At 36.0% G+C, this 59,896-nt stretch overlaps 6 protein-coding genes across 6 annotated transcripts; 1 reads left to right on the forward strand and 5 right to left on the reverse strand.

The window, feature by feature from the left end:
- Positions 1 to 464: 464 nt before the first annotated feature.
- Positions 465 to 6,286, reverse strand: Cbr-hum-5 (the record flags this gene model as incomplete). The annotated part of the gene is made up of 9 exons (XM_045244446.1): positions 465 to 791; positions 1,303 to 1,438; positions 1,486 to 1,625; positions 1,671 to 1,916; positions 2,512 to 2,601; positions 2,650 to 2,799; positions 2,846 to 3,208; positions 3,746 to 3,851; positions 6,186 to 6,286. 9 exons carry the CDS (start codon positions 6,284 to 6,286, stop codon positions 465 to 467), a joined length of 1,659 nt encoding a protein of 552 aa, XP_045096971.1.
- A 7,106-nt stretch (positions 6,287 to 13,392) lies between these two features.
- On the reverse strand, positions 13,393 to 24,295 carry Cbr-unc-103.2 (the record flags this gene model as incomplete). The annotated part of the gene is given in 14 exon segments (XM_045244447.1): positions 13,393 to 13,553; positions 15,868 to 15,971; positions 16,473 to 16,542; positions 17,556 to 17,792; positions 17,919 to 18,199; positions 18,253 to 18,489; positions 19,168 to 19,373; positions 19,415 to 19,722; positions 20,752 to 20,810; positions 21,006 to 21,160; positions 21,590 to 21,703; positions 21,722 to 21,974; positions 23,295 to 23,377; positions 24,158 to 24,295. 14 exon segments carry the CDS (start codon positions 24,293 to 24,295, stop codon positions 13,393 to 13,395), a joined length of 2,406 nt encoding a protein of 801 aa, XP_045096972.1.
- Positions 24,296 to 35,063: 10,768 nt separating this feature from the next.
- Positions 35,064 to 35,270, reverse strand: CBG26024 (the record flags this gene model as incomplete). The annotated part of the gene is made up of 1 exon (XM_045244448.1): positions 35,064 to 35,270. The coding sequence occupies one exon, from the start codon at positions 35,268 to 35,270 to the stop codon at positions 35,064 to 35,066; it is 207 nt and encodes a 68-aa protein (XP_045100306.1).
- Positions 35,271 to 38,657: 3,387 nt separating this feature from the next.
- Positions 38,658 to 39,080, reverse strand: Cbr-unc-103.1 (the record flags this gene model as incomplete). Its single annotated transcript, XM_002642508.2, has 1 exon — positions 38,658 to 39,080. One exon carries the CDS (start codon positions 39,078 to 39,080, stop codon positions 38,658 to 38,660), a length of 423 nt encoding a protein of 140 aa, XP_002642554.2.
- Positions 39,081 to 47,916: 8,836 nt separating this feature from the next.
- Positions 47,917 to 50,040, reverse strand: CBG20185 (the record flags this gene model as incomplete). Its single annotated transcript, XM_002642507.1, has 2 exons — positions 47,917 to 48,003; positions 49,762 to 50,040. 2 exons carry the CDS (start codon positions 50,038 to 50,040, stop codon positions 47,917 to 47,919), a joined length of 366 nt encoding a protein of 121 aa, XP_002642553.1.
- Positions 50,041 to 57,430: 7,390 nt separating this feature from the next.
- CBG20184 lies at positions 57,431 to 57,640 on the forward strand (the record flags this gene model as incomplete). The annotated part of the gene is made up of 1 exon (XM_002642506.1): positions 57,431 to 57,640. The coding sequence occupies one exon, from the start codon at positions 57,431 to 57,433 to the stop codon at positions 57,638 to 57,640; it is 210 nt and encodes a 69-aa protein (XP_002642552.1).
- Between the last annotated feature and the right edge of the window lie 2,256 nt (positions 57,641 to 59,896).

Below are 59,896 nucleotides of genomic sequence, written 5' to 3' on the forward strand. Positions count from 1 at the left end.
ACAATCTTGTGCCAACCCGGCAGACTCCAAAATCTGCATACAAGAATCTGGAAGCCGTTGTCCGCGTCGTGGATTTGGCCAAGTCTGAGGGCAGATTAGCTTGTACCGATTGACAAATCGATCATAGGGCATGCGATGGGCAAATCCGGCACGTCGAACCCTCACGTTTTCCAGGAGACCCAGGTAGCGGACCTGATGCTCCACTCTTTCCAAATCGAAAATATTCGAGCTCTTCTCCTCGTTTGGTTTGATACATCTGATGTAGTGTGGCTCCTTCTGGGCTAATTGTTTTACAAGATCACTCATAGAATTCTTAAACAGGAATCCAGCCGTTGGAGGACGACGGTTAACCTCGGCCATGGATTTTGAGCCGTCAGGGAACAAGCTTTTGATCAGACGATTTTTGCTGAAATTTCGAAATTTGAAAATGCTTAAAATGAGACACCAGCCTCTTCGGTTTACACCTATACCCACCTATGATACAGTAATCTCTTCAAATCTTGGAACAAAGTATCCTTGTTCTTATCCATGAATCCCATCACCGAATACGTGACGTCACCAGCATAATGAGTGATTCGGAACTCCTCGAATCCCATGGATTTGTCACTTTGTTTCAGGTTTCTACTGGTATAGTGTTGATGGGTCTTCAGTTTTTTGTCCAACTCTCCAAGGAACACTTTGTCTGTGACGTTTCCAATACTGGCACATGCTTCGTCAAGGATGGATAAGATTCCTGTTCGAGGGACTTCTACGAGGTCACAGATGATCTGAAAATTGAATTTTTTAAGTTTCTTAGGTTGCAAATTTTTTTGATGGAGCCATTTAGCAGTTAGAGAACTAGAGACGTAGACAGTCGTCCTGAATTTAGCGCGCTCCATTAGACAGCTACCGTAAACCGCGTAAAACTCAATAACCAATTTAGCTAACAAAAAGTTGTCCATTAAAAAATGTGGCCTATAAAACTTTGGACAATTTGTTATTTTATCATTTTTAGTAGGTCAACTCGGTAGAGAGCTAGAGACGCAACAGAGAGGCAATCTTAAGATCTATGCAGCCTACCCCTATGAGTGCAATTCGAGCTCAATTATCTCGGTTTCTTCAAAAATATTTATAAATTTTTATTTGATAAATTATTTATCATAAAATCACAAATATTTTATCAGTTGACAAATTTTTGATATCTTCTATAGGAACTGAGATAATGGAGCTCAACGTTTGTAGACCACCACTCTACCAATAAGCTATTTCATTACTCACGTCCACTTTACATAATTACCCTCACCACTTCCTTCCTCTAATTACCTTATTATTGAAATAATCAATTTTGACCCATTTAATTCCCTCTCGTTCGTACTCTTCTTGCTCCTGCTTCAACACCAATTCGATAAACAATTGTTGCAATTTCTCATTGCAATAGTTGATGCATAATTGCTCGAAACTAAAAATTCTTTGAATTTTAAAGGGACAGGGACCAAAAAGTATTACCTATTAGTTCCAAAGATCTCAAAACCATAAATATCGAGGACTCCAATCACATGAGATTTGCTGTAGCAGGAGTTGTTCTGAACGCTGATCGCCTCGTTGATCTTTGACACAACCCAGGAGAAAAGGCGTTCGTAGAGAGCCTAAAACTGTCTGTCTGTGTTTCCAGATGTCTTTTTTTCACCCACTTTTGCCAACGCATCTCTAGTATAGTACGCAGCATTCACATCATGCTGCTTCTTGACAATATCTCCATGGGCGGCCACAACTTGGGAGGATAAACTTTTCGAAAGCTCATCTGGAGTCACATTCAGGCATCGTGCTGCATTCTGCAGAGCGGCTTTTTCAGAGATATGGACAGCTCCAGACGAGTTGTCTCCATCGATAAACTTCACGTTGCCCAGATGGATTAGGCCAGCAATCACGGACCACATCTGAAATTTTTGGCTTATATATGTTCAGTGTATCCTTTTTTGAAACTGTTCTAGAATTTTTGGTGGTTGCCTGACCTTTTCAATTTGGGTTATCTAGGCTGTCATTTTAAAATGGCCTAGAAACGGTCTAATATGCCCCTGATGGGTTTTCTATGTCATTGTAACGTGGTGGTCTAACTTCGGCAAGTTGGATTATCTAGACCACCACTTTTTTTGGCCTGAAATACGTCTCATACTTATCTGCTATCTTTCTAGGTCATTTTAACGCGGCGGCCTAACTTTTGCAACCTGAGTTTTCTAGACCACCGGTTTCCTAGGTGTGGTGGCCTAGAAAACTCATCTTTAAAAAGTTAGGCCACCATGTTAAAATCACCCAGAAAACACACCAGGGCCATGCAAGCCATTTCTAGGTCAAAAAATGATGGTGGCCTAGAAAAACCAATTTGCAAAAATTAGGCCACCAAGTCAACACGGCATGGTGTGTTTCCTAGGTCTTTGTGGTGGCCTAAAATTGGTCTTCTTTTCATCTGGTGTGATTTTTAGGTCATTTCGACGTGATGGCCTAGAAATTAGGCCACACTTTATGAATACTTACACTTTCCACATCCTGCTTGTCAAAAGTGTGAATCGATCGGAGGGCAGTTTGAACTTCGGCAAAGTCTCTGGAGTCATTGATAGAAGCAACCTGGAATTTTTTGATTTGCCAGACATCCGGACCAACTGACCCACATACCTTATGAGATTTTCCCTGATTCAAGAAATAGTACTGTTTAGCATCCTTCGCTACTCCAAACTGTCTGAGCAATCCATCATCTCCTCCATTGACCAGTTGGTAGAAGACGTGGAAATTTCGTTCGCCTTCTTGCTGACGGACTACTCGGGACTACAAACTATACATTTAGATTCACCAACCAAAATTCAACTTCTACCTTCTCCAACAAATAATTCGAGATGTTTCCTCCGACCGGATCACCATCGTAGTCAAAATTAATGTGCATGTATTTTCCGAATCTTGACGAATTGTCATTTCGATTCGTTTTCGCACATCCAAACGCCTCCAGAATACAATTCGAGCGCAATAAGACATTCTTAACTCGCTCAATTTCTCCTTGCTGTCTGACGTTTGTAATTGCGGCGAGATATTTCATTATGATCTTGCTGGTTTCCGTTTTTCCGGCTCCCGATTCTCCGGAGATGACGATGCACGAGTCGCGGCCGAATCGCTTCATGGATCTGTATGCGGCGTCGGCGATGGCGAAGACGTGAGGGGCACGCTCGTAAATCTCGCGACCCTGTAAAAATTGTTTTTGTGTCCTGAAATTTTTATTTTTATTTTTCTAGATACCGTAAGCTTTTCAGATAGAAAATCTGTAATATTTGAGCTTCCTAACATAAATTCTACCTATCTTGGTCTCTGTAACAGATTTCAAAAAACAATCAACAGACTCAATTTTTATCATAATATCAGAAATATTTTTTCAGTTGACCGATTTTTGATATCTCTTACAGGAACCGAGAGTGGATGTTATGCTGGATGTTATGTGGATGTTATGCTTGGCGCCACCTCAAACTCAAATTGTCAGAGAAGCGCTCTTCACTTTGGTCTTATTTATCTCGGCTCCTAAAAGAGATATGGAAAAGTAATTAATGCTTATCATAACATCAGTAACATTTTATCAGTTTGCTATTTTCTATATCTTCTACAGTAACCGAGATAAATTGGATTAAAATTGAACAGGTTTTACGGCACCTCTTTCCATTCAAAATGCCCAGAGATGATAACACGAGCTTTGTCTTGGAATCTGTGCATCCAGATGTCCATAACTCACCTTATACTGGTCCACCGTATTCTTTTCATAGATGCCGAGTTGTCTGTATGGATTCACTGCCACCAATACCTCTCCGATATACGTATAAATACGCCCTTTTTGGAATCTGTAAGTAGGTTTGTTTGTCCGGAGGCCCCATCTTTGTGCTTTTGGCGCTTTTAGGGCGCCTAAATGTAGTTTTTGTTTTCCCATATTTCGAAATTTCTATGTCTCATATAATTTCCCTAGTTTTCGAAATTTCGAAATCCGATATCTCTGTGCTCTCTCTTTCTCTTTCTCACACATTTCGAAATGTTGAAGCTCCAAAAGCGTCCTCTCAGAATTGAATTAGAAGCGGCGGGTCGGGTCCCGCGAACATGTTTGAGAGAGGGGTTTTGATGAGTCGATTTGTCAAATTTCGGGTGCCGAGAAAGAGAAGAGAGGAGGGAAATGTCTCTTTTCTGGGATCCCCTTTTTGGGGTGTCCAGGGATAACTGGACTAATGATGCGTGAGCAGATGTTCGGACACACTAAAAGTGACGTGATGCTTTTATGGTGATGATGAGGGGCGAGAGAGAGAGAGAGAAAGAGAGAGAGAGAGAGAAAGAAAGGGAGAGCTCTAATGGTTTTCTGTCTGGGTGGTCAAAGATTGAATGTGTTTTACCCTAATTGAACGGCACACCAACTTTGAGCTCAATTATTTCGGCTCTTATAAGATATACCAAAAATTTGTTAACTAATAAAATTTTTTTCATGATATCATCTACATTTTTCTACATAGTTTACAAAATTTTGATATCTTTTACGGTAATCAAGATATTTAAGCTTGAAAAGTGCAATTATGGGAGTGGCTAAAATTTTTCTGAAAATTGTTCTTTTCCTTTTTCGTGCCTTTTTTCCTTTTTTGTGCCTTTTTAGTTCGTCTCTCCAAATGTTTAATTCAATAAAAAAATTTTGGCCATTACTATCGAAAAAATGTAAAAAATTTCCAATTTCTTGGAACGGCACAATTTTCTCATTCCTTATGAATTTTATGAATTTTTGAGTGACTCAACACAGGAAATTTTTTTAAGTCCTTGAAATTTTCAGGAAGTAGTTGTTTGACAATTAAATGGGTTATTAAAATGCATGTCATACAATTTTCAATAGTTTGAAACTCTTTGAAAAGTTGCAGCTTTAGATACACGATGTCCACTACTTCTCCGCGTCTCTCTCAATGCGTACTATTTTTATCAAAAATCGATAGTTATCAATATGTAAATTTTTATAAGTTACATTTTTCTAGTTGACAGTTTTTTGATAGCTCTCTTAGCTTTAGAGCTATGCGCCTTAAAGCTAGCTACCCCTCTATTTCAGGCTTCCTTTCTTTCTCTGCGTCTATCTCTCTAACCATAACAGGTATCAAAAACCTGTCAACTAATGAAATGTATGAAATTTTATGCTCTACATTTTTGTAATTGACACTTTTTGAAAATCTTTATTGGTTCTCGAGAAAAATTTATATTTCAGGTGATGGAGACATATTGGTGCTCATTTCAAACTGGACGATTGGACAACAAGTTCTCAAAACTTTCTAATGATTTTCTTGTTCAAAGATCTCCACTAAGTTTCAACTTTCAAAGACAAGCTTTCTCCTCTTTCCAACATACAATATCCGCTACTTCTACGCCCCCATTATCCGGCTGTATAAAGCGCAGTTGGGGTGGTATATGACCGTTTCTTCTTTTGCTAGTAAAGAAAAATAGATGCAAAGAAGTCGACTTTTCAAATAAATTTTCAAAGAAAACACTGATTTATTCATTAGGGGACGGAGGGAGGAAGAAAAAGAGGGATGGCGCCCAAGGGACGAACGAAATCGAGGAACCTATTAATGATGCCACGTCATCGGAAGGGACGGAAACAGATGGCGTGACGAATGAGAAGGTCAAGAGAGAGGGGATAACAACGGAAGTAGGAAGGGTTCAAAGATTATGGGAATTACTGAAAGGACAAGAGGAATCTTTTTTTCTTAAGTTATATTTTTGCACTTTTCAGTGGGAAATAGTCTTTTTTTGGAGTCCTAAAAATCAATTTCCGAATTTTCCTATTTGCCTGAAAATTTCAGAATATACTAAACAAAAATAGAGCTTCATTTTTGTAATTGACATTTTTTTGTAGCCTTTTAAGGCTTTGAGATACGCGCCTTTGAAAATGAAGATCGCAACAATTCAAGGAAGAAAGAGGGGAGAGGATTTTTAAAGACGCACATCTCAAAAACTAAAAAAGCTACAAAAAAGTTGTCAATTACAAAAGTAAAGCTCTATTTTTGTTTAGTATACACTGAAATTTTCAAACAAATTGAAAAATTTTGGATCTATTCTTTATTAGCCCAAAGTTGGCTATTATCATCTGGAAAATTCGAAATATAATATTTTTATGGTTTTTTTGAGCCGAATTTCTTAAACAAAAAAAAATTGCTCACCTGATTTGCAAATTCTGGACCACACTTTTCAAATCAATCGTCGATAAAAGAACCAAGTCTTCGACTCCGTACCCTTTCGGGTCGTGTCCGCCATATGACATTTTTGGATGGCTGGAAAAATTTTCAGATTGAAAAAAATTCAAGAAAAAAAGGAAGAGGAAAATAATGCTATATTTTCAAAACATATATTCAAAATTGAAGACCATTTTAAAAGGAAAAATATATAGGAATGTGAAAAAAAAAGAGAAACTTGGAAGGGAAGGCTCCGAAATTTCTCAGAAAAAAGTTCCAAAAACTTTGAGCCCATACATCTGATTTTTTGTGAGAGATATCAGAAAGTGGTAAACTAATAAAATATTTATCATAATATGACAAATATTTTATTAATTGACACTTTTTGATATCCCTTACAGTAACCAAGATAAAATAGGTCGAAGATAAAGGTGTGGAAAATGCAAATTTAGCTCCTATGAATTTAAAATAAAGTCTTTGGATTAAAACATTTATGAAATCTATCCATTCAGATTTCAGAAAATTTTCAAGAAGTGAAAAAAGCGAAAAAGGAAAAAAAAACTTCTCAGACTCCGCCCCTTCAAGAATAATGAAATCGGGCTCCAAGAGTCAGAGCACAGAATTTCGAAATTCAAAAAAAGTGCTTCCTAGTATTTCGAAAGCTGAGAAATGTCAAATTTTAAAAGATCAATCCTACTTTTGAATGTTACTGTACCTGAATATTTCTGGTAGCATCTGGTTAGATGTGCAGGTACAGTAACCCCCAAAAAACCAAAATTCACAAGATCAAAAACTCCCGTTATTCCACTCTCTGTTAGGATGGTGGTGGCGAAAACTGCCATTCTTCTCACCATCTCCTCCCGGTTTCCCACTAGATAGTGTTGTCCCCAAGGAGACGCAGGCATCCCCCAGACTCCGCCCACTTTCTAGGCTTCTCGCTCCCTCGGGGGGTAACCCGAACCCGCCTCATTTCCGAACGCAAGAAGCGAGAGAGTATGGTAGCCATGAGAGACGCAGAGACTTGGTTTTCAACCGGTCACTCTCTCTCCCTCTCTCCATCTTCTTCCAAGAACAGCCTCATTAATTCTACGACGCGTCACACTATGGCGCCAGGAGGCAAAACTCCGAGTGCGTGAATTGGAGAGAGTGTTAGAGAGGCAGAGAAAAACAGTTTGGGAGCAAACGGAAAACATACGGTCTGTGAGCACAAGGCAAGAATACCCGCGCACCACACATTTTCTCGCCCATCGTAGTATCAGTTTTGAAGAGGGGTCTCAAGCTAAGCAAATATTTTTGAACTATCACTACTCTCTCCACGTGGCGATATCTTATTTAGAGATGTCTAGTCTGGGATAGTGTGGTCAAGAGTCTTGAATTTTGATCTAAACTTTTCGAAATCTTCATTTGGAGATGTAAAGTCTGTGGTCTAGACCTTGTTAGCCTAGAAAAAGGAGCTCAAGGTTTCAGGAGAAGATTGCAAATTGAAAATTTTGGAAGATCGGAAAATTGGTAACTGATAATTCTAGAAAAAATTCTCTGAAATAAAATTTCGGGTACATTTTTAGACTATTGGTTGAGTCTAATTTTCTATTTAATGTGGACATTTTGAGATTTTGAATTTCCAATTTTTTTTCCTTCGAAATTGCTTCAAACATGGCAACACAGTAATAGGAGGGCCTCCCAACGTTGACCCAATTTATCTCAGTTCTTGTCAGAGATATCCAAAAGTAATCTACGAATAAAATGTTTATCATAATATGAAAAATATTTTGTTAGTGAACTATTTTTTGATCTCTTTTCTAGGAAGAGAGATAAATTTGGTCAAATAGACGCTATTGGAGTTCATCAATGACAGGTTTTGTACCACACAGCTTTGACCGAATATATATCGGCTCCTGTTCGAGATATCAAAAAGTGGCCAACTAATGAAATGTTTATCATAATACCAGTAACATTTAATTAGTTGAAAATAGTTCAATATCTTTTACAGAAAGCGAGATAAATTCAGTCAAAGTTAATAGTCTTAAAACTATAATTTTCAAACTAATTTTTTAGGGGAACGTTCAACTTTTAAAGTGTCTCTATACTTTTTTTTCAAAGACGAAATTACATTTTGAACTGAAAATTGTGATTTCAGGACCATGAGAAAATATCAAGTATATAATTTGAAAAGGATTTTTCAAATCAAGAACCTTCCATTTCATAAAATGTAAAACCTAATTTTCATTTTATGGAGTTTTTGTATTACAGGTTGGTTTTATTATAAATTCACTAAAATGTACTTGCAGAAAAAAAAGAGTAAATTCAAAAAGATGTTTTAAACTAATTTTCGATTTTTGTGAAAATTTAGTATGGAATAATATGAAATAATTAGAATTTCTTTAAAAAAAAACTTTTTCTTAATTTCAGTTTCAGAATATTGATGATAATCCGTTGAAGAGCTAAAAATTCAAAATTGAAAGTTTGGAAAATTCAATTTAATGTTAATTTTTTTCAAAGTTTAGAAATTTCAAAAAATCTCAATTGAATCATCAACTAAGTAAAATTTATCAGCCAATTTATTCTATGACTTTTGCAGCACACGAAATTTCAAAATCTCCTTCTCCTTTTATAAACCGAAAAAAAGGAAAAAATGCCAAAAAAGGAGACAAAAAGCAAACAAGAAATTGTCCCAATGACTCATTATTTTCCTTTTGAAATTTCAAATATAATACCCTCCTCCTACTTGAATTTTTTTTCCATTTTTGGCAATTCTCATTTCTGGTCCTTGACCTAAATTTTAGTTTTTCCATTTTCCGAAAAAAAAATAATTCTGTTCTTTTTCGGAGAAAAGGGGATTGATAGTGAGTATAGTAGGATTATGAGGAAAGAGCATTTTTCGCCGAAAAAGAGGCGAAAAAAAAGTTTCGGTGTTTAAAAAAGGCGTGGTTTTTGTGTTGTAGTATGTACAGAAATGGAAAAAAATTTAGGAGAGGCGAGAGAAGAGTGAAAAATGGAGGAAAAAGATAACAAGAAGAAGAAGGAAAAGTGTAGAAAATATTTGTTCGGTGACTATTAGTTTACTCGGGTATGAGGAGATTATAATTTATAATGGATTTGTCATTCCTTAGAACGTAGGAAATTATTGAAAAAAAATGTTTTGAATCAAAAATGATCCTTCTACCAAAAGGCACTATCAACAAGACCATTTATCTCGGTTACTGTAAGTGATATCAAAAAAGTGATTAACTGACAAAATGTTTATCATTTCATAAGCAATATTTTGTTTTTTGAAAATTTTTGATTACTTTTCTAAGAAGCAAGATAAATTTTGTCAAATTGAAGAGATCTATCTGCCGCAGACTCGGCTGGGCATCTCAACTTTGAGTCTATTTATCTCGTTTTCTGTAAGAGATACCAAAAAGTAATCAACTGATAAAATGCTCGTCATAATTTCAAAAATATTTTGTCAATGAACTACTTTTTGATATCACTTACAGTAACCCCTAAACATTAGGACAAAGTGGGCGGGAAATGCTCTGGAGAACTTCAATTTTTTTGATAATCCAGAGAAGATGACAAAATGTTGATTTGAAAAAGAGGGGACAAACAACTTTCTTTTGGCAAAATGACTAAAAATTTAAACTGATAAGAGCCCAAATCATGAAATTAATGAGTATTTGGCACATAAAAACCGAGTCAATGACTATATAGCGTGTCTCGTTTTATTGACTTTTAGGAGAGAGACTAAATAGGGAAAAGGAATTGGAGGGGTGGTCTCCAAACAACAAGAGAGACCGTATTAGGCAACTGACGGATCGGCGGGAGAAAAGGAAATGAGCGGATGAAACTGCTAGGGAAACTTGACACATATGTTTCTTTTGGGGACAATTTTCAATCCCTAACTGTATGAATCAACTCACTTTTCATAAAATGATTTATGATGTGTAGAGGTCATTGTCTTTGACCAAATTTATCTAGGTTCCCGAGAGAGATATCAAAATGTAATCAACTAACAAAATATTGTTGATGTTATAATAAACATTTTATCAGTTGACAACTTTCTGATATTTTTACGGGAATTGAGATAAATTGGGTCAAAGTTAACAGTGTTTTTCGGTAGAAAGACCGATTTTTTGCAATTTTCAAGAACAAAAATAACTGGATTTTGACTCTGAACAATTTTTAAAGTTTTACTTCATTTTTGATTTTTTTTTCTACGGGTTTTTTATAGGTTTTGCTTTCTTTTAAACTAGATCAAAAATCCTCTAAATGATTCACAAAATTAAAAAATAATGAACAATAAAACAAAATTTCCTATGAAAATGAGAGAACATTTTGTCCGAAAAAATTACATTTCACAAGAAACAAAATGTTCTAAATCTTCACACATATTTCAAGAGGAACATGTTCCGTATTATTTTCAAGTAGCCATCATCACCATCTTCTAAATTTCCCAATACAATAAAAAACCAACAAAAAAGGGAATTTTCTATCGCCGAAATTTCGAAAACTATCTGATAAATAGAAGAAGGAAAAATGTCCGGACAAGTGAGACATTTCGGATCCGGTCTCCTGGTTTTTGTGAATGGAAAAAAGAAAACATTGGGGAAATATATTTCGGAGACGAAGAAATGGCCGGAGAGAAGAAGAGACAGGGAAATTTCGGAACGGATTAAGCAAAGTCATATATAGAGATTAATAGTATAGGGGAAATAGAAGAAGTAGTAAATGTTGATTTTCTGCTTTGATTACATAATTTAACCAATTTCCGATTCAACATTGAAGCAAAAAATTGCTTCTAACTTTTTGAACTTTTTTGTGTTTCAAATTTCAAAATGTGGAAACCCTCCATATTTTTGCAAATGTCAATTTTTTCTAAAATACTAAAATTCTGAAAGTTTGATATTATAAAAATTTGAAATCCTGAACATTTGAAGTGCTGAAATTTAAGATTTCTGAAATTCTGAGATTCTGAGATTTTGAGATTCTGAGATTTTGAGATTCTGAGATTCTGAGATTCTGAGATTCTGAGATTCTGAGATTCTGAGATTCTAAAATTCTAAAATTCTAAAATTCTAAAATTCTATTAGGTTGTCCGGAAAGTAATCGATATTTTTTAAGCAAAAATTTTATACATTCTTACCGATCGATTTTCGTTTTCTTTTTTTTTGTTTTGACAATCGTCAACTCATGCTCAATGAAAATTGTCAGTTTGTTTCAAAAAATCTCAGTCCATGGCCGAGAGCCTCACCATCAAAACCTATGATGTTTGAGGCTGTCTTTTTTTCGGGTTTCTCCAAGGAGAATCCGTTGTCGCTGCTTATCGAAAAACATGCTCCGTAGTTGGTGACAAGCCACTTTAGTATACTGTATTGCGACTTCGGCTCAATCGCCTTTGGAACGGCAATTATTCACTTGAAGGCAAACCAACCCATTTTCAAGTTTCGATGCCCATATCCAGAAAGGGCTGGAAGCTGAGCCGAGACTCACTGTTCGTGAAGTGGCTTCTACTCTCGGTCTACCTACTATAATAACATTTCATGATTGTCGAAGTCCGGACACAGAGAAAATTATGGTCAACTGGTGCCACACCATTTCAGTGATTCCAGGTTAAAACTAGTTGTGACTGGAGTTGGTCTTCGCTCACTCGTAAACGAACATTCGGTGGGATCCATTATCTTGTGAAACTATAAAGGGTGTCTGTAGGTTAAAGAAAACCGAAAGCGTCAGTAGGTCAAGGTTTGCCAAACTCCAGGAATCAATCACAAAAGGGAAATTCGTGAAAAAAGGGAGATGTTGATCATTTGGTGGAATTTCGACGTGTGATCTTCTGAGAGATTTCTCCCAATTGTGCGACCGTTACAACGGAGAAGTACTGTCACCAACTGTAAAAAGTATTCAATGCGTATCGTGCTCTACGCTAGAAGCGGACACATTTGTTTTGCTTCGCGATAATGCGCACCTGCACACGACTTTGGCCACCCGTCAAAAAATTCAGGATTTAGATATCAAAATACTCGGTTACTCATCATATAGTCCAGACCTCGCTCTAACAGAATTTTATTTACTGAGCTCGCTTCAGAATGGTTAACATGGCAAGAACTTCGATAGAAGATCGGACCTAAAATCGTATATGGATGTCTTCTTCGAGCAGCAGCCACCAGCGTTCTTGGCGAGAGACATTGAGCATCTACCAAAACGTTGGCAGGGTGTGATGGACCATAATGGAATATATATTAATTACTGAAAAGATTTTCCGAATGGATAAACTTCTTCCGAAAATATGTTCAAAAATATCGATTACTTTCCGGACAACTTAATGAAATTCTAAAATTCTAAAATTCAAATTCGAAATTTCCTTAAATCTTCTAAAAATTCGTCAAAGTTTTTTTTATTAATTTCCAGAAAATCCGAATCATTTCTGAAAATCAAAAAACTCAAAAAATTTTTTTTCTGAAAATCGCAAACTTCTTAAAACTTTTCCGAAAATTCCGATTGAAAAACAAAAAAGGTTAAACTTTTAAATTTTTTATTGAGTTTTCAGTTTTTTTTTTCTTCAAATTTTCAATGAATAAAAATTGCAAAACAAATCGGTGGAAAAAAGAAAGAGAGAGTTCCTGGTGAGAAGAAATCCTGGAAAGAGTGAAAATTTCTGTGGGGTGGTGATGTGAAAGGAAAGGATACGGAATTTAAATGAAAAATTGAAACAAAGATTTATAGTACAAAATTGGAATCTAGGTAATCGGAAAAAAGGGGGGATTTAAATTTTTGGGGGGCAAAAAATTGAAAAAAGTTTAAGAGAACATTGAAAAAGTGGTAGAAAACCCGCGTTGGTGTACATGATGAAAGGGATTTTGAAATTATGAAAAAAAAACAGTTTGGGGGTCCGGAAAAAATTAGAGATCACGAAATTAGAAAAAAAAAAAGTAAAATCATCCTATACTATTAAATTTGGAGTTCTAGCCGGAAGAAAAAATGGAAAGATATGGGAATTGGAAAATAGTAATTTTTGAAAATTCCAAAAAAAAAAACAGTTTTTTGAAATACCGGGGACGCTAAAATTGTGGTTTTTTGAGGCACTCGGAAAGGAGATCCCTGAGAAATCGGAAATAAATTTTTTAAAAAGAATCAGGAGTAAAAGGAGATGGCACCGGGGAGATTGGACCCATAGATCCTTCGAGAAGCTTCCACGTGGATCTAGGTAGATCAAAAATCACAAAATCGTGTCGGATTCCTGAGTAGGCGTCGGAGGTTCGTGGGAAGATAATCTGGATACTCTCATATCTTCGACGACTCCACCACCACCACCATTCGGAAGACGAATTGCTGAGGAGATGTAGTTGTTTGGCCGATGACGTGGATATTGGACGTCGCCTGAAACTTTGAAAACTAAAATTTTATATTTTTAAAAAAACATTGAAAAAGATGGAGAGAGAGAGAGTGTGCTGGAATTGTGGATCCGTTTTTTTTTCTAATCGATTTTAAGCTTTTGGTGAAAAGTTCAGAATTGCCGTAAAATGCTAAAAGTGTCTCAAAAATGCCTAGTTTTTTAAAGTTTCGTCAGAATTCCAGAAAAATTTATAAATCCAAAAAAAATTCTTCCGAAATCTGCTGAAAATTTTCAAACTTTTTTGGTTAAAAACTCTGAAAATTCCAAAAATCGTTGAAGATTTAGAATTGCAAACATGTCTCGAAAAATCTTCAAACTAAATAATTTTCTCTAAAACTTTCAAAATCTCCAAAAAAATTTGTTTAAAATCTCAAAGTTCCAAACTTTTTCAAAAACTACAAAATCTTTAAAAATTAAAAAAAAATTCTCAAATTTTATATATTCCCTTAAAAAATCAATTTTCTAAAATTTCTCAAAAATTTAGTAAATTTCAGAAAATCCGGAAGTTCCGATATTTTCAAGCAGTTCTCATTTTCAAAAATCATCAAAAAATCAAAAATTCCTAAAATTTTTAGAAAATTCTGAAAATCCCTAAATCTTAGAAAATTCTGAAAATTCTCAATTTTACGAAATTTTCCAATTTTCTAAAGTTCAAATTTTCAAATGTTACGAAATTACTCAACAATTCAAACTTTCGAAACATTTTTCGAAAATTCGGAACATTAAAAAAAATCTCAGGAAACCTTAAAAATTCCGAAAAGTTTGAAATTCCAAATTTTAAAATGTTTCGAAAACTATCAAAATATCCAAAAAGTTTGATTTTCGAGCAATCAGAGCTTATCCAGTTTTTCGTATTTTCTAACAGGGTTTCCCTAGAATTGAAAATTCCTGAATGTATAATTTTCAAAAAACCTCCACAATTCCATTCCCTATCTCCAATATCTCCAGAGGAAACCAAAAAAAAAAAAATTAAAAATCATTCCATATAAAAAAGATATTTTAAAAAAGAAGAAAACCAAAAAAAAAAAGAAACTTGTCCAAATATCCATATCAATATCATATCGGTCCCAATCGTGCAAGGCTCGATTGTTATCGCATAACCACACACACATTCCACTTTTCTTTTCACCAAAATAGTATCTACCGTAGGTGCCCTACTAAAACCCATATATCTCGATTCCTATAAAAGACACTAAAAAAGAGCCAACTGATAAAATGTTGGTGATATTATGACAAGCATTTTGCCATTTGACCAATCTTTGATATCTTTTACAGGAGTTGAGATAATTGAGTTTTTCGAGCTTGGTAGGGAGATGAGTACTGAAACGAAGGATAATGAAAAAGGAGCTAGAGGTTTACGGGAGAGGAAAACTACAGTAACCATTTGAGAATTTGTGTCGACGACAACTATTACAAAAACCAAATAATAATAATAATCAGAAGTTGTGGACAATGACTGTTAGGTGAGTGATTTTGGGTGTTTGGTGAGAGGAACTGAATTTACATATACTAGTGAGGGTTGTTATTTAAAAAAAAACTATTAAAAAATATTTTGAAAAATTACTGTACCTCTAACAGCTCAAGACAAAAATACGTTTGAAATTTTTCAGTAATTCTTACAGCTAGAAACATGAGACGCAGAGAAACGAGTCGCTCTAACTCCTCAGCGACTCTCTTGGAAAAGGAGGATCGCCGGTACACCATTACTGTGACCTAATTTATCTTGGTTCTTGTAAAAGATATCAAAAAGTGGTTAACTAACAAAATATTTGTCTTAATATCAGTAACAATTTATCTGTTGATTTCTTTTTGATATCTGTTACAGTAACCGAGATAAATTGGGCCAAAGTAGAAAAATCGGCTCATTTCAAAAAATCGTTTTCTTTTTGCATTTTTCAGAAAGTTTAATCTATGAATCTAAAAAATGGATTCGATGAAATAAAATTTTTTGTGGAAATTTTCAAAAAAGTAAAAATTATTAATTTAGAAGAATCACACAGCAAAAACACGAAGATGTTTGTTTTACGACGACCACTATCTGATTATTACAATATTTAGGAAAAAAAAGAATCACACATTCCGAATAAAAATCCTAATTATCTCATTTCAGGGGAGTTTCTAAAGATTTTTTTCTAGAAATAAAAAAAAGGAAAAATTATTTAAAGGGATTAGTTTTTTTCGAATACTACCAGGGTGAAATGACATGGTGTGATATGTGTATATGGATGCGGATAACGAACCTCTCCGAATCGATTAATATTGATTGAATTCTGGATCAGCGGAATCATCACCGCCTACCTTCATTCGATGATCCGTTGTTTCGAGCCATTGCCTGATCTTTTACCAGCTTGATGAGTGTCTCCATGTCGCTGTTGAACTTGTTTTGCATTCGCTCGATTTGGCTGGAAATTCAAATTTCTGTTAGTTTTGGTTTATAGCACTTTGTAGATCTCGTCAAATTCTATACATTACAGCTTAATTTACATTGAAACTCCAAGTTTCAACCGAGCTATGCATCGGCTCGTTTGATTAATATGCTCCTCTCCGTACTTGTTCTTTGAGCTCAATTATCTTAGTTCCTATAAGAGATATCAAAAATTCGTCGACTAGTAAAACGTTGATAATATTATGATAGACATTTTATTAGTTGACTATTTTTTGATTTCTATTACGTGAGCCAAGATAATTGAGCTCAAACTTGGGGTCCTTAGCATTGAGCGAGCGCCACCGAGGAGTACCACCTTTGACTTGAATTATCTCGGTTCCTGTAGGAGATATCAAAAAGTGCTCAATTAACCAAATGTTTATCATAATAATATATTAATTTTATTGGTTGACTACTTCTTGATATCTCTACCAGGAAGCGAGATAATTAAGCTCAAATGCGCAGGAAAAAATCCTACCTCTCGATATTTTCAAGCCTCCTCGTGAACATGTACGACGTCCTTCGATCTTCATATTCGTTTGATCGGTCTGAAATTTAGAAGTTTATGATCTTAGTTTTTCGTTTATTTTGAGGAAGAATTCTGAAACATTAATAGATCAAAAAAGTTGGAAATTTGAAGTATAAATCTATTACTTTTTTCGGTTTCGAAAAATTTCGACAAAAAAGTTTCAGAAATTTGGATTTTTAAAGATTCAGGTACGATTTCTGATTATTAAACAGACGCACAAATTTAAATTTCTCTAAATCTCAAGGATGTTACCGTAAATCGCTTTAATAGAACACGACCCATATACCGTAAAAGAATGCCCCACAACCTGCCAACTTTGAGCTCACATGTCTCATTTCTTGTGAGAGATATCGAAAAGTGGCCAATTGGCAAAATTTTGTTGACATTATGACTAACATTTTATTAGTGGTCATAATTTTCATAGCTCTTATAGAAATTGAGATACCGTATTTCCTCTAATAGAAGCCCATCTCTATTTGAAGACCACCTCTAATAGAAGCCCACCCTGGCTGTGCAGTTTTCTTCTTGGCCATTGCAGAAATATTCTTTGTTTTGCGGATTTTCTGTTGCTTTATGCTAATTCTTGTCGTTTAAAAAATATACGTGTTCTGTTCATAATTGAAAACCATATAATTTGAGCCGTTTTTCTAATAGAATTTCATTCTGAGAAAGAGGTTGAAAAATAGAAACCCATAATCTTCTATTAGAGGAAATACGGTAAATGGGATCACAGTTTAGAGGTAAGCGGGTAATTCTAATCTGTACGGTACTTCTACTTTGAGCCTTTTTACCTTGGTTCCTATAAGAGATATCAAAAATTTGACAGCTAATAAAATGTAGGGGATAGTATGATAAATGTTTCATCAGTTATCAAATTGTTGATATCTCTGATGGGAGTCGAGATAATTGAGCTCGAAGATCATCTGACAAAACGTGGTGCCAAACATGTTAATCAGCGTTTTTTATAGCCACACCATGCCTTTTCTCAAATATTCACACAAAAAAGTAATCATGTCTTCCCAGGTGTCTCACCGCTCAACTGTTGCGATTGTGTTCCATCCATATTATGGATTGCCGTCGTCGGTGACACTGAATGATTTCCGGCGACAGTCGGCGATACCGTAACCGTATTCCCGCGGGCGAATGCTCGAATATCATCGAAAAGCGCGTCGTCTTCTTCGTGCTGGACGACGGGTCGACGCAGTAGCGGAGTGGCTTCCGATCGGGTTGCGGTCAGAGCAGCGTGTGGGGGTGAGCATCGCGATGAGCCTGTGTTAGTGGGTGTTGGGGGAAAGGATAACATAGGGGAAGAGAGTAGGCGAAAGCGGGGTTGATTGGTTGGGTTGGTGGAAGTAAAATTCAGCAAAAATTTAAATTTCATAAACAAAAACTCACTCCTAGATCCGGCACTTTGCCTCCTATCGATAGGATTCGAGTCGCATCTTGACACCGACTCGGCACTTCGTCTCACCGCTCCAGTTGTCCTACTCTCACCATCCGGTGGTGTTGTATGCCTGTCTTTGTTCAACGACGACGACATTCTGAGCAGTTTATGGCGGTCGAACTTTTTTCGTAAGCTCTGAGCATCATCGCGGAGGTTGTAGGTGATGGTGAGGTTTTTGCAGAACGTTTCCGCAAATTCTGGATACATGTCGAGCACGTCGAGGAGGTCGTCTCTGAAATTTCAGAATTGATTTGAATATAAGAACATGAACAGAAGAGATAATACCTCAATATCTTATGAAGATCACAATTGGTGAGCGCTCTCACATTGCACGACGACTTGCCCACTTCATCATAGAGAAGCGGATTCTCTCCGAAGATGTCGTCCTTGCCGAGCACGCCCATCACATTGTTGTCATCGTTCAGAATCTCGACACTGCCTCGAGCGATGAAATAGAGGCCGGTTAGAATGTCGCCACGATGTACGAGGGTGTCTCCAGGCGGTGAGTGTGTGGTGCGAAACCTGGAAATTAGAGTTTTGGGCTCTGCCTTTATTTTGACGCTAGGTGGATGACCTTGATATTCAGAAGCTAATGCAAAAATGTCTTCAGCAAGGGACTCTTCAATTCTCAAAATTTGAATTCACTATACTTTTCAACCTGACCAATCCGGATCAAAGATGCCCCGGAGCCACTTGTTCACTTTTAAAGGTGCAAAACTCGGCTCATAATTTAAGTTTCTATTTGAATTAGAAAGTAAAACGTAGAACTTTTAAAGCTTTACAAAATGATGTTAAATTCCACCACATTTGAATCTTGAGTTTTGCACCTGGGGTCGCAAGCGCTACCCGAGCGCTAGATTTGACGACCGTGATGTTTCACGACGTCTTGTTCAGGACTCAAAACTCGAAAATATTCAATTCTGATATAACTTTGTTAATTTTTTTTTAGTTCTTCATTTTACAAAAATTCCAAGTTTCAGCTGAGTATTGCGCGGCCGCGTAGTGGGTGCTGGGTTGACGCCCATGAGGTCGGCGCCCACGGGTGCCGATTTCGCCCACCCGCCATTTCCCTATCTTTGAGCAGACAAATATAGTCAAATATAATATCATTATGTAGATCTTGTCAAGTCCTACGTTTTACTTTTTGACTTAAACAAAAATGCTGAGTTCTAACCGAGTTATGCTCCGTTAAACTTTTACCTCATCGACAACGCTCTCAAACACCCAGGCGTACTCCCTGCGAACGCTGCACAGCCGCTCAACAGATTTCGATTCAAATGTAAACAAATATCAGCCTGCAGACAGTCGGGAAACCCCTTCAGCACCAGATTCATATCGATTCCGTTGGTATAAGCCCACGCGTGTTGGAAATAGTCCTCGAGCCGTTGTCGTAGAGGGTTGGGAATCTACAAAATGGGATGTACAGTTCATTTTGTTTTTCTGGTACCTGATGAAATCTGATAAACTCTCTGAGCCTCGACATTTCTGTATGGTATCGTGCAGTTCCAGAGTACAACCTTTGAATGATCGCAGACACATTTCCGAACACCGACGCATACATCAAAGATCCCAATATCATCATTATAATTGTGAATATCTTTTCAGAGTCTGTCGTCGCCGATACATTACCAAAACCGATGGATGTGATTGTGGATAGTGTGAAGTATAAGGATGTGACATATCGAGATTTTAACGTCGGACCTCCGGTGGGTACTGTTCCATTTGTTGATGTATAGGGTTGGGTTACTTGTTTAGCTGGAAAAAATAATTTTGGAGATGGGAAAGAGCTAGATGCTTGATATCAAACGAAATGCTTTAAAAATTGCTATCGACTGATCTAAAAGACTTTGCTCTAGCTCTACTGGCCCCGCCAAAACTTTTTTAAAATTTTGTCCTGACAGAGACGCAGAGAAACGAGACACGGTGACTTCTCTGCGTTTTTCTCGCGCGCGTATCGAGGACACCTAAGTTTGAGCTCAATTATCTTGGTTACTATAAGAGATTTCCAAAATCTATTAACTGATAAAATGTTTGTTATAATACTACCTACATTTTATCAGTCGACAATTTTTTGATATCTCTCACAAAAAATGAGATATATCGGTTCGAATTGCAGGTATAAGGTATCCCATAAGGCGAAGCATAACTCGGTTCGAACTTGGAGTTTTTGTATGAATCAAAATGTAGATTGTAGAATTTTATAAGATCTTTAGAATGATATACAATTCAACTAAATTTGAATTTTGATCTTCGAACCAGAAGCCGAAGAGCCGAGTCTGCGAAATCGGCCCCAATAAGCGATAGCCTGGTTCAAGTTTTCTGGTTCATATGAACGCAAATTGAACATAGTTGGATCAGGTATCATTTTGTAGATCTTATCAAGTTTTTATTTTTGATTCAAACAGAAATTCTAAGCTTGAATCTAGTTATGCGCCGGCGAGTGGTCGGTCCGTTTGACAAGTATGAGCTACGTTATACTTGCACTTTGAGCTCAATTATCTCGCCTCCCATGAAAGATGTCAAAAATTTAATTTTTGATGAAACGTTTATCATAATGTCACCAATAAATAAATCTAATATTTTATCAGTTTACAAATTCTTGATATCTCTCGTAGGAATCGAGATAATTGAGCTCAAAGCGCCCATATAGGGTGGACTTCTCTTTGAGTATTTACGATATGCTTTTCTTGAACTTTTGATCAGATTTAATTTTTTTTCGAAAACCTTTAGACAGATCACAACTGGAAATCAGTCATCTGAAAAATATATTTTAAAAAAACTTACAAAGCTGATGCAGCCATGTGTACTCTTTGTGTGATAATTCTGCACTACCAATTGCATACCTAAAAAGTTTTCGTTATAAATCGTTTAATACCCTCCTAACTTGAATCCAATTTATCTCCTTTTTCGTCAAAGATATGAAAGCGGTGTCAACTGATAGAATGTTTATCATAATATCACAAACATTTTATCAGTTGACAAATTTCTGATATCTTTCACAGGAATCGAGATAAGTTGGTTCAAACAGAATAACCTACCATATACACGCCAACCAATGTGCTATCAATGCGAACGTCGCCATGAGAAGTAGAAGAACGGCGGCACCGTATTCAGAATACCTATCCAGTTTTCTCGCGACCCGTACCAATCGTAATAAGCGAGCAGTTTTCAGCAACCCGATTAGTGTTGTTGTCTGAATGAATGAATAAAACGTCAATAATTTTTTGCTTTGCTTCTTCTTTTTTGTGCTCCTGAAGGAGAAGATTTATTCGAGTGGAGACGCAGAGAAACCTGACTTTTGTTTTTCTGCACTCTGCTTATTGTGTCTCGTTAATTTATGGGTCATAAATATCCCAAAGTTAAGAGTGGGAATTTCGGAAAACTTAATGTTCTGAAGCAATTCTCAAAAGTCTCAAAAATTCCAAAAATTCTCAAAACTTAAAAAGATGTCTTCAAAAAATCCGGGAATCTAGGAATCCAGGAATCTAGGTATCCAGGAATCCAGGTAATTGGGAATCCAGGAATCCAGGAATCTAAGAATCTAGGAATTTAGGATTCCAAGAATTCAAGAATCCATAAATTCTCAACGCGCCCTTCTATTAGAGGTTTCAAAAGTCGTCACCTCATCACTGTTGGTGCTGACGAGTAGCAAATCAAACGGCACTGCGGCGACCATATCAATGATGAACCATCCTTTGAAGTAGTGCGTCGCAATTTTTCCCGGATGAGAAACGACCTAAAAATAGTTCATTACCAAGGGTGTCAAGTTCCAAAATACTCTTACCTCCTCATTCTCATTGACATAGGTGGTGCGAAAATTAATAATAATATCAACAATAAACATGATATCAACAATCAGGTCGACAATCTCCAACGGTTCCGTAAATCGCGACTTCTTCGTCGTGTCCTGCAGTTCACGAAGGAGAAACGCGGCGACGTACGGTGTGAAGATGGCCGTGTAGATGACGAGCAACAGAATTATCCAATCCCACACTGCTTTGAACGGGCTGCAAAACAATTTTCATTTAAATGTTTTTTTTTGGAGTTTGGAGGCGTATACCTCCGCCCAAACATGGAATTTCTGCTCGATTCAAAAACTAAAATACAGTACTTAATAATACCTACAGAATGATATTAAATTGGACTATACTGAAATGGCTATTTTAACTCAGAAAAGGTTAAAAGTGGCTAGGCAATATCAGGACCAGGAGGCGGCTTCGTTGGCACCCATTACCCGCCGACGCATAACTCAGCTCAAACAGGGAAATTCTGATCAAATAAAAAAGTAACATATAGAACTCATTAAGATCTACGAACTGGTTCTAAATTCATCTGCATTTGAATTTTGAGTTTTGCGCCAGAGGTAGCAAGTGTTACCAGAGCCAATTTTAACAACCTTATTATTTAGCGGCACCTGGTTCAAGACTCAAAGAACAAACATAGCTAAATTTAACACAGTTTTGTAGATCTTGTCAAGTTCTACATTTCGATATATAATTCGCACTGAAGTTCCAAATTTGAGCCGAGTTATGCGCCAGCGGGTAGTGAGGACCGGGCAGGTCGGCGGGACCAGGTGTCCATTTTGCCTACCCGCTTTTTCGCCACATCTGAGTCAAAACTAGGCATTTGAATTCGGTCGAATTTAATATTTTCTTGTAGATCTCTTTAAACTTTACATATTAATATTATTCTTGTTCAAAAACTCTGAGTTTGAGCCGAATTATGCGTCGGCGCGTAGAGGGTGCCGAGTTGGTGCCTCTGAGGCGACATCTGACATTCAAATCCAGTCAAATTTACTATTATTCTCTATATCTCTTCTAATTCTATTTTTCACTTTTTGATTCGAACAGAAATTCCAATTTTGAGTCGAATTACGGTATAAATAGCTAACCTATCATTTTTCCGCCTAAGCACTCTTCTTTTCTGTAGTATTTCAGCTAACATAATGTTTCCAGTAAAAAATAAGAATGAGTAAAAAGTAGAGGCTGATAAAAAGCTTTTTTCTGAATCACCTGACATTCATTTTTTCATGCACCAACTGGTTTCAGCCGCGAGCGCGCAGCTAATCAGGCAGAGATCTTATCAAAAATGTCTCTTCTTGTTAGACTAACCAAAAAGTTTTCAGTTCGTCGCACTTTTTATGAGAAAATCAATAGTCACAAGGGGCACCAGCTAGACTACCATGATAAAACTGGGCTTTTTGGGGTCCAAAAATCGCGCCACTTCTAGAAATCGGTCCACAAGCTCGACTTCACTAGGGGTTCAAATAAGAGTTATTTCTATGTGCGTTTAAAGGTTTAGGCTCTTCTGATAGAGGTTACACTCACCTATAATGTACAATTGTGCAGTGGTGTACCCGAGCCTGCTGCAGTTTGTACTCTGGCAGTACATCGGCGCCAAGTGATAGAACCTGAAAATTTTGGAATTTAAAAATTATAATTTTGGGACGGGCCCCCTATTTTTTCTTATGGTTGTCTTTCCCAATTCGACCTACTTACCATTACACTTTTTTAAAAACCTTTATACTCAACCTGACGCCTTCAAAATCAGAATTGAATGGATATATGTGAAAAGAGGGTGAAAACGCGCGGCGCGTGAATAATGTGTAGTTTTGCACCTGCTACGCGGTACATAATAAGATGAAGTCTTTTGATAACAAGCTAGAAATTTTTTCAGCTCTCTTTTGGATTCCCCATACATTTTTCCCATTTATTGTTAAAGATTGCCCTTTAATCAATCTGTTAATCTGAAGCCGGGTCTGGGACGGACCTGGGACGGACCTGGGACGGACCAACGTACCTGGACTCAGAAACGGACCTACACAACCCTGAGGAAGCGGGATTTCTAAAAACTACGACCAATAGGGTTACCGTCGGGGGAGATTTTGCCGCCCGTTCCCACCCGTGGTCCACACAATCAACTTTGAACCCATATAGCTCATTTCCTGTGAGAGAAATTAAAAATCTGTCAACTAATAAATTGTTAATCATAATATTACAAACACTTTATCAGTTGCAACATTTTTGACATCTTTCACAGGAATCGAAATAATTTAGCTTAAACTTGAAAAGATTAACAGAAACTTTAGAAAGTTTTACGGTAACCATGACCAAGTTTTCACCTGATTTTTAGTTTTCGGACATTGTCAATGATCTTAATTATTAAAATTTTTGAATCCTTTTTTTTGCACCTTATACGATCCACTCTGCAGCACGACCATAAGCTGTTTGGCCTGCGACGCGACATTATTTCCGGCGTTTGGAACTTGTGCGGCTTGGGATATCGTTGGATGGTGTTGGATGATGTGATTGTTGGACGATGTCGACATTTAAGTTTTCCAAGATTTTTCAAGACACCCCACTGGTACCTGCTGGCGGGGGCCTCTGCACAGATCACGTCATGGGAGGTACGACGTGCCGGGCACGATGCCGGGGTGGGAACTATAGAATATAGGATTTTTGGGATGTATGAGTTGGAGGGAAAGAATATAAGCAAGAAAAACAGAAGAAAGAGAAAAAGCAAAAATAGAATCTATCCGGGAGCAGAAGAAGTTTTTGTTGGGGACTAACCAGATTAGGGACATCTGACCAAGGTCAATCGAATCTGATGGAAAAAAAAGCAAAGACGAGGATAAAAGTGTGTGTCAGAAGAAGTTAGGTATGCATTTTGACGTGACAGTGTACAGTATTCAGGTGGCACCATAGCTCAGCTGGTAGCGGCGCGGCCTACAAGTTCAACTCCTCTGGGGGAGAAATTTTGAAAATATGTTTTTTAATGTCTCTCCTACTTTGAAATTCATAGAAATCAAACTTCTTGTTATTGCAAAAACTAATTTTTGGCAAATATAGGATTTGGGTCTTTGACTTGGTAGTTTTCGACCAATTTTTGAATCTTTCGTAAAAATTCCGAACACAGTTCAAACTACAGAAAATCAAAAAAAAATTTTTTTTTGGTCAACTTTGACCAATTTTATCTCGGTTCCTGTAGAAGGTATCAAAAAGAGGTCTACTGATAAAATATTACTGATTTTATGATAAATACTTTGTTAGTTGATTACTTTTTGACGTCTCTTACTAGAACCAAGATGAAATGAGCCAAAGACGCTCGGCAGGGCGCCATCTCAAGTTATCCGTGGAGCGCACTTTTCTTTAATTCTGGTTTTTCACTGTTTTTCACTGAGATATTAAAAAGTGGTCAATTGATAAAATATTACTAATCTTATGATAAATATTTTGTTAGTTGATTACTTTTTGATATCTTTTACAGAAGACGAGATAAATTAACTCAAGTCGGTCGATGCGCGAAAAATGCGAAAAATGGTCACAAAGTTAGAGGGCCCTTTTATTACAGGTTTTAGGGTCTTCACTAATAGAATTCCAAGGGACCTTCCAAAAAAAAATCTTGGAACCAATTGAGCCGCAAAAAAACGCTGCTCCAAGGAGCGCCCAGGAGCTCCCCCTCCCTATTTTGTTCGTTTTCGTTTTTTTTTTTCTTCCGGTTTTTTTTTCATAAAAAATGAAAAATAAGGTCCTGCTGGCTGCTGTGTCTGGCAGCAGAAAGGAGCCTTATTCGAAAACATATTAGAAATTGAAAAATGGAGCAAAAAGGGAATGGAGGGAGGGAGGGAGCTCCAAAAAATTTGAATACTTATAGGAATTTTTAAGAGGGGGACAGGGGAACCTTGATGGCTGGAGGGTCAAAAACAAAATTGTTCCGTTCCGTATATATTTGAAATGGCACAAGGGGAGAGGAAAAAGGAAAAGTTAGAAGAACACAGAAATTTGTGTGTGTGTGTGCTTTGAAACATGATGATATCTGGGGATGGGAAGGGAATGGAAAGAAGATATTGGAGACTTAAAGATAGAGACAGAATAAAGGAAGGTCCCATTCGTGTGATGGGGACGGACGGGGCGGGAAGGGGAGCACCCAGCATTAGTATAATGAATTATTCTGCTCACGAAGGCGTAGAAAAAAAGAAAAGCCGATGAGCAGGCTTCAACACGGGACGGAGAAAAGGTTTTTTCTCATCAGTCCTGTGGGAATGCTCGAGCCAGGAGCAGGAGGCAAAAGAAGAAAAATGTGAGAATCAGATTTTTTTTTTTAAATTTTTCGCTTCAGGTTAAATTTTTTGAATAACTGAGGATGTTTTGATTTTATTGCGAGATTCAGAAACTCAGAAATTCAGTAGTTTTAGAAAAATTATAAATTCCAGGAAATTCGGAAGATCAGAAACTAGGAGCATCTAGAAAGAAAGTACACTGTAAATGCTCCGAGAGCTTTATTTTCCTTAGAGCTCAATTATCTAAGCTCCTATAGCAGATATAAAAATTTGTCAACTGATAAAATGTTGCTGATATTATGATAAACATTTTATAAATTGACAAATTTTTTATATTATCTACAGGGGTTAAGATAATTGAGCTAAAAGTGTAATTAACGCCTTTGGGGTTCTTGTCACCACCACCACCCAGGGACTTTAAAAAATCTCATATTTTCAAAATTTTTCGTTTTTTCGAAAATTTAGGTTCTTTTGGCTTTGTGGGGTTTAAGTAGAAGGGGTTAGAAAACTCAATTTTTGCTACTGACTATGAGAAAAATAAAAAATGATACTAGACAAGGAGAGGACTAGAAGTTCGAAAATAAAAGAATCGGATATCTTTTGAGCCTGATAGAACTTTAAGGACTTTGAAATGTTCCAAAAAGACATCAGTGCGAAAAAAAACTTTTAAGTTCATATCAATGAATAATTTATTATCTAAATGAATTGTCTTGAGAAAATGAGCTTGTATCAGCTGGTATCAGAATTTTAAAATGTATCCATTGTTAAGGATCATCAGTTTTGATCACAATTATCTCAATTCATGTGAAAGGTATCAATAATATATCAGCTGATACAATAATACTGATATTATGATAAACATTTTATCAGTTGACCACGTTTTGAAATCCTTTACAGAAATTGAAATAAATTGGTTCGAAGTTGATAGTTAGTGGTTTCAGGGTAACCTTAAATTAGCACTCCTACATGGACTAGGAAATTTTCCTAACCATATCCCAAAATGTAGAGAAACCTAGCCAAAAAAAATCCGAAAAAAATTGATTGTTTACATTGAAAGTGCCTAGTCTGGGGTGGACCAAAAAGTGTTCGTGTCTTGAACAACTCCTCAAAAATACTCATTTCTTCTCTGCGTCTCTCTTTATCTCCCTCAAACCACATAACTAGGATCAGAATGATGGAGTGGAAGAGATTAAATCTGACCATTGTCCATTGTTTGGTTCTTAAGAAGTTTGAAAAGGAGGCTAGGGTGCTGTAAAACCTGTAAGGGCTTCTAACTTTGACCCAATTTATCTTGGTTCATGTGAGAGATATTAAAAAGTGGTCCGCTGATGCAATGATCCTTATTATTCCACAAATATTTTGCAAGTCTTTAAGAAGAACCGATATAAATTCGGTCGAAATCTTGCCTTTAAAAAGCCCGAGGACGGCCGTTATGTGGTTTAGTTTTAGACAAAGTTTAAAAAAAAATCAGAAGATGTAGAAAGAAGAAAACAGGATCTAAGCCAAAGACTATTGTCTGGGTAAAGTGGACCAGGACCGATTATATAACCCCAAAAAGAAGAAAAGTTGTTGGGGATACATACATATACTATGTATATACACCTTTTTTGTGGTCCCACAACTATAAGTGGGGATATCGAATACGGAAAACGGGAATAAAAAATAGGAGAAGAAAGGAAACGATGTGATGACGTGCATTATGATGGGCCGCTTCCAAAAAATGAAAGGAAAGAAACGAAGAAGCAGTATGAAAAGGAGCTATTCTTGGTTTGGTATCGGAATTTGGTTATTTGGGGACGACGAAATTAGCATGGCGTTTTGGAGAGAAAATTGTAAAAGGAAGATATAATGCGCTCTATTGAGGATGGGGGGTTACGGTTCTAGATGTTTCGAGGTGGTTATAAAAAAAAGCAGAAATCGGAAAACTGAATTCTTAAAATTATTTTAAAATTGAAAAACCGGAATCTTGATTTTCGAAAATTCTCAAAAAGCGGAATTCAGAATATCCAGCTGTTTGAATCTTGTTTTCTGAAAATTCCAAATTTCGAACTTCCCTGATTTTTGTAAATGAAAAAATCGGAATTAGAGATTTTTAGATTTTTAAAAATTCGAATTTCCGAACTTTGAATTCCGAAAAATTCAGAAAAATCAAATTTCCAGACTCTCAAAAACAACCAAGAATTCCTAGGCCACCCTGACACCACCAGGTGTCTTTAATTCTCTAATTTGCCTGTCTAAAATCAAATTTTCAACTTAAAAAATGGAATTCTAAGAATGTAAGATCTCCAGGATTCAGAAGACGTGGAAAAAAAGTGAGAATACATCCAGAGGCCGATGCTGTCAACTCCATTGTTTTCCGGCCGACAAAACAGCACGCTTTCTTATTCTTTTCCTTTCTTTTTTGAACTAAATTCAGAACTCCACACCGCGAAATTCAAAAATTCAGATGACGTGACGTGGCAACATACAAAAAAGAACAAGAAAAAAGAAAAGATTTTTTTGGGGATAAGAGAAAAAAGAAAAAGAACCTAGAACCCCTTATCCCTAACAAATACAAATTGCTTGTTTTTTTGTTTTATTTTTTGAGGGTAAACCAAAAAAAATGGAGTGTGCAAGAATTTAGAGAGAGGAGGATACAACTTGTTCGTCGTATCTTCTTTTTCCTCTGAAAGGTATCTTTTTCAGAAGACGTCACGTCTTCTGATGTCTCATGTTATGGAGAAGAGACGACGCCTTCTCCCTCTTCTCGCTTACTAATTACTTGCTTTTTCCATCCCTTTTTGCTCTCTTTCCAGTAGCACAAAAAGGAAAAGAAGAAGAAAAAAGAAATTCGACACTTCTGGAGAAGGCCAGAACACTACCTATTCTGATGGAAAAAAACACCCATACGAGCTTCGGGAGAAAAAAGGCTTTTAAAGTACCCAATTTTTGAGAGAGACCAAAAGTCGAAATTTAAAATACTAAAAAAACTGTTCGGTCGGCGGTCGCTGATATTCGACCGCCTCATAGAGTTAGCCTATATAACAATTCTGAAATTTGGGTTTCTGAATTTCTGAATTTCTGAATTTCTAAATTTCTGAATTTCTGAATTTCTAAATTTCTGAATTTCTGAATTTCTGAATTTCTGAATTTCTGAATTTCTGAATTTCTGAATTTCTGAATTTCTGAATTTCTGAATTCTGAATTTCTGAATTTCTGAATTTCTGAATATCTGAATTTCTGAATTTCTGAATTTCTGAATTTCTGAATTTCTGAATTTCTGAATTTCTGAATTTCTGAATTTCTGAATTTCTGAATTTCTGAATTTCTGAATTTCTGAGTTTTTGAAAAAAAAATTCAACGTTCGATTTGTGAAAATCATGAACAGTGTATATTTTTTTTTTCAAAATAGCTCATTTTTATAAGTATCCTCTCATCAAAAACCTTTTTTGCATATCCTATCCCCATAGAAAATGATTAATGAAATGCGGATAACTAATTTTGGGAGATCTCTTTTTGAAAAAAAAAATAAGAAAAAACTTTTTCAAGTTATGTAAAGAGGCGAAAACTGCAAAATTTTCTCAGCGAGCCGATGAAAATTATAGGATTTGGCGCCATAGTAACCATTACTAGCTAAAACGGAGAATTCAGCATTTTCAGATTTTCAAAGAGGAAGAAAAAAAAAGAAAATTAAGTGGATAGATGGATTTTCAGAAAATCTAGGAGAAAAGGAAAAATAGAAGATGGAGGACAAAGAAGAAGAAGGCAAGGCGACGAAGCGGAAAATTCAGAAATCTCCATTGTATGCTGTGTGTGTCTGCACAGATTTCTTTTCCTTCTTCTTCTTCGGTGACACTGGATGTTTTGACTCGACTTCGTCGTCTTACAGCCTTCTACAACTCTAGAAGGAGAGGCCGGAAGTGACACGGACGTCCCGTTTTTAGAAGAGATCCCTCTCTATCTGCTCTGGAGATGGATAGAATGAAAAAAAGAGAGAGAATGAATGAATAGATAGGGATGGGTGAGTAGACAGAGATATCGGGGAGGGAGTTCCAAAGAATTTAATAGAAGTTTAAATAGAAGCACCAGGAACAACAGAAGAGTTGGCCCTTCTAACACAGGTTTTACGGTAGGAGGGAGAATAAAGCAGTCAGGTTATGATCGGTTTATGACCCTGAGGTTCATACTGTCAATTTAATGTCATAGGCTACATTGCCCATGGGAAAGATACTTGGCATTTGAATAGATAGCGCTAATTTCGGTGTCATTTTTTGAAGACCTTCTTAGTTATGGGTAAAAATCGCACACCTGTATAATCAGGACCTTCTTTGAACAACAATGTCCCACAACCTGTATAAATCAAAAATCAATAAGGATGATCCTAGCCATAGAGTCATAGATGATGGGTCCTTTACATGCAGTCATCACAAGAGATTTTTGGGATTTTTTTTTTGAATTTACGATATACATTTTGACGTGGCAGTGTACAATGATATTGTCTATTCAAATTAAATCGCCCGNTNACNCATGTGATGACTGCNTGTAGTGGCCCCATCCTCACAGACTCTATGGCTAGGGGCGTCCTTATAAATAAAATTTCAAGAAAATAATATGTTTCATGTCCCTTCAAAGATTCTTTGAATACCTTAAAAATGACACAAAAAATTACCTTCTACGATCTTGGTGAAATTTCAGATTCGATTCTGAAAGCTTTATCTAGACGGGCCAGTTTGTTAGGTTCTGGTCTTCAAGGTAAATTATATTTTATGGAATGTATTGTCCATTTTCGGCACAATGGTGTTTGAAAAAAAAGAAGAAATTACAAGGTTTACTGTTAGATGATAATCAAGACTCACTAGATTAATGCAATATCTTTAAATTGCTCATTTGAGTTCAATTATTTCAGTTCCTATAAGAGATATCAAAAATTTGTCAACTGAATAAAAATTGGTTATGTTGTAATGAACATTTTATCATTTGACTGATTGTTGATATCTTTTATGGTAACCGACATAACTAAGCTCAAAGTGCAAGTAATGCTTTTCAGAGGATTGTTGGGTATGATGGTACCTATGATACCTTTGATAGTTTACGATCAGTTTCAGACAAGTCCACTTCAGACAAGTCCACTTCCCAACCCACTTTACTCTCTGAAACCCCAAAATTCATATTTTCCAATAAAAAAACTTACAGCTGAAAACGGTACGGGATCGGCGGACAACGTCGGAATCGCCATCGACATTCGTCGGACGAACGCGGACGCTCGCCGTCCGGCGGTCGACGTCGTCGAGCCCGTCGACGCAATGGCCGCATTTCGTCGTGTCGTGATCGCCGCTGCTCCAGATGAACCGACGCCGCCGCCACCGCCAATGCCCATACCACTTCCACCACAACCACCGATCGACGACGACGACTGGAGCGACGGGCACGGCGACAGCGAACGCAACGACGCGTGCGACGATGACACCAGATGACACTTCTTGATTTTATAGTTTTTGTAGTTTGTAGTGGGTTACGGTAAGGAGGAAGAAGCAAGACAATGAGGTTAAGGGGGTAAAAAGGGGAAGAAATCTCTCTGGAATTTTTTATAGCCTACAATTTTTTTAGAAAACCAAAAAAGTTGCTCCAAATGCTCTCTCTTATGAAACTCAATACTTTTAACTAATGATTCAACGAACAAAAAAATGGTTGGACTAGCTAGAATACTAAATTCTTCTTCTTCTTCTTCTTGAAAATGGAAAAATAGAAGACGTCGTGTTTGAAGAAGTGCTGCTCAAGTAGAAGGATGAGAGAGGTACTTGAAAAAATTATCAGAAATACATCGAAAAAAATATTGATTGGCTTTTGGCAGCTTAAAGAGTCTAGATTTTAAGTAACTAGGTCAAGTAGGAAGAAGAGGAAGAAGGAAAGGAAGAAAAAGGAAAAGGAGCAAAAAAAGTTGGAGTGGTTGGTGAGCTGGTGGAGCATTATGATGAAAACAATATGCATTACAAATTGGGGTCTTACATCCGACCCCTTCGAAGAGCACCACCATCCAGAAGAAGTAGAAGTTGGAGAAGAAGAGGAAAAAGAAGAAAAAGAAGCACATATTCTTTTAAAACATGTACGAGCGATAGGATGGGTGATGATGATGTGGATTGGATATGAGGAGAGAAGGTTTCTATGTTGGAGTAGGAAAGTTTTTTATATTCTGCTTTCGGAGAAGGAGAGGGAAAGAACTGGGAAAGGGTTTTTCCAGAATTTTCTCTGAATACTAGGTATTTTGAATTCTAGGTTTCTGAATTTTTCATGTTTGAGATTTCTGAATCACAAGATCCCAAAATCAAAAGTTTATTCCTAGAAGTTTTTCGATTTTTCATGGTTTCTGAAATATCGAATTTTGGATATTTGGATTTTAAGTACTTTTTGGATTGTGGTTTTTAAAGTATTTCTAAGGGTTTGCATTTTTATTGAACTTTTGAATTTCTGAAATTTTTAAAATCGTAATTTTAAAGAACTTTGGATTTTCAAAAATTGGAAATTTTCCAACATTTTTTGGTTTTTTGATATTTCACAGTTTTAGTTTTTAAAAGAGTTTTTAGGATTTTTAGGATTTTTCGAATTTTTAGCACAATTAGAACTTCTAGACTTTTCATGACTTAAAATTTCTGGAATTTTCAGTATTTTAATTTTGGAAGAATTATTGGAATTTTCGAAATAATTACAATTTTAAGGAATTTTAGGGAATTTCAAAATATTTGACACTGTTTTCAGAATTTTCACGATTTTCGGTATTTTGGGATTTCTTGATTTTTCAAGGAATTATTAGGATTTTAAGATTAGGATTTTAAGGATTTTCATCATTTCCTGATGTTTAAAATGCTAAGGATTTTTGAAATTTTTCGAAATATAAAATTTTAATTTTTTGAAATAAAATATTTAGAAAAAAACCTATTATTTAAATATTTTTTTTCATAGTTTGTAGTTGTTTTCCTATAAAAATGTCAATTAATAAGTAATTTATATGGCATTCTCAGAAAATAATGATTTCGTATGCCTGAACAGACTGAATATTCCAGATTGCTCAGCATTTAAAAAATCACCTGTTTCTTTTTTAGGTATAATGCTCAGAAGAGCTCTGAGAGCTACATATGAGAGCTCAAAAAATTTTAACAAAACTCCAGAACATTTTTCGAAGAGAAAAAATTCTAAAATCTTAAAATTCATCAAAATTCTCATAGTCCTAATAAATTCCAAAAGGAATCCCAACATTTCTCAATTTTCGAAATAAATTTTTTTCAGAAAAATCATAAACCATCCTAAAAATTAATGTGAAAAAGCTCTAAAAGTTCTGGATTTTCCAAGAAAACACATTCCAAAAATCCCAAAAACTTCAAAATCCACCTACGGAAACCGTTCAAAAAGGACTAGAAAAGAAAAATGACATGTTCGAGACCGGAAAAATTGAAAAATGAGAAAAAAAAGAGAAAAAAGGAAGAAGAATAAGAAAAGTATGATGACATGTAAAGTGCAAAGACTCTTCTCGGTTGCTTTTTGTGCCGAGAAAGAGAGCTAACGAAATTAAATGTGTTCTTCTCCTTCTTCTTCTCCAGAAGATATAAAGAAGAAGAAGAAGAATTCTTCTTCTTTTCTCTTATTCTCTCCACCCCTTTTTTCTTCTCATTTTTCCTATAAAAAAGTTTACGGGAACGGCGGGAACACATCTGGACGATGGGAAACTAGACTAGGGAATATCCACTAATGTGTGGTGTTTTGTTCAGAAAATGAGCGAAAATATGGAATTTTAGGGAAATTTTTAGGGAAATTAAAACTTGAAAAATTCTAAAAAATTGACATCCACTTTTCCGATTTTTTTTTGGATTTTTGCAAAATTTCTGAATTTCTGAACTTCTAAATATAATTTTTCTGAAATTCTGAATTTCTGAATATATTCATTGCTTTTTAGATTCTCATGAAAGTCAGAAAATTTCACAAGGGAACCTCAACACCTCACAAACCCAGATTTTGATGAAAATTTCAGGATGTTCAAAATCACCTATCTGGACACCCCTGAAAATTTTAGAGCCCGCCCACCAGTTTCAGCCGAGTTATATCAGTTTCAGTACCAAAAATCGCCTTTTCAGTGCAAAATCAGCGTTTTCGAAGACGATTTTCTCCGCTCCTAGGAGGTTCCAGAACTTGATTCGTTATGCTTAAAATTCAATGAAATTTGATATTTCAAACTTTTTCTCAAAAAAATATTTTTTTCAATTTTCGAAGAAATCTGGAAAATCGTGAAAAAATTCAAAAATAAAAAATGTATTTGTTCTTGAGAAAAAGTTTGAAATATCAAATTTCATTAAAATTTGAGTATAACACAACAAATTTCATTCTTTGAAACGTCCTAGAACTCGAGAAAATCATCTTTGAAAACGCTGCTTTTGCACTGAACCGGCGATTTTTGGTACTGAAACTTATATAACTCGGCTGAAACTGGTGGGCGGGCTCTAAAATTTTCAGAAATGTCTAGAGAGGCTATTTCCAACCTATCCTGAAATTTTTATCAATATCTGGGTTTGTGAGGTGTTGAGGTTCCCTTGTCAGAAAAATTGAAGAATCCAAGATTTTGAATATTTTCGAATTTTCAAAACGTCAAGAATCTCGATAAAATTTCAAAACTTGTTTTTTCGAAAATTGAGAAAATTTTAAAAATTATGAATTTAGAGAATTTGCTTTTCAGATAACTTTTTAATACCGTAAAACCTGTAATAGAAGTGCTCAGGAACCGAGATAAATGGGCTCACAGTTGAAAGTCAGGGGGCACTTCTATTACAGGTTTTACGGTAATGTTAGCTCAGAAAAAACTAGAATCCTCTTTTTTTCAAAAAAAAATTCTCGAGACAGACTAAAAAATATGAATGGAATATAATTTTCTCTATCCAACCACTAACACCACATCAAAACCCATCCGTTCCTTCTTCAGAATTTATGAAAAAAATAAAGAAAAGGTTCATAAAATTCCAGAGAGATTCAGAGAAATTTAAGACGGGGAAATGGGAAATAAGCAGTCTCGATTTCTCTAAATATTTACCTTATTCTCTTGCTCCTCCACATCGTCGTCTTCACTGTCTACATCGTCTCCAGAATGAAATTTCCTATCCTTTTGAACTCGTCTAGGCAGAAATCTCTGCTTATCATTATCAATTCCAGTCTCCAGAAACACCTCGTCGTCCTCCTCGTCCTCTGGCACAGGCGCCAGACGGAGCAACGGCGGACGACGTGGCATCGTCCCTGTCGACGATGATTTTGGAATTCCAGATGACGTGGAAGTAGAAGACGTCGGGTTGAATAGAATGTCTTCTTGGCGGGAAAGGTACGAGGGGATAAGTGGTAGATTTTGAATTTCGGCGGGTTTTAGTATGGAAGAAGAAGACAATGAAAATAAGTGTACTAAGGAGGAATAGAGGGATTCAGAAGGCGTGGAGAGAGAAGATGTCGTCGTCCCAAATCAACGCTTAAATTGTGTTGACATTGGCTCCCGAGATGAGTGCCGATAATGGTGTGTGTCTTCTCGAGAGGCTTCGAGAGGAGAGGACATACCAAAAGGTCTTCAGGATTCAGAAGACGTTTGGTATAAAAGAAGAAGCAGAAGAAAATGAAGAATAGACCGAAATGAGAAAAATCAAGAGGTACACCCAAAGAAAGAAGACGTCATTTCGAAAATTTGAGGGATTTTCGGAGCAATTTTCGAAAATTTAGAGTAACTTTCAAAAATGCCTAAATGTCAAAAATTGAAAATTTCAGATTTTATCAGAAATCCGGAAAAACTCGAAAATTTAGATTTGAAAATTTTTTAAAAGAAATGTTTCATTAAATATAATTTTCTTTGGATTTCCAGAATTTCCAGATTTTCAAAACTTTTTGGATTTTCAGACTTTTTTGGGTTTTCAGAATTTTCAGGAGTTTTCAGAGTTCTTGATATTTAAGAATTAAAGTAAAACCTGTATTAGAAGGGTCGACCCTTCTATTTTTCCAAGGTATCTCCAGAGGGCCCTTCTATTAGAGGGGCCCTTCTATCAAAGAGGCCCTTCTAATACAGGTTTTACAGTAGATTGAATTTTCCGAAGTTTCACATCTTAAGATTAAAAAAAATGGTTTTCACCTGAAACAGAAAGTTTGAAATTTCCAAATTTCCAAAAAATCAAAATTCGAGTTCGTAAGTTTCAAAATCACCTGTTTCCTAAAAGTCGTAGAATCCTGAAAATCCCAGGAATCCTAAAATTGGTTAAATTCTTTTTAAAAAATTCGAAATATCACAAAATCTTAAAAACCCAAAAAAGCTCCAAAATCCTATAACTTCTTGGAAAAACTGAAATTTCGGATTTTACGGAATTTTTCAGTTTTTTCTCTTAAAAAGTTGAAATTTCAAAAAACGAAAACCTAATTTTAGAATCCAAAATCCAGAATTTCAAAGATCAAAGCTGGATTTTCAAAATTTCCAGTCCCTTATTTCCCCTCAAAAATGCTTAATTTTAGCATTTTTATCGTTTCTCTATAAACATTTTCTTTTTCAATTTAATTTTTTTTTCTCGATTTCGCTTCTGATAAACATCTCCTTTGTCTTCTTTTTTTTTTGCTATTTTGCAGGGCTCGAAAAATTAGAGTTGCTTGTACGCTACTAGCAAATTATTCTCTTCTTTTCCTTTTTTTTCATTTCTAGAGAGGACTAATTATTGGAGAAAGGGGACCCCAGAAGAAAAAGGCCAAAAAATTAATTTCGAAATTTCAAAGAAACAGAAAAACGAAGAATAAGAAGACAAAGAGTTTTGAACATTATGACAGGGAAAAGAGAGATCATAAAAATGAAATATTGTTGTACACTTTTGAATCCCCGACGACAAAAAAAACCAAAAAACCCTTTTAGTATTAGTAAAAGGGGGAATTTCCTCTGGAAAAATCATCTTGGTCCCTTTTCTTCACCACTAAATATCATAAATTATTCTTTCCTTATGGCACAAGCACACACAAAAAGTTTTGAGAATCTAATTGGATTTTTCGGGGAAGGGAAGATATATAGATCTTCGGATGACGTGATTTTTTTATCCTACATTAGAAAAAGAGGGGAAGCTTTTAGAGGTATTCTGAAGACGTGGAGGTGATTCAGGAAGAAGGCAATTCTACAGAAAATGTGGAATATTATGATTTCGTTAAAATGATGGTATCAGAAGTTCAAGACTTCGTTCCAAGTGATGACCAATGGCCGAAAAAACGCTGTTTTGGAAAAGTTAGGCCATCAAAAAATGGTGGCCTAGAAATTTAGAGATTCGGGAATTCAGAAGTTTGTTTTGGTTCTATTTTCAACGTTTTAGGATCATTTGGAGCGGAGTTATGATCAAAAATTGAAATTTTGAAATTTTAAATTTTCGAAATTTCGAAAGTAATTTTTCTGGAGCTGAATTTGAGAGCCAGGTATTGGAAAAGTTTGCGCCGCTTATCTACGCGGTCGTTGTTTGCCAAGTACGGTATCCCCATAAAGGTGTAAACATCTATCACTGTACAACTTCATGTAAAAATGCACACAACTGAAAGTTATTATATTCCTCTAACACGAAAGAGTCGGAAAATCTACAATTCCTTTTTTTCCCAATCAATTTTCCTCAAATTTCCCAAAAAATGTTCCTGTCCATCATCCATTTTGGTCATCTCCTCGACCATCTGTTGCCTGATGGGAGAGCACTAAATAGGCGTCCGGAGACAGGATGGCCGACCGTGAATTATGGCTCCTCGGCCACCTCGTACCCCATAATTTGTGATGGATAGGGTTGGGGGTAGAAATAGGGGACAAAAGGTGTGGAAGTCACCGAGAGTTTATAGCCTTTTTGCAAAGTTAGTCAAACTGCATTGAAAATGAGAGTAGATTGAATCATTGGGAATCTTTGAGCTCAATTATCTCGGCTGCTTTAAGAGATATGAAAAATTAGTCAACTAGTAAAATGTTGTCATTTTATAATGAACATGTTTGTTGTTAATAGTTTTTCAATATCTGTTACAGAAATTGAGATAAGTGAGCTCAAAGTGTATAGGTTGCCGCGTCGCTGAGCTACGCGGTCTGCCGCGCCTGCGACCTCTGATGCTTGCAGCTCAATTATTTCGCTTGCTGTAATAGACATCAAACATTTGTCAACTGATAAAATGTTGTTCATAAAGTTACCTACATTTTTCTAGTTAACAAATTTTGCATATTTCTTAAAGGAGCCGAGATAATTGAGCTCAAAGGGCAACTATGTTTGAATTCTACAGAAACTATATGTTTGAATTCTATAGAAACATTTGCGGTAGGTCAAAATTGTCGTAATACAGGTCAAATGAGTCAACATGTCAAATAAAGTTTAGCAAAATGGGAGAACAAATTAGAAATTTAAATTTACAATTGTACAGCACGATTTGGAAAAAAAAACCAAAAAGATAGGGGAAAAATACAAAAAACCGAATTTTAAAGTTTCGCCACTTTACCTTTAATTATCTCGGATCTGAATAAAGATATCGAAAAGTGATCAACTATCAAAATGTGAAAAATTTTATCACAATCATTTTATCAGTCAAAAGTTTTTTGGTATATTTTACAAAAAGCGAGATAAGTAGTGTTGAAAGGACACGGCTTCTTAGCAGCACCTTACACCTTGCCCCTTACAGGTGTAGTTGAAAAGTTGTACCTTTTCAAAGGAGTTTTTTTTTGAATTTTTATAGAACACATTACTATCAAAATCACAAAAAACCAACTCACATGTGCAATATCAGCAACCGGTTTCTTCTTAACTTCCTTCAGCAATCCACCATGCTCACTAGAATTAGATCCAGATCTCGGCACCAACGGCCTTTGCGAGGATACCGTAATCTCAGAAAAAGGTGATGGTGCCATAGAAGAAATTTGATTAATCGAAAGAGTAGATCGACACAGATTTCCATTTCCGAATAACAGAGAAGGAGCATCCAAATCATCCAGAGGACCAGGTACCGGCAGATAGGACCTCATAAGGTCACTATCATCGTCATCTCCAGAGGATGATAAGTCAATCATTGGGACGGAAGATGACATTAGTTTAAAGGATCCGAATAAGAAAAATAGTACGACTACACCTTTTGTATCTGTTGCCCCTTTAAATGGGGCTCCTCCTCTTTTGAAGGGGTGTTTTGTGGTAAAAAAGAGAGCAAAAGGAACTCATTGTCTAAAGGAATAGAGACGCAGAGTTCCAAAGAAAAAGAAGAAGAAAAGACGATGTTCTCCTTCTTCTTTTCTTTTTTCGTTGCCTAGTGAGCACACCTTTTCGACTCTTTTTTTCCCTCTTGAGAGGAAGAGACCAGAAAGGCGAGAAGGCTACATAGGGAGAGGGGATAGAACAAAAAAATACATATGTTTTCATGTGGATGAAAAAAACACATGCGGATTTATATATCAGTAAACTTGGCGTTTTTGTTCTTTTTGTCTGTTCATCCGGCGGTTTTTTTTGGCTCAAATTCTGCTACCAAAAGGCCCGACGGTAATTTAAAGGACCTTTTACTTTGACCCAATTTATCTCGTTTCCTGTAGACGATATCATAAAGTGGTCAATCAATAAAATGTTTACCATGATATCCGCAACATTTTATTATTCAATTACTTTTTGATATCTGTTACAGGAACCGAGGTAATTTAGGTAAAAGAAAAGTGCACTCCAGGGACAATTTGAGATGACGCCACGCATAGCTCACTTTGACCTAGTTTACCTTATTTCCTGTGAAAGATACCAAAAAATAGTCAACCAACGAAGTGTTTAGTGTGAGATGTCAAATATTTTGTTAGTTGAGCACTATTTGATATCTCTTACAGTAACTGGGATAATTTAGATTAAAGTTGAGCAGTTTCCGAACCAAAACGCCTTGCTGGGGTTTGGACGGCCGGCCACGGCTCGGCCGTTCAAGGGATCACTTTGTAACAGGTTTTACGGTGTTTTAATGTTTCAATTCCAAAAAGTAGATAGGCTTCAGAAGACTTTTCTGTGTGTCTGTTTGTCCAATATCTTCATTTTTCTTCTCTCCTCCGGATGAAGCTTCTTTTTTTCGGAACCAAGCTGAATCCATCTTCCAAAAGTCCAAAACTACCGTACCCCACTCTTCTTTTTTGACCCATTTGATCTTTCCAAAACACAAAAGTCCGAGCAGCTCAGCACGTTCATAACCAAGTCACCAGAGGAGGTGTTGAAATGTCACAAGACACCACCATCTACAGTAGTCCTTTTGATCACCCGGGGCGACGTGTCATCTCTCCGGAATACGGAAACAAGACGATGACGCCCCGAAGAAGTTTTCGGGAAAAAAAGACAATAGGACAAACACAACCGGTGTGGCACTTTTGACGCGTGTTGAGGAGCACAAAAAAGAGCCGGGGGAGAGTTTTGAAATGTATACATTATGCATGTGTAGTGTAGTACAGCCTACTAAAGCGACACTAAACGCAGATGGACGTCGAAAGGAAAAGGACAGGAAAGGAAACCTTGTGAACTTAGGACCAAGGGGGTTATTCTGGAATCTTCCAGGTTCAGATTCTGGATCTTCTAATCACGTAGTCTTCGGACGCCCTTTATGCCAAGGAACGATTGAACTACCGTAAGATTGAGCTCAATTATTTCGGTTCCTATGAGAGATACCAAACCCTGTCAACTGATAAAATGTTTCTGATATTATGATAAATCTTTCATCAGTTGACAAATGTTTGATTTCTTTTGAAGGAACCGAGATAATTGAGCTCAAAGTGCAAGTATAGTGTTGTCGAGTCCACGTGGCTATTCACCGACTCAACAACTTTAAGATATTATGAGGACCTCTAGGCCCAGCCCACTGTGCTTACTCCTCAGAAATCTTCCTATTTCCCACTTTATTCTCTTGATTTTCCTTTGTTTATTAGTCTTTTATTGCTTTCTCATATTCAAATTCCCGCCAATTTTCTCTCCCTTCGTGCAAGCGCGCCCTATCGTTGAGGTCTCGCCACAAAAAGGTTAAAGGCGCACACACACTCGAAACGGGTTTACTGGCCTATTTTTACTCAGATTAACTGAGTCTTACGCAGATTTAACTGAGTCTTACTCAGTCTAATTCTAGTCTAGTAGTTAGTGCTGTTCCGTGACGGTTCCCTTCAGTTTGCAAGTCCGTCAACCTCGTTACTCATCATTATTCCTACTATTCCAATACTATAAGACCTCCGGCGATCCCCGATCGCCTTACCGGCCTTATTGGACTATCGGAAACCGCTAATGATGTGAGTTGATATAGATTTCCTTCTGAATAGACTAACGGCCAGTTCTGTGACCTGTTTCATGAGTGTTTTCCTTTCAGTGCTCTCATCGTGACCACTAGGAAGAGTGTGCTATTGGGAACTTTGTCTATGAGAAGCGATAAGCTTGTCACCGGTAGGAGAAGGGTTTTTGTTGCCCAAGGCTTTTTGCCCCTTCAACTATTGAGTGATCAGTGATGTCCTTCTCGTCCGTCTCCAAGCCAGCCCGACTCCAAGGAAACCTCTTATTGACGATATATTCTCTTTACTAAATATATACCGCTCAATAAATGGGTCACTGATACTACTGTTGTTATTATTGTTTCCACACCGCTTATCTGCGCGCTCGTCGTCCCACTCCTCGCTACAGACATAACTAGTTCCCCTGTTACCGATGCACTTTCCCCTATTTTACCAGACAGCACGCACAAGGAGGTAGCTTGTTTCTCTGGAGCCGTCACGGGGAATCCAACACTCCCCAAGGTGACCCCTCTACATATAGCGTGAGCCAAGGGTTACAGCTAGCAAGATTAAAAAACCTGAGAACGGTTAACCTGGATGGTCAGGTTTGATTTTTAGGGGAATGTTCTGATGACGTGGATTATAGACAGTATGTTACGTTGAAGGGCCCTTAAATGAAGTGCTTATAGCTAGAAAAGTTATAAAAATGAAGATAAGATATCTGGACATTTCCAGACCTAGAAATTATTGACCTTAATAAATTGTTGATATTTTCAACTTGGTAGGAAATGCAAAATAATTCCTCGACTTTTTGATCCTCTCGGACCACAGGATCGAAGAGTTGAACTTATGAACAATATATTAGAGATGGTGCGCCGCTGAGCTATGCGGCTGGAAAACGGGGTTTAGGAAAGTAGTTTATAACAAGAAGAATTTTAAAAAAAGTATTCAAAAAATCAATAAAAAACCCTGATTTGCAGAGTTCTACTTTGGATAAGTATACTTGTTAGCAAGGTGCATAATTGTTACCTACATTGTACAGACTTTTAAAGATTTGAATTCTAAAACTCTATTTGAAAACTATGATACAATTCAATTTTGATTATACTATAAACTTTTTGATCTGGAATTCCTGCAATTTCATATCACTAGATTTAAAGACTTATCCGGATAAGTTATCCAGATATAGAAGCCATTGAATTTTAGCAGAAGCTATCACTTAACACTATCACTCTAGAGTTTGATCAGTCGTAATCTATGATTTTTCGATACCATGATTTTTAGATTTTACATTTCCGTTAATGAATTATCATTTGTTCTGATTACCTGAGCAAATAGATATTTGTGTAGTGAACGTATGAGAAGTCACTCATGCAGAAGATTAAAAAAAAAGAAGCCATCTTATACATCTAAACAAAAAATTAGGTACCTATAATATATTTTGATTTATGATGTGAATATAACTGTATGGATTTTGAGCCAAATTTGAAGGGTTTCAGATTCAAAATTTAGTTCTAAACGACAGAGGAGCTTGAAAATAATGGGTCAAGACTAGAAAGGACCGTAAGAACTAGAGAAGCTAGACAGTCTCGTTTCTCGGCGTCTCTTCAGGTTGCTAAAGAAGATGGAAATTACATCCAACTTTGAGCCTATTTATCTGGTTTTCTGTAAAACATATCAAAAGGTGGTCAACTGATAAAAAATTGATAATATTATGAGAAACATTTTGATAGTTTACCTTTTCTTGATACCTCTTACAGAAATTGAGATAAATCCGGTCAAAGTTAAGGGGTCTTTTTGTTTCACAGGATTTACATTGTTCCTGACTTTCTCAATTTGATAAGGCTTGTTTAGGGGCATAGAGTGATAAGGACTTCAGAAGGCATTATCAACGATTTTAAAAATGGAAAATTAGGGCCTTAAATAGCAGGTAGGACAGTACGATCGGTAGTTTTTTTTCTGGTAAGCTTTACAAAACCATGGATTTGCAAATCCAGGTAATTATCCCAAGACCCTAAAAATCAACCCAAAAAGTAACAAAAACTCACCGCCAGTGCATGGGGACTCAAAATATTATGATGCTGTCTCGAGTGACACCTGAACGCTGGCTGTGACAGTGACGAGTGCTTCCTAGCCGTATTTGCCGAATTACTGTTATCCAACACCTCGGGCATGAACTTGACGGAGCATGACGACGGCGAGACCGCCTTGGCATCGGTCAGTTTTCGGTGTCTCGTCAGATCAAGACTGTAGTTCCGAACCGACGGTCGGGTCCTGTCCATTGGAGGACTGGAGACCGGAATGAGGGACGGGACGGGGAAGGGGGGGGGGGGTGTCGAAGAAAAATAAATTAGAAGGGGAAGGAAAGAGTCTTCTTCTTCTTCTTATTCTTGTTCTTCTGAAGAAGAAGGGAGGAGCGGTGTGAAGACGGAAGAGTGCGAGATTTAATTCAGATACTGCTTCTACTCCTTCTTCTTCTTCTTTCGACGCCTTCTTTTGGAGCACTTGGTCACTTTTTCCTCTTCTTCTCCATCTCTTTTTTCGTGTTGTGTCCCGCCCAATGCTTTTCATATATTGTTTGTCACTGTGTATGCTTGTGCCTTCTTGGGTGTCACAGCCTTCTAGAGTAACTTCTGATGTGTGTATATGAAAAAGAACCGTGTCTCTTTTTCTCTCCACATCTCCCCCAAAAAGCTCCGAAAATCCCCAGAAGGTGATTTTCATGAATTTTTTACGAGCCGAGGCCGCCCCGAGACCAGTTGGAGCAGCGAAGAGGGTACTCGAACACTCCCTTTACAACTCTGGGCCTACTATGCCCCAAATTTGTTTATTACAGAGAAAGAGTGAAAAAAAACTTTCGAATGACAATAGGAGCAGCAGCACTTAAAGAAGAACCAACACACTTCAAGGCGTTTTTTAGAACTGGATACATTTTTAGAGAAGAGGAGAGAGGGTGGATGAATTTTCAGAGATTTTCAGAGACCTAAAGGCAGATACAACAATAAAGGATTTTAATTTTTTTTTCTTGAGAAAGTTGACAATTAACAAGATGTGCTAGATTTCTGGCCGAGTTTTTCATGTTTCTAGGCCACCCTGATCAGTTTAGGGCAAAACTTCTGATGATATCTTTAACACAGTTTCTCGGTTCTTTTTGAAGATACCAAAAGGTGATCAACTAATAAAATAATTCTGATAATATGATATTTATTTTATCAGTTGACATATTTTTCATATCTCTGATTGGAACCGAGATAATTGAGCTCAAAGTTCAAGTAAAGGGATTCAGGTATAATTTCGGGTACGATTACTTTGACCCAATTAATCTCGGTTACTTTTTGAAGATATCAAAAAGTGGCGAACTAATAAAATAATTTTGAAATTATGAAAAATATTTTATCAGTTGGTTACTTTTTGATACCTTTCATAGGGAACAAGGTAAATTAGGTTAAAGTTAATAGCCGGCCGAGGGCTCGCTGGGCGCGCTCGACCGGCCGGGCAGCCGCAGCCGCCATTCTCGATAGCCTCAATTTTTAGCAAAAATATTACAAAATAAAATCAACAAACCTACTGAAAATTATCTAAATCTCAAAATCAGACAAATTCCAAAAGCAAAAATCTCGAATTTCAGATTTTCCATTTCCATCCTTTACTGATTTTGATTTTTGAAATTTCAACCCTTTCAGACAATTTGAGGTCTCATTTTCTGCTTTTTTTTTTTTGGAGTTTCAGACTCTTCCAAATTTCAGATGAATCCGATTTTTCAGATTCCAAAATTCGACATACCTTTGAACGTTACCTAATACAAAGTACATTTTCCATATTGAAACAAAAAATATTTCTCGAATTGTTTGTTTAGTCATTTTATCCCTCTAAACTTTTACTCTAAAGGACTGCTCTTTTTTTTGCTCCAAAAATGGAAAAATTTGAATTACAAAGTTTTCAAAAAGGGACACAAAAAGGACACAAAATTTTAAGAGGGCTCTAAAAATAGTCCACGAGGAGTACAAAAAAACAGTAATTTAGAGCCAACAATTTTAAAGCCAGATTTAGAAGCTTAAATTTTGAATAGACCAATTTCAAAGATTATGAAAATAGTTCCCAAAATTTTTGAAAATATTCGAAGCCACCAATTTTTTCCTTCAAATTGCTCATCATTAAAAAAGCCACCGTACCTGTATATACCCATTGGAGATGATAAGTTGAGTGAGTTTTCGTTTCGAACGACTTCGACGGACCATTTTTTGTGGTTTTTCGCAAAAAAAATTCCGAATTGCCTATTCACAACAACACCGGTGCAGGTACTTCCATCTCTGCTGGTATTGATTTTTTGTTTTGTTTTAGAAAAGAAAAACTGGAAAACTAAAAAAAAGACAAGAATTGTTGAAAAATGAGGCAGGAATAGAGGGATGAACATGGCTCCGAGATTTAGAGATGTGATAAATGTCCGAAAATGTTGCCTCCGACATTTTTTTGGAGAAAAAAGAGAAAAAGTTTGCAGGAAAAGATATGGAAGTCAAGAATCAGAATATTTGAAAAGTTTTTATGGAATTTTTGGAATGATCAAATAATTTTTTAAAAAATTTTTTCATTTAAAATAATTTTCAAAAGAATTGCTTTACTGAAAACTTGAAAATTCAAAAAAGTGGAATTTCAGAAAAATAAGGCAACATAATGTCATTTTTTTTTCCATTGACTAGAAATTTCCTATTTTCAGATAAAAGTGAGCAATCTTTTCAGATTTTTTCTTCAATCTGATTTTCAAAAAAAGTTTGATGAACATTGCGAAAAAAATTTGGATTTCAGAATCTCAGAATTTCAGAATTTCAGAATCTGAGAATTTCAGAATTTCAGAATCTCAGAATCTCAGGATCTCAGAATTTCAGAATTTCAGAATTTCAGAATCTCAGAATTTTAGAATCTAAGAATCTTAGAATCTCAAAATCTAAGAATCTTAGAATCTCAAAATCTCAGAATTTTAGAATTTCAGAATTTCAGAATTTTAGAATTTCAAAATTTCAGAATGCCAGAGTTTTAGAATCCCAGGATCTGAAAATTTCAGGATTTCAGTATTTCAGAATCTCAGAATTTCAGAATTTCCGAATTTTAGAATTTCAGAATTTCAGAATGCCATAGTTTTAGAATCCCAGGATTTGAAAATTTCAGGATTTCAGTATTTCAGTATTTCAGAATCTCAGAATTTCAGAATTTCCAAATTTCAGAATTTCAGAATCCCAGGATCTTTCTTCAGGATTTTAAAATTATTCAGAATCTTTGAAATTTTTTTCGGAGTTTTTTTTTTGAAAATCTTAAAATCATTAAAAAAATTCCGAAATTTTGATATTTCGATTTTCAAGAAATCCAAAGAAACCGAAAATTTCTCTAAAAATCAAATAGATTCTTTTAGAAAAAAAAAGCAAATTGAGCACAAACAGACTAGAAAAAAAATCGAAGAAACAATTAGAAAAAGGCGGGGACAAAAAAGATGGGGACAATTTATTTCTTCCTTCGAAACTAAAAAATTCCATGTCCCCACAACACCTTCAAGAATACAGAAAAAAAAAGAATGCGTGATTAGACAAGACTCTTCTTTTTTTTCCTTCCCTACGATTCTTCAGAAGACGTCGTCGGGCATTCAGAAGCTTTGTGACATTGAAAACAAAGCAAAAAAACCCGACGAGAAAAAAGAAGCCGTGCTCTTTCGACTCCTTTTTCTACACAAATTACCGTCAAGGAAGATGCAAAAAAAGACAAAAAAACGGAGGTTTTCTCTCTCTTCACACGTCTAATTTGATTGAAAATGATTGTGGAAGAGAGAGTGAGAGAGTGCAGGAAAAGGAGAGATTCAGAGAAATGAAGTTAGGAACACCCAAGATGATATATATAGCTCAAAGTTGAGTTGAGCTAAAGTTTTAGGTCTTTTTTGGAACAAACCAAAAAAGCCAAAAAAAGAAAATGTTGAAAAAAATAGTCAACTTTGAAGTCCTAAAAAAGTAGTACAGAATTTATCGATTTATCTGAAAGGTTCAAAGTACACTAAACAAAACAAGAGCTTTAATTTTGTATTTGACATCTTTTTTGTAACTTAATAACTGGAGAAAAGAGACGCAGAGATTAGCGTGCTCTCACTTTCACTTTAAAGGCGCATATCTCAAAAACTAACAAAGCTACAAAAAATAGTCAATTAAAAAATTAAACCCAAATTTTGTGTGGTATACTCTGAAATTTCCAGACAAATTGAAAAATTCTGGACCATGTTTTTAGGACCTCAAAAATACCAACTGAAAAAAGAATAGCTCAAAATTGGTCCAGCAAAATCTGGCCGAGTTTTTTTTCTAGATTTTTCTAGGCCATCAATTATCAATTTTCTTTTTTTTTCAAATTCCTGTAAAATAAAAAAAGAGTCTCAAAAATCCCAACAAAAAAAATTCGTCATATTTCCCCTGAAGGGAGGTCAATGGTTGTTGGAGCAAAGCAGAAAAAGTTTCGGCGATATGGCTCGTCCATCCACAAATTTTAATTTTGAGCCCCGAAAACGAGATTGTGCTCTCTCTTGACCCTACAAAATAGCCCGGAGAGAGAGAGAGAGAGAGAGAGAGAGAGAGAGAGAGAGAGAGAGAGAGAGAGAGAGAGTATTCGAAAATTCCGGGATTCGGAAAATATAAATTCAATTTTTTGCCGAGAAAGGATCATGGTTTGGGAGGTTCTTGAGAGGAAAGATTAGAAGATTTTTTGTGATTTTTTTTTCGAAATTCTGAAAAGCTGAAATTCTCAAAATTCCATAACTTTTTTCATTTTCAACCGATTTTCATTAAATGTATAACGATCGATAGGTAATTTTTCACAATTTCAATTTTAAAAAATTTCGGGTCAACTTTGAACTCAATTATCTCAGTCCCTATAAGAGGTATCAAAAATTGGTTAATTGATGAAATGTTCATCGAAATATCACCAATATTTTATTAGTTGACAGATTTTCGATATCTCTTATAGGATTTGAGATAATTGAACTCAACATTTTATAATTACAATTCCCAAAAATTTCATAAAAATCGATTAGATATGAAAAACGTTATAGAAGCATTTTTTTTTGAAATTTTTCAGAATTTCAGAATTTCAAAAAAGGAAAAGAAAACACTTCGCCTCTTAGGAATTTCGAACAAAGAAGGAGCAAAAATAAAAACTAGTTGAAATAATTTTCCATTTGTTTTGTTTTCTTTTTCTTTCAATGAAATTTTAAGTGCCAACAGGACCAAAACTATATATCTTGTTGTGGATGTGGGCACAGGGCACACATTCACAAAAAATGGAAATGATGAAGAAAGAAAAAAGATGAGTACCAGCAAAAAATATGGAGAATACACACATCATTATAAAAAATGAAAAGGATGGAGATGGGTGGAGGGATTCAGATGTATGTCTCCAAACACAGAAAATATGGAAAAGAAAAACCAAAAAAATGTTTTTTTTTCCGAAAGGGCATAATGTTGTGGATATGGAAAAGGAATAGAGAAGATAGACTTTTTTGTTGATGTTTCAGAATTTTTAAAGGTGGAGGGACAGGAGATTTTTCGTAGGATTTTTGTAGCTAGGGTATGCATTCTACCGTTACGGTGTACAACGCTTAATGTCACTCTGCGTACAGCTGTCGTCCTCGCCTTTATATATGCAATCGGGCGTCCGTTTTCTCTTTCTCAGTCGGTAGCGGCTCCGCACCCTCAATCATCGCCTTCACAAGTTCAACTCCTCGAGGGGCATCTTTGAACGGAATTTCGAGAACATTATTTTTTCATGTCCCCCCACCTTTAAAGAACCAAACTTTTTTTTTCCGAACTTTCAGAACTTTGGAATTAAAAAAGTGGATCAATATTATCTCGGTTCCTATAAGAGATATCAAAAATATGTCAACTGACAAAATATTTATCATATTATCACCAGTATTCTATCAGTTGACAGATTTTTCATATTTTGTACAGTAACTGAGATAATTGATCTCAAAGTGAAGTATAAGGTGAGCGTCTATCAGAACAAGTACGGTATGTACAGAGTTTGAAAATTTTGATGAAATTTAAAAAAAAATTAGTGGCCTTGAATGTTTGGGAACATTATCTTAATCCAATTCAGTTAGTTAGGAAAATTGAAAAATTGAAATTCCGAAAATTATAATTTTTCACTTTTTCCTAATTTTGGACATTTTCAGATTTGGCATTTTTGAGCATTTCGAGCTTTTTTTCTCGATAATTTTCAATTTTTTGAACATTTTCGAGAACCGTCATTCATCGTTTATTACTTTTCGTCGTTTTTGCACACTTTAAAAACATTTTTGAGCATTTTTTGACATTTTTAGCCAGTCCGGGTCTTTTTGGGAGTTTTTGGGTATTTTTAGTCATTGCGAGTCGTTTTAACCTTTTGGGTATTTTTGGATATTTTTAAGCATTCCGAGTATTTCCTGATAGTTTGAACATCTTTTAGATTTTTCTCCCTTAAAATAAATAAAATACTAAAAACGCACCCCCAACGCGGACACATTATGCATTCGACTGGTCCGTCGTGACGAGTGTGAAGCTCGCGGTCCACCGGCTCCAGATGACGCATTCGGTCCTCCGCCTCCTCCTCGATCACAGCTACCACTTCCACTCGCACCGGATCCACTAACGCCACGTGTGTTCGAACGAGAGTGATGATGTGTGGGCGGGACTAGTGTGGCCGGCGGTGTGAATGTCAACGAGGGCGGAGCTCCGCACGGTGAGCCCGGCTCACCGGAATCACGTCCGAATACCGCTGTCTTCATGATTCATCGCCACGCATGATGTTAGGTCAAATTACGAGTAGGCGGATGGATGGTTCGGATGGATTTTTGGATGGAGATTTTTGGTTAAATGTGTCTGAAGAATTTACAGTGGAGAAGGGAGTACGGTACGATGAAGAGGAACGAAAACGTATTAGATATTAGAATGAGCAATCAGAAAATATAGATGATGTATCAACTATGAAAAATAGGAAAATTGTTTTTACAAAATATTGAGAATACCTCTTAGACAGAACGTCCCTGTGAACTGAATTAACTCGCCACCTCAAGCTAATGTTGCCCATTGAGCGCACTTTTCTTTGACCAAGTTTATCTAGTTTCCTGTGAGAGACATCAAAAACTTGTCAACTAACAAAATGTTACTGATATTATGAGAAACAATTTATCGATTGGCAAATTTTGGCTATCTCTCACAAAAACGAGATGAAATGGGTCAACGTTAAGGGTTCAAGGTCACCGTATTTCGGGCTCGGCAGCTTTAAGACCAGGACCATTTTCTAGTAAAAACTAAAACAAAATCGATTAAGTCCGTACATAAAACAAATTTCTCATAATTTGACTATTGAACACAGTAAGGGTAGTTCTCACAGTTCAAAAAATATTTTTTGCAATGTAACAATTTGTTTGCCGCCCTTGCTGTAAATCTCAGAAAAGGATCTCTAACTTTGAGTCAATTTATCTATGTTTCTGTGAAAGATATTGAAAAGTTGTTAACTGATAACATATTGATGGAATTTTGATAAACATTTTATCAATTAACTATTTCTTGACATCTCTTACAGGAACCGAGATGAATCAGGTCAAAGTCGGCAGTTAGAGGGCACTAGACGTTTCGCGAAGAACTGACTTGGGCGGCCTAGAAAAACCGAAAAAATTCGTTCAAAAAATAGTTCTGAAAAGAAAAGAAAAAGAATGTAAAGAGAATGAAAATGGAGCTCTTTCTCTATGTCTTTGTGTCTATTTTTTCTGCTGTTAGGAGAGGTGAAGTTCAAAGTGGTTTCCGCGGGGTTGCTAACAACGACCAATTTACATTTTCTGGTTCTAGTCGGCCTCGGGAAATGCAAATGTTTTATTTTTGGAGACATGTCTGGAGGAGATCAAAAATTGAACAATTTCATTTTTATGAGGCTAACTTTAGGCCATGACCTAATTTACAAACTTTAGGTGGTGGCCTGATTTCTGGAATTTCTAGGCCATGACCTAATTTCTGGAATTTCCTTTTCCTGGCCGAATTTTTCGAATTTTTAGACCATGATCTAATTTTCAAAATTTAGGTTATGATCTAATTTTCAAAATTTAGGCCGTGACCTATATTTTATCAGTTTTTAGGTCGTTACCTAATTTTTTAATTTTTAAAATTTTAGGTTATGACCCAAATTTTCAAAGTTCAAGTCATGACCTAGTTTTCAAAAAAACTATGTAATGACCTAGTTTTCAAAAATGTTGTCATGAACTAATTTTTGAAATTTAAGTCATGACCTAATTTTAAAAATTTGGGACATAATCTAATTTTTCAAAATTTAGGTCTCAATTTGAATTTGGAAAATTAGGTCGTGAACTAATTTCAAAAATTTAGGTCCTGACCTAATTTTTTAAAAATTCGTGTCATGGCCTAATTTCAAAAATTTAGGTCTTGAACTAATTTCCAAAATTTATGCCAAAATTTAGTTCGTGGCCGAATTTTCAAAAAATTATAGAGGAGGTATGTTTCACATTTCACAAAAAATGTATTCATAATTTTTATAGTCTTCGAAAATTTCAGATGATATATAAATTTCGAATTTTTGAAATTTGGAATTTTCGCAGAATTTCCTTAAAAAACGGTAAAATAAAAGCATTTGAAGTTTTCTAAAAATCACAATTTCTAACTAATTATCTCAGAAAAAAGTTTAGAAAAATTAAATTTTCCAGAGAATCCTACAGACTAAAATTTTTAAAAATGTTTAAAAATGTCAGTTTCCCTGCAAATCAATTTTAACCTACAAAGCCAATTTTCAAAAGTTGATTTCCGTTTTCAAAAGATCCAGAAGGACAAAAAAATGGCCGGACCTGATTTCTCCATCAATACTTTAGGTGGACATTCTCTCTGGATCTAGAGACCGAGAGATAGAGAGACGCAGAGAAAACAAGGAGCACAAGAAAAATCTAATAAAAACAGGAAGAAACAAAAAAACGTCCTGCTCTGTCGACGACGACAGAAAGCAAGAGTCGGGGGAAGAAGGGACAGCAAAAAGGCAATCGGATTTGTCAATGTTTGACAACGTCTTCTTTCTCCTCGGCACCTCTTCTCAACTTTTCACGTCTTCTGAAGACGAGGACGACAACGTGTGTATTGCCACCTCATCTGACAGAATAGACGACGTCGGAAAATTGGGACCTTAGTTTGAAAAAAGTCTCATTTTCTGTGGTCCAGTGTCTTCATTAGGAGGAAAGGGAGAACCGGAAAAACTGGCGCTGGGGCACCGCCGAAATGAGTTGTTGCTTTTTCGATGTGTGGTACGAGAAAAGTGCGCTCATCATCTTTTTTTCTGTTAAAACCGAAAAAAGAGCACAATTTTGTATGCAGCTCAACGTGGATGAATGGATCTAAAGATGGAGAGAAAGAGAGAGAGAGAGAGAGAGAAAGAGAGAGAGAAAATGAATTCTCGAAAAGAAAAAATAAATATATAAAGTCAATGACAAATTGAGCTTTTTCTCTTTCTCTCTCTTTTTTGAGTGAGAAGAGGTTTAGGTTTTTTGTTTTGTGCCCCAGAAATAGGGTATTAGGTTTCAGAAGGCGTCTAGGGTTTGTGGTAAGAATAACAGGATAACCTATTTTTGGGGTGTCTCAAGGATTTTTGGAGTTTATTTAAGAGTTGAGTGAGGTATAAGTTATTGGGGACATTTTTGGTTTCGCAAAAATGCAATATGTGCAATAGAGAAAAATTGCTGAATCAAAAAAGTGATAAAAATCTAGAAAGACTAGAAAATTTGGTTCCAGAACTTCAGAATTTTCAGAATTTTTAGGATTTCTGAATTTCAGAATTTTTAGGATTTCTGAATTTCTGAATTTCTGAATTTCCGAATTTCTGAATTTCTGAATTTCCGAATTTCTGAATTTCTGAATTTCTAAATTCCTGAATTTTTGAATTTCCGAATTTCTGAATTTCTGAATTTCTGGATTTCTGAATTTCTGAATTTCTGAATTTCTGAATTTCTGAATTTCTGAATTTCTGAATTTCTGAATTTCTGAATTTCTGAATTTCTGAATTTCTGAATTTCTGAATTTCTGAATTTCTGAATTTCTGAATTTCTGAATTTCTGAATTTCTGAATTTCTGAATTTCTAAATTCCTGAATTTCCGAATTTCTGAATTTCTGAATTAGCTAGAAATTCCGATTTTTAAAAATTTCAGAAGTTCAGAAGTTCAGAAATCCAGAAATTCTATTGCCCCCGAAAGATGGAAAAATCGATTTTTTAAAAATAAATCTTTGAATTCAAAAACTTCCAAATCATGTCGATTTTTGTAGATTATTTTTAGACATTTTTATTCGGAAAAATACTCGATTTCTTCGAATTTATAAAACTAAAAACCGCGAAAACTACCGCTGGCGAATCTAGAAGAAAGCAGCAGATGTTTTATATATTTTTTGTAATGAAAACAACAAAAATTTAATTGAGAAAATGCGGGTGAGAAAAAGTGGTGGTGAGTAGCTGAGGCGCGAAGTGAGGAAAAAATGTTTTATGACGAGATTCTCAAATCGCCAGGATTACACAACTTCCTGATTATCGATATTAGGGATATTCTGAGATAGAGCAAATAAATTGAAGATATAAATTTTCTGTTTTTTTTAGAATTAGGTCATTGGCTGAAAAAAACACTGGGTATATATCTAGGACTTAGGCAGATTGGATTTTTATGGGGTTAGAGGTAGGAGAAGAGAGTTTGGTATATGAGAAATTTTAAATTTGAATTCCCGCCAATTAGACTATCTACAGTATAAAAAGCTTAAAAATGGAACTGAAAGATTTTTGTTCAGCGAAGCGCACTTGCAAAATTGCACTGAAAAATTCAAGTTTTCTGAATTTCTGAATTTCTGAATTTCTGGATTTCTGAATTTAAGATTTTCAGATTTTCAGATTTTCAGATTTTCAGATTTTCAGATTTTCAGATTTCTGAATTTCTGAATTTCTGAATTTCTGAATTTCTCAAATTCTCAATTTCTCAATTTCTCAACTTTTATAAAAATTTACCAAGAAGCGTTGGAAAAGTGGGCGGACTCAAGGGGCGGAGCCTAAAACAGTATGCAATTTAGGCTCTGCCAATTTTTTCAATAAAAAAACCCCATTTTATAGGAATCAACATTTTCAAAAAATTTAAATAGCGCCCCACGGAACCAAAAATCTTGCAAATTCGAATTTCAAAATGCCTACAGTACCCAAATACTCGGGACTTTAAAAAATCGAACAGTTAAAAAACAGAAATACACCAGAAAAAATGGCTCAGTAGAAAAAAATAGTAAGAGAGAAAGAGAGCAGACTGACAGAGAGATAGAAAAGACATACACAAATAGAGCAATTAGTTGAGCACGGCTTGCTTGGCTGAACTCGATCCGGAGAGGGGCGGGGACAAAAAAAAAGAGGAGGTGTCTGCGTCTCTTCGTCTCATACACTCTCTCTGGTTCTTGCTAACCCAAAGAAGCTTCTTTTTTCTCTCTATCAACGGATCCATTCACGCAGAATAAGAGAGGAGAAGGCTTCTGTGTTGGCCAGGACCTCTCACTCTCTCTCTCTATTCATTCAGAATATATTTTCAGATATACTCAAGAAAAAAACACAGAAAGAATGAGATAGAGAGGAATACAATGAGGTTGGCTGACTTCTGGAACTCAACTTTTTTTTGAGTTCTTGAAATTTTTTTTTCGAAAGCAATTTTCCTTTTTTTTTTGGAAGTGGAGGTGAGAGGTAGGTCGTCTAAAATGTCAGAAAACTGAGAAAGTTTTCCAATTTCCCGGCAAAAAACTGTTTCATTTTTGATCCAGCTACCAAAAGCGTAATACTGTGAAACCCAGTAAGAGAAGATCTCCAGCTTTGAGCTCAATTATCTCGGTTCCTGTGAAAGATCACAGGGTAACGGCTGCGCATGGTATATGTGTTGGCGCGGCGCCTCATATGGACGACATAGGTACACCGTTTGCGCGCCATCGAGATCGGGCATGACGCGCCCATATTTCATCTACAATTTCAGGTCGTATTGGCGATGGATGTATCTTATATGGATTTATTCATCTAACTATAGTTGTAATAAGATGTGATTTTGTTCAGATCTTTCAATATCGTTCATTTTCCCTTTCAGATTTCACAGAGTGACCATTTTTCCAGTTTTCACAGAATTTTCTCACAGCAAGAAAAATTATGGCAGGAAGTTAAAAATATCTGGATGATATAACATAATAAATTTTTCCTTCAAAACTGCGATATAGAAAACTTGAAAAAAATTCAACAAAGTCTTGAAATTGGCATTAATTCGCATAATTTTGTTTCGGAAATAATTTTGTGTTTCTCGGATTTTTTCCTACTTTTACTTCGTAATAATCGGAAAACTTACCAACCAACCTGTATTTCACCTGAAAAATATATTATTCCGCTTATTCCGAAGTAAAACAGAAAAGTCCTAATTTCAAGAAAAACCGGATTTTGTAAAAAATTTTACCTATTTCTTTACTAAAAATAAGTTTTATTTTCGTTAGCCATAATTTTTACATGTGAAAACAGTGAGAAGTTCTTTGAAAGCAGGAAATATGATCAATATGATCGAAAAATTGATCAAGATCGGCGGTGAAAAATTTTGCTAAACAACGCGCACTAGCGTAATAGCGGAGTGTCGTTGGTGGGTTGTCGTTTTCATGGGAAAAGCGTGCATGCTATATGGATGCTATATGGGTGCGCCCACCAGCGACCAGTCGTGCCCAGCGACGACGCATATAGCGCGCACGCGCTACCCACGGAATTATTATGGGTGCACATAGCATCCTATATGCGCGCCTAGACATTTACCATGCGCAGCCGTTACCCTGTGATATCGAAAAATGGTCAACTGATAAAATGCTTATCATAATATTGAAAATATTTTATCAGTTTACCAGCAAGCTGGTGCGCCTTCGGCGCGAATTAATCTAGTTTTTTTACGCGTGTAGAGTTTTATATATAAGGAAGATTACTTTTTTATATGCCTTACGGGAAACTAGATAAACTAGCTCAATCAAAGTTCTCTCTATGGACAACTTTAGCTTGAGGTGCTGCCCTACAAAGCGTCTATATTGACTTGATTTATCTTGTTTTCTGTGAACGATATCAACATTTTGTACACTAATAAAAAATTTATCATAAAATTATCCATATTTCATTGATTAACTACTTTCTGATACCTTTTGCAGGAACCGAGATAATTACGGTCAAACTTGAGAGTATGGCGGTCAACCTGTCTCAGAAATGTCCCCCTACTTTGATCTAATTCATCTTGGTTGCTGTAATAGTTATCAAAAAGTGGTCAACTAACAAAATGTTTGTCATATAATCACTAACATTTTCTTAACTGATTATTTTCTAATATCTGTTACAGTAACTGAGATAAATACGATCGAAGATAACACTAGAAATTTTGCATCAAACTTATTTCGGTGGCCTAGAAAAATGAAAAACTTGGCCAGGAAATGCTCAAAAATTTAGCTAATTGGCTATTTATCAAAAATTGTCTCCTCAAAATTTTCAAAACTACAACGCGTCGCGGTCGCGCTGCCTACAAAACCATAGTGCTCCAAAATGCGCTCTTTTTTAAAACCGCAACATGTTTCAAACACACTAATTGTGAATTTTTTTAAAGAAACACCAAGCTAATTATACAAGAAGCCGAAAAAAGAAAATAAGTAGAACATTTTGGGGGGAAACTAGAAAATTGGCAAGAAGAAGAAAAAGAAGAAGGTGAATTTCAAATAAGAGAAGAAGAGAACGTTGTTGGCAACAGCAAAATTTGGTTAAGGCGGGACTAGTGGAATGGGATTTCCCAAATTTCCCAAAGGTAGATGACGTTGAAGAAGATTCCAAAAAACAGTAAATGCGCTCCATTGGACTTCAAAAGCAACGGGAATTAATTTTGTTTGTTGCCATTTTGAAAAAAGGGCTCTTACTCAATTATCTGCCTGCTTCTCCTTTTTTCCCTTCTTTATATACAACAGTCCCTATATGGACCCCCGGCGAATCATCCAAAGACTAAAAATTGTGAAGTAAAAAAGTTTTTCCATTTTTTTTGCTTCAGAAAAAATGGTGAGGAAAGAACCAATTAGCTCTCTCTCCACAGAAGAAGACGTGTCATTGCACACGTCTTCTGGAGACGATGATGATGATGATGATCTTTAGAAGACGTGAGGAAAAACTTGTCGTCGCTCCAGAAGACGTGATGGAAAAGGAGAGAGAAAAATGGGACGACAAGTTCTATTATGAATATGGATATTTCGATGGGATGTGTTTGAGCAGGAGAAGAAGAAGAAGAAGAGCACAGCTACACACGTATAAAAGGAAATTGGAGAAGTGTCAGAGGAATTGAGAGTGAGTTTGTGTGCAAAGAGCAAAGGTACTACAAAGATTAGAATTCCAGAAAAAAAATCTAAAACATCGAATAATAATCGTTCAATGGCAGGCTGTTCGCTGGACATTTTACTCTCTTAACTTTGACCCAATTTATCTCGGCTCCAGTATGAGATATCAAAAAAATGTCTGACTAATAAAATATTGCTGACATCATGATAAAAATTCTATCAATTGACTATTTTTTAGTATCTCTCACAGAAACCGAGAATTTTTAATTTTGGGAATTTGTGAAGTAGAATCTCAGAAAGTCGGAAACACGGAAACTCGAAAATCCGAAATTTCAGAAATTATGAGTTTTGAAATGAAGTATTTTAATATAAAAATCGTTGAGTTCTAGAATCGCAGTTCCGAAAATTCAGGACTCCTGAATTTTGAAACTTCTGACAAAATTATAAGTTGTCAAATTTCAAGATATTCGGGAATTCAGGAAAATTATTAGTTCTACAAATTTGGAAATTTTTAACAGTTCTTGTATCAACTAAGACAAATTTCTGATCTACATTTCTGATTTATCTGTCCAAGCCCAAACTCAATCGGTTAGGCTGTTGTAAGCGGGAGCCAGAAGGTTTAGCCCCGAAGGCGCATAAGCAGACTGTCACTCCAGTTTATGAAAGTTGACAACACAATCCAACTAAAACTTCCTCTTCTGATTCTCTCCGATTTGGAGATTCAAACGTTTTTAGTGAAACCAGGAGATTGTAGCCGCCGACAGGCGGCGGAAATCGATTGGTTCTTTCAAAAATTGATAAAAATCAAAGCGTCAAGAATAGTTAAATAATGAAAAAAAAAAGATTTTAAGATATCTAAATGGGGATCAAGACATTTATTCAGGCAGGGTTGAATCGATGAACAAACCTGACAACTTAAAAGGCGCATAACTAAGCCGAAACTTGGAATTTCTATAAAAGATAAATATCAAAATGTAGAACTTTACAAGAGCTTCAATATGGTATGTAATTCAACTATTTTTACATTTCGAGTTTAGGACCAGAAGCCGCCAAAATGCTGAGTGGGTGAAGTCGACCCAATTGGCCCCAACCTGTTTCACGACCTCTGGCTCGAAATTCAGAATTCGAATATATTGGTATTTGATATCACTTTGTGGATCTTGCTGTGTTCTACATTTTACTTTTTAAGTCAAACAGAAATTCTAAGTTTGAACAGAGTTATGCGCTGAAATGGATAAAGACGGAAATCTCCAATTTTACAAAGACAAAGTTCAATTTAAGAAGTCCAAATCGGGGAAAAGTAGAACCAAATCGAACCAAACTAATACAATTTAAAGAGACAGACTCTCTGCGCACTTGGTGCCGTCCGCCTTCTGGGAAGTCTCCGTTTCCCGAAAAAGTCACACACCGGAAGAACAAAAAGAAGTGGGGAAGAACCCAAAACACTTGACACACACCCAGAAGACTCTCTTCTTTCCCAAGAAGCAGAATCGCAAATCAGTTTGGAATCCTCACGATATCGAGAACCCCATTGACGTCATTTTGGAATTTCAGCAAAAACCATTTTCCATTTTTTTTGGAAACTTTTTTTTTTGGGAAAGACAACCTTATAACCCCAAAAATTGGAAAAAATCGCGTACCGCTCTCATCTCTGATCGTCGTCACGTCTTCTGGAATTCAGTCTTCTTGGGTCTGACGTCTTCGGCAGGTAGCAGCAATTTCTCGTTTAGTTACGCCCTCCGCCCGTCTCGTGCATCTGGAAAAAATAGATTATTGTAGGAATATATAACTGAAGGCGAGAAGAAAAAATAAGGGAAAATAGCACATTGAACTTTGATTTCAACTATCTCGATTTCTAGAAAAGATATCAAAAAGTGCTCAACTGATAAAATATTGGTTATTTTATGGCAATCATTTTATCAGTTGACATATTTTTGATATCTTTTGAAGGAACCGAGATAATTAAGCTCAAAAAGAAAGTACGGTAGTGATAAAATAGATAGTCTTTGACCGTTATCTTTGTTCCAATTCCTCTCGGTTACTGTGAAAGATATCGAAAAATGGTCAAATAATAAAATATTACAGACATTATGATAAAAATTTTTATCAGTAGATCACTTTTTGAAAAAGCTGACAGGAACCGAGATAAAATGTGTCCAATTAGGCGTTATGGGAGCTTTAAATTTGCAAGTCGAATATTTTCATTATTAAAATTGTTAGAAAGACCGTTTCAACCAAATTTTTTAAATTTTGAATAGTTAGAA

This window comes from Caenorhabditis briggsae (assembly GCF_000004555.2).
Source record: "Caenorhabditis briggsae complete genome, chrIII, whole genome shotgun sequence".
Taxonomy (NCBI): Eukaryota; Metazoa; Nematoda; class Chromadorea; order Rhabditida; family Rhabditidae; genus Caenorhabditis; species Caenorhabditis briggsae.